At 37.4% G+C, this 72,089-nt stretch overlaps 1 protein-coding gene across 1 annotated transcript; it reads left to right on the top strand.

Annotated features, from left to right (window-relative positions):
• Positions 1-19,134: 19,134 nt before the first annotated feature.
• Positions 19,135-62,686, top strand: LOC133310191 (probable helicase CHR10). The gene is made up of 17 exons (XM_061511094.1): positions 19,135-19,321; positions 19,887-19,894; positions 20,457-20,535; positions 20,646-20,806; positions 23,235-23,363; positions 28,058-28,238; positions 28,586-28,721; positions 28,853-28,970; positions 34,861-34,950; positions 36,587-36,694; positions 36,770-36,973; positions 54,753-54,878; positions 55,140-55,801; positions 56,473-56,618; positions 57,364-57,528; positions 62,362-62,476; positions 62,584-62,686. Exons 1-17 carry the CDS (start codon positions 19,135-19,137, stop codon positions 62,606-62,608), a joined length of 2,640 nt encoding a protein of 879 aa, XP_061367078.1. The 3' UTR covers positions 62,609-62,686.
• The last annotated feature ends 9,403 nt before the right edge of the window (positions 62,687-72,089 follow it).

Here is a 72,089-nt window from a genome sequence, read left to right as displayed (position 1 = left end):
TGGGGTCAGGTCACCTTTATCGATGAAGTGACTGGTGATCCCAGAGAATTGAATGTTGATTTTGTTGTTATTAAGAAGTTTCGAGATCTGACAGTGACCTTTTGGGTTGGGGGTGCACTTCTCGAGATGGAGACTGTGAGAGTCGAGAATGAATTGATGGAAAAGATCAAAGTGACGCAAGTGCAGAGAGAGTGCCTTGTCTATGTGAAGAATCAGGACGGAGTGTCTTGGAACGAGGATGGTTTGTTGACTTTTCAGAAGAGGATTGTGATTCCTCGAGGTCCTTTGACCGAAGAGGTGATGGCAGAGGCCCGCAAGGGCCAATTCACTGTCCTCCCTGGTGCTACAAAGATGTACCAGGACTTGAAGAGAAATTTCTGGTGGCCGGGCATGAAGAAAGACATAGCGGTCTATGTGTCCAAGTGCTTGATTTTCCAGGAGGTGAAAATAGAACACCAGAAGCCGTCTGGTAAGCTTCAACCTCTTGAGATTCCGCAATAGAAATGAGAGAGCATTTCCATGAACTTCGTAGTGGGATTGCCGAAGACTCAGGCTGGTTGTGACTCTATCTGGGTCATTGTGGACAAATTGACAAAGTCTGCCCACTTTCTTCCGGTGAAGGTGAGCTTCACTACTGAGCAGTTGGCCAGACTGTATGTTCGTGAGATTGTGAGGCTTCACGAGGTTCCCGAGAATATCATCAGTGATAGGGACCCGAAGTTCACATCTCGGTTCTGGGAGGCGCTGCAGGGAGCTTTTGGTACTCAGTTGAGATTGAGTACATCCTATCACCCTCAGATTGATGGACAGACTGAGCGGACCATCCATACCTTGGAGGACATGTTGAGGGCTTGCACATTGAAGCAAGGTTCAGCATGGAATAGGTACCTCCATTGGTGGAATTTTCATACAACAACAGTTTTCATGCCAACCTGGGCATGGCACCCTACGAGGCGCTGTATGGTAGGAGGTGTCGGACTCCTACCTGTTGGTCTGAGGCTGGAGATAAGGAGCTTTTTCGCTTGGACTTTCTCCAAGATACTACCCAGCAGATCCAGTTGATCAAGGAAAAGCTGAAGCAGGCGCAGAATCGCCAGAAGAGTTACTATGATGTTAAGCATCGTCCACTGGAGTTCAGTGAGGGTGAGCACACGTTTGTGATACTTTCACCTGTCACTGGTGTTGGTCGGGCCCTCGAGTAAGGAAGCTGAGCCCGAGATTCATAGGGCCTACCAAATCCTTAGTAGAGTAAGACTTGTTGCCTACCGGCTTGTCTTGCCTCCGAACTTGGCCAACATCCAAGACGTGTTTCACGTGTCTCAGCTTCGGAAGTATGTAGCGGATCCTTCGCACGTGGTGCAACCGGATGATGTGGAAGTTCGGGAGAACTTGAAAACTCCCGTCGGACCACTCAAGATTCTCGATCGCGGCGAGAAGAAGCTGAGGAGCAAGATCATTCCGATGGTCAAAGTGCAATGGACGGGAAGAACTCCTGAGGAGTGTACTTGGGAGCGAGAGGACGAGCTTCTCCAGCAGTACCCAGAGTTTCGGGACATGTATGTTTCTGATTTTGAGGACAAAATCCTTAAAAGGTGGGGTGAATATAAGAATCTGCACCGTTAAATTAGGAATTTAATTAAATAATTATGAAATTAATGAAATAATTCCATAATTGACCCTAATAATTATGAGAACGCTTAAATAATTATGGTAAGTGAATTATAATGTTGAAAGTCGCTTTTCTGACGAAAAGTGCAGATACCGGTTCTGCCTCACGGTATAAATGCGTACCGATGAAGTATCCCAGAAAATTATGAAAAGTGTGTATATGTCACTAGAAAAATATATAGGACGAGCATAATAAGTTTCAAGCCAAAATAATGAGAACTGGTGTCAGAACTGATATTACATATATAAAAGCGCGTACCGGAAAAGTACTGCGCAAAATAAAATAAAAATATGACAAATCCTAGACAAATGGCTAGGTTCAGAATTTCAAGTTCGGAGGTGTATAATTGATGGAAGGGTTAATGATCTATTGAATGTGTTGAGCTGTGAAATAGTCAAGTAAACATTGAGATGATAATGGATTAGGTAAATGATTGGAAAATTGGCAATTGTTGAAAACATAAACAGAGTGCTACCAAATTTTCATATCCCATATGATAGAATTAGGCCCCTTGGTCTTCTTTAAAGTTATACATCTTTATTTTACCTTTCCAACAAGACCAAGATCGTGTAAATCGGATTAGTATAACTTAAGTTATGGGTAAAATACCAAAGTTAGTTGCATTGCCCTCTTTTGGTGTCTATCTCCAGACCTATGGCGCTATTAGCGCCGCGGTGGCGCTAATCGCGCCAACATATAGGGAAAAGACGTATTCCTAGTGATATTCACGCCAAGTTGGCACTGTTCGCGCTGGAAATCTGGAAATTGTCTGTTTCTTAGCGCTATTCGCCCCGGTTTGGTGCTGTTCGCGTCAGACTCTGCGGGTTCAACATCACTTTCTTAGAAAATTCATAACTTGGGCTACGGTGTTCCGAATTTAGCGCGGTTTGAGCCCACGTAAAGCTAACTAAGAAATATATAACATATTAGGAAAGCAGAATCATTGGAGAAGTATAAAATTCGTAGAGGAATAAAAAGATGAAGGCATTTAGTGTTAAACATGGATAAAATGAGTTTTAAGCTTTGTTGGTTTATGGGAACCACTTAGCAACCTGTAAATGTAAGTCATATGGTATTAAGCTTATGGATTTATAATTCCGCTATGAGTTTTGAGAAATGATCATAGTTAGTGTATTGTCTGATACAATTATTGGAAAAGTGCAAACGATATTAAAAAGAAAAAGTTTTCCCGAAATTTCAAATAATTGTTGTGATTGTAAACGCGCTTAATATCATAATTGATGATAACACACCGGTCCAGTAACAGGGTGTTACAATTATCACCTTGTTTTGTCTATTATTCTACGTGTCGATTGAAGCATAAGAGTTAAATAACTTCAAAAAATGCTTACCAAAAAAATAAAATAAAATAAAAAACTTCCGAAAACTTTCCTTTTAATTATCTTCCTCTTCTTCTTCATGTATTCCTTCTATTTGGTTGCTCTTTTATTCTTATATTTCTAGCTCCTTCCATGCCCCTTCTTCTTTTTATTTTATTATTTTTTTTATTCTTATTATTTTTCTACTTAATTTTATATTAATTATTTATAAGTACTACCATGTATATAATTAGTTTAAGTCCAAAATTATTAGTTCTTTCATTATTGCATATTTTAATTTAACTAATGCACTTATTATTAAGAGACATGTTACATTTACAATTTTTTTTATTTACAAATTCTTACAACTTCATTTATGTACTCCGGGAAATATACACAAGAGTTAATGTATTCTCGTAATACATAATTGAGTTTATAAAAAAAGAAATTATAAATATAAAATTCCCTATTATTAAATGCTAAAATTGTTGGTCCTTATGGTGGTGTTTGGTATAGGTTTTTTGAGAGGATACGTAGGCATTTGAGAGTGGTATTATGTGTTGTCCATGTTTGGTAAAAGAGAATACAAAATTTGCCTACTAAACTTATTTGCCCAGCCTTTCTGAATTGTGTGAAAAAATGGTCAAAAAATATTGTGCAAGATACCCACTTCTTATGTGGTATTTCACGATAATAGGCTAAATGAGGGATAGAGGAAGAAGGACCAGACAAATATACCCTTTCCTAACCTAGCGTGAAAGTGAGAATTTCCATTACCAAATCTGTGTGCTATCACTGCAAGAACTCGCTTTTTTGTTTCTGGGATGCACAAGATCTCCAAACGGTCATCGCTTGCTTTGCAGACAATTTAAGAGAATTTTAGACTCTTAATATCCATTGCAGACGAAAGTGATAAAAATAAGTTAATCCTGGCTGAAGCTAGAGCTCTGAAAGCTTTGAACAAATACTTGTCCTTGAGCCCTCAAGACTAAACCGAGTCCGCTATTTCAGAGTTAGTGAGAATAATATTTTGCAATTCTGACCTTGTTAAACATGAAGCGTTAAGAAGTTAATTGAACCAACTGATAGCTGTTTTGTGTCTTGGATCAAGAAAGGCTAGATATAATGCAGTAAGAGCACTTCATGAACTTTTTGATGTTGAGAACATTAGGGACTCAGAATTAGCTAAACAGGCCATTCAACCATTGGTTAACAATTTGACATGTATAACACAACATCAGGAGTGAACATGAGGCTGCTCTGATGGCTTTGATCAAGCTAATTTCTGGAAATTCTTCAAGAGCATCTCTTTTTAAATATTGCCTTCTTCTTCTCATTGGAACTGAAAAGCCATGCTGCACAACGATTGCTTTATTAGGCAACATTAGTTGTGATTCAAATATTAAGGGTTATTTTTGTAATTTAAACTTATTTTCTCATCAATATTTTATTTTCAACCAAGCATAGACTTAGTAAATTTAACCCAATTTTTCTAGTAAAATTTCGGCCAACCAAACAACTTTTTTTGGATTTTCCTATCAAACTCATTTTCCCACCAAATTCCCAGTAATTGTATTTAGAGTAAAGCCCTTTTTGGGTCTCTAACAAAAACCATGATCCCCACTTTCGTCCCTTACAAAAAATAGGTCAACTTTTGGTCCCTCTACAATTTCAGTTCTTTGAAAATGTGATCCCTCAGAAATTCAACTAAGACCCAATTTAGTCCCGAAAAAAGGACTAATATGGGTATTTTTTTGTAAGGGACGAAAATGAGGACCGTATTTTTTGTTAGGGACCCAAAATGGGCTTTACTCTTGTATTTACTTGGTAAAAAAAAATTTCTCTTTTACCAAACGCCCTTTAGATTTCATTAGTTATTATATATTATTTAAGTATTAGATTTGTCTATAAAATGTATTACCATGTGACATATAGTTATTCTTTTATACACGTAACATGGCCCCTATGTACGAAACCACTTCTGATTACGGGTGTTTGCGGTTTGGATTGGATCGGTTTTGGAAGCAAAAATAATCCGATCCAATCCCTTCGGTTTGATCATGTAATCATCCATTTGGTTTGGATTTTTTTCCAGATCCAATTCGAATTTTTTCTGTTTGGATTGAATGAATTTTTGGTTTTTTAAAAATTCTAAAATTTGTTTCATAATTATTGTGCAAATAGCATCTTTTGTATATATTGGCTTTGTAACTTTTTATTTTCTTGAAATACAAAAGCATCTCTAAACGATAATATAGTTTTTTTTTTGGCAATGAGATATGAAGCTCTACACAAATAAAATTTTGTTGATGAGATATGACTAGATTTTTTCTGGATTTAGTTGATCGGTTAATGGGTCTTGGATTTAGAAATTTTTGGGCTATGATTGGGGAATGACCCAAGAAGATAGAGAGGAATTAATATATTGGATCGGTTTGGATTGGATCTGTAACATCCTGCAAAATTAGGAACTTGTATATATTATAATTAAGAATGTGAAACATGATTTAAATTTTGAATTAAATTTGTGTAGAGTGAGACTAATTTAAGTAGGAAGATTATTTTGTGTTTATCATAAGCAAGCATATGTGAATATTTTAAAAGATTCATGGCACTAGTAAAAAGGGGTAGAATTACGATTAATTATAATATAGGTAGGAATTCTAATTACTACCTAGTGGGAACATGAATTAACAAATAATATATATATATGTATATATATATATATATTTTATGTGATAAGTGAACCTTGCATGAACTAATAATTATTAGGAAAATATCTAAAGTGCAACATACAATGAAATCCTAGATAATATTTAGTGACTATTTAGTAGACACGTGAAAGAATAGTTGCTGGTAGGTTATATGGGAGAAGTGGTTTAGTGGAGAGCTGGATTGAGATCCATAGATACATCTTTGATGGGCCACGGTCCAAGGGTTTTGGATGAGGACCTTAGCCAGCCCAAATGTTTATTATCATGACCTACTAGTTAATCTCACACAAAATCTGCACCTTATCCTTGGATGGCCAATGGACAAATACATACCCACTCTTATCTTGACTTACCATGCGCTTAGAGGGAGTAGCCAAAAAAAAATCGGTTATGAGTGTGTGCCATGGCAATCAGAATCTCATCACTTCACTCCTCTCCAAACCGCAAACCAGCTACACCTCACTACCTTTTTACCACTTTTAGCGATTAGAGGAGATACACCAAAATCCCTGTGAGGAAAACACACGTGACCTGTTCATCTTAGAAAAGTCCATCAACCGTTCCTACTCCTTGTTTGGCCGAGCACCGTCGGCTATGGAGGTGTGGTACTTACTCTACATCTCTGCTTCCTCATTCCCCTTTTCCTCTTCGGTTTCTTTAAGAATTTCCCTTGCATGCAGCGGAGGATTCGATCCTGTTGCAAGGAAAACCATCAAATTGAGTTCTGACCCATATCTTCCCTTGTATGCAAGAACCAGTGAGTATTTCCTCACATGGCCCTTCTTTGATTTCTGCGCATGAATGTTGGTGTGGTCTACTTCCTTATGTTGCCTCTGTTTCGGTTTTTGGGTAGTAGGAGCATGAGGATTCTAGAACGAAATGGGTGTCGAACTCTTGACTGAAGGGCGAGTTTGGATATACATGTAAAGAGGTGAGGGTCGAATCTTAAGCCCCATTTATTACTCTCTGTTTGAACTGTTCGTGTACCTTAGGAAGATGTATTTTTCTGGTCATTCATATTCATCAATTCTGTTCAGTCGTAATGTTTTGAATGGGTTATGGGCAAGCTTTGATAATTAGCTTTGTGAACTTAGAAATAGTGTCCCTTGATTTTAGTTGGACTGCCCCTCATATAAGAAAAAGATAATAGGCATTATATGTGACTGAATGCTCAAAACAAAATGTTGATAATCTGTTAGTCCGGGCTGTAGGGACATAAATATCTAAATTGTTGGACTGCCCATGTAGCTAGAAAAATAACTGGACAGCCTTGCATGTTTTAATTGTATGTAAACAGCATGCTGAAAATTAGGGGTGTCAATATGGGTTTTGACACGCGGGTCGACCCGCGACACGACACGAAAATTCGTGTTCGGGTTGACCCGTAAAAAGATTCGTGTCGTGTTCGTGTTGGAAAAAATGACACGCAAAAAATTCGTGTCGTGTTCGTGTTTATGAATTCGTGTTCGTGTCGACCCGTATTATTTTTAATTATTATTATTTTATTATTATTATTATTATTTTTTATTTTTTTATTTATTTTCGATCTAGTTTTTTAATTTTTTTTGTCAATTACCGTTTTGTCCCCTATTTTGCGTGTTATTCGTGTCGTGTCGTGTCAACCCGCAAAAAATTCGTGTCGTGTCAGTGTTGAAGATTTTGACACGAATGAAAATTCGTGTCGTGTTCGTGTTGATGTATTCGTGTCGTGTCGAATTCATGTCGTGTCAAATTCGTGTCGTGTCAACCCATATTGACACCCCTACTGAAAATTATATAAATCATATCTAAATGGTATTGGTAGTGTTTTGTAAATGAAGTTACAAGCATCTAGTTGATGAACCAAACCTTGCATGCGCAAGGAACCACTTTGGACAACATGTGAAACTCTAATTATCATCCCCCTAAGTCGTGTAGAACATGTTAGGGAATGAAATATTCTAAGTTCCTAGGTGAAAGTTGTGTAAGTCGAACCTGTATGCATAGGACTCCTTGAGTGTTGTCAATTGATAACCATTAGTCATGCACCCTTAAATCTGAAAATGTGCTGGTTATGAGCTTTGAAGGTTAATTATAAACCAAGTACTAAGAAGGGTGGAAAACACTATATAATGTGTAGAAGAGATAAAATAAATATGCTAAGCACTTAGTAACCGAACATGCATGTATTGAATAACTTGGAATTTGTAGATTAAGGACAATTGGTGAATTAATATTATGGCAGAAAATTCGCTTAGTTTATGGGCCTGTAAACAGATTATAAATCAATGATTTAGGAGAATGGAAAAACTATGTAATGTATAGGAAAATTATGTCATAAATTCTGAATGGAACTTGGTGTTTTGTAAATAAATAAAGTAAAGAAATTATGTTGGTACTTTTGATTAGGTTCATAAACCTCAAGGATGTTGGACGAACATGGGGCTATTTTGTTTAGAAAGCTAAAGTATCAGGTATGTGTTTGGCGGTGAGACCTACTGTGACTATTAGCTAGCGTATAGAATTTTGAACTGATGCTCACATGTGCCTTATGACTAGTATTCTGTTATATGATATATGTATCCTGTTTTTGAACTTGTCATGATGGAAAATTCTGCCTATGGTAATATTTGTTAATCGGCAGCTTGGTATCAAATATACAAGAGCAATATGCTATTATGAATATGATCTAGTCATGCATATGCACATCATGTTTCACCTGTGTCTGTTTGTGTGTGTGTCAAGCATGCCATCGCATACCGCATTATGCATTCATCTTGGAGACTGAAGTATGTAATAACTATAAGCATACGTTTGAGCACGCATCATATAGGCATCCCTCCGGTACCAGTGTATGGGACACTTGGCTTCAGTCCGCATAGGTTGCAGTTGGAATCCTCTGAGGAGCCATTAAGGGAGGGACCTCCACTGTACTTGTTAAGTACGGGCACGACGGTGCTGTAAACGTACTCTTGGCGTTATATATGCATCTTGACTAGTATCTTGGCGTTATATACGCAATATGATTAGTACCTTGGCGTTATATACGCACCTTGATTATATGTTAGCATCTGTCCGGAAATTTAAATGTTGATGCGATTGTTTTGGAATTTTGTACCTAGTCTAATATTGTTGCTGTATTGGTTTTATTGCCACACTACTGGGATTCCTCTCACCCCTTCGGGGGCTGCATTTTTATAAATTGCAGGAAGATAAAGAAATATTTGGTAAAGCATGTCATTGGAAGTATTTGGTTGATGCTCTGCTGTTTGAGGATTACTGTTGTTAGTTCTGTTTCTGTTGGATTAGATGCTGAAAGATTATATGCAATAAGATGTTATGAAGATTAGCAAACTTGTTTCGTGATTTGAATTCTGAAAATTTGATGAAGCATTTCTGAACTATGTAATTATGTTTATGTATAATATCCTGAGAATCATGCACGATGTTATTGCCGTTCCGATATCCAACTTATGTTATGTTTTACTTTCAATGCGTTGGACATGATTTAATTGAGTAATAGTGTGAGATCTTTTGAAGAATTACATGATAGGATGTATATTCTGTTTTGAAAAAGAAGCATAGCATGATATGTATGTTTGGTATTTAGTTTGCGAAAATAATTCTGCTGTATTTTAAAAATTCGGATTTTTGAACTGTTTTTGTGAGCACTTTGCGAGTTGTCGTTCTGGGGCTACAGACCTCCGATTGAGGTATATTTTATATGGATGTAAAGCCCCAGTTGTGTACTTTCATATTATATAAACTTTACAATGAAATTCTGAAACCCCGATTTATTATGATTTTTACAAGTTCGGAGGTTTCTAGAAAAAATACAGAGTTTTTGAGTATTTTACGAGTTTTGTTTCATGGGGCTATTCTTCTCTGATTCGCGTATAATTTATATGTACACGAAGCCCCAGATGTCTAGTTTCTATATTACAAAGAATATTTTTGTGGATCGTTGGGCTTGATTTTATACGAATTTTTCAAGACAGCAACATCTGCCAGGAAAATCATATTTTCAGCAAGTTAAGAAATTTTGAAAGTGCACTCTGATTTTTGTAAGTGACTCGATTTCAATTATAATTTTTAATTAGCAACTGAAAATGAATTTTTAGTATTCAAGTAATGACATTAAGAACTCTAATCCGCTTAGGAAACAACTCTCTTGGATGCATACAAGGGAGGGTGTTACACTAATTGGTATCAGAGCAGTTTTGATTCAAGGTGTCTGTATTTGATGAAATATCTGTTCTTTGTACTTGATTGCTGAATGGCCAATGTTTGAATTTATCGATTATTTGTATATGTTCATTGCATTGTTGCTGTTTGAACTTAACTGGGAATGAGTTACTGGTTGAAATTGCCTTCTACTTGGAGGTGTGATGATACTGGTAGTACATGGTATTAAGCATGGTTGTGCCCATTCCCTTGCTAGGTGGTGAGCCCGATCAACTCACTGTCGCGCAAGATGTGTGTGCACAATCATGGTTATCACGGGGTACACTTGTGTCTGAGCACTATGTGTGAATTAGTGAATTGCTACTTAAATTAAGGGTGAAATATAAATTCTATTTCCTATGGATTATCAGGAAGGTTTTATATATTTATATTTGATGTGAATATTTTTGATATCCTAAGCTGTGGTGATAATCAGTTATTTTTAAATAATGATTGCTGCTACATATTTGTTTTTCTGATTTATGACTTTCCTTGTGTGTTGTGAGTGTAGCACATAGCTGGGTAATAGAAACTGTTATTCTTTTTCACTAATCCTGTTGGGTCTCATAACTGAGTAGGGTAGCAGTGATATAATCATGATAATTAATGTAGTTATTTAGCCTTACGAAGGACTTGTTATTTGACCTGAAAACTGTATGTAGACAAACTTATGTTGTAGGGATAGATCACTTATCAAAGTAGATCCAGTTAATGCCCTTAGAAGGTAGAAGTTGGAATTAATTAAGGCTTAGACATGTGGGTCTACTGTCTTTACAAATCTTCTAATGGTGAATTGGCACTAGACATAGTTCTTGAGAAAGAAGCTGTTAGACAAAGTGGTGATGTGTAGGATAGGGTACTAGACTCCTGTCTTTGTGTCCTTCTTGTGAGTGATACTTGTCATTTTACTTCGTACGTATTGGATTGCCTTGTGGGAATTTGACCACTTTTGGACTTGCGTATAAATTTATTGTTTCTGATTATAGTAATGGCTTTTATATGGTGGTTGTTTGAATTTGTCAAGTTTAAATTTATAACATTATATTGGAACTGAAAACACAATTAAAGAAAGGTTATTTGAATTGAATTTAGAAATATAGTGAACCGAATAGGTAAACTGTAATTACTTGGAAATGCACTTTTTGGCTTGTTTTAGTGTATTGGTTTAGTGACACTTTGTTTAAATTTATATTCGAGTAAGCATTGGAAGGCTCTAACTGGTTACTAAAATTTTATTTAATCGTGTATGGGCATGGATCATCTGCACTGATGACACAATTGGATTGAATAGAGATAATGGAATTTGACTGTTATAAGCCTTGACCGTTATGAGCTCATGCCTGTTAGTTTTATTAAATTGTGGGTTCGAAAGTCTGATGCGTGGTAGATTGTAATTGATTAATGCCTGAATGACGAATAAATAATGAAGTATGAAATTGCCGATTCCCAGTGTGTGATGAGGTGATACTCCAGCTGTGACTGGGAATGGGTCTGACCAACACATTCTCTGATAACACGGTAGTATCAAATTGTCAAACACCGAGAATCAATTAATGAAACAGTTTTGTTGGTGGTTTTGGGTACCTATGTTGGAAACCAGTTAGGAATGTAATCTAGGAATGACTTGGGTAATTGGGATAGGCAAACTAAATTTTGTAGAGCCATATGAGTGGACGTAATAATGAATTGATGTTTAAGTTGTATTAAGAGGGAGTGATCTCTATTTGATAAATTGAATACATGAAAACTTTATTTTGGTATTGGCTTGTCAGGATAGAAATTTAATGAGGAGTCTTCGGTTTGATAAATTGAAATTGTGAAAATATATTATTTGTTTTGGGTATCAGCTGGTTAGGTATAGCAATTAAAAAGAAGTCTTTGAGATTGAATTTTTGGTAATATATTAGAAGTTGAGTTTATGAATTGCTAAAAATTGTTTTAACCGTCTAGAATGTAAACTCCATATTATTGATGCTTAATTAAAATCAGTTGGGTGCCATGTTCAAGAAATTATGTGTGTTATATGATTTGGATGCGTGTGTTATGTTATAATCTAATTACTACATAAAACTCTTTTATATTTGCGAATCTGGTTGGGCTGATTTTTCTATTTTGGGTATTTGATTTTGTGAACATTATTTTATGCACTTGAATTATGAAAGGATGGTTTGTTTGATGGATTATGATTGGTAGTTGTTTCAAATTATAATGTGTAATGATTAGAAGGTTCATATCATGGTGAATGGATCCTCTTATCTGTGGAGTCAATTACATCTGAGGTACCTAGGACAGCGGAAAGCTCTAGGAAGTTTCCTCATATCGGTGTTTTGACGAGCTGTATGAGAAGTACCACCTTACGTGATGTGTACGAAGAGCATACTAGAATTAAGTAGCTGCATACATGATTGCTTGGTATCCTAGATTTGTTGTGTACGTGTAAAGGATAGATTTGGGTGCAATTAATTTTAGAAAAATATTAGACAGTAGCTATAGAATTAGCGGGCAAGCTTAACACCTCTTGTAATCATGGCAAATTGAAGTTAGTATCTTGGAATCTCGGTATCTTTACTTGTGTCTTTAATTCAGCTTCGTAGTTATAATTTAATTAGAAGTGCCTCCTAAACCCTAAGCTCTAGGCAAAAGCACTACTCATCTATGTAATTCCTTCTTTCATAAGATAATGTAAATATTGTGTTGTTCACATAATTGATGCCGTTGCATTATTGTACCTCAATAGTGATGGACTAAGGTTTTAGAAAATGAGAACTTTTAATGGAATTCTTTCCGTGATGAAATTTCGTGATCTATGAAGACCCTTTTACATTGTAATTTGGAGTATGATGCATTCTGTTTTACTTGCTAGTTTTCTGTAGACTATTAAATTGTGAAATTCTGCCCGTGATGTTGTCAAGTCAGGTAATTAGTTGTGAATTGTGTATTGAATTGAATTATAGCATGTGTAAGGAGTAAGTAGGAAAAGGGTGAAATTCGAATTTGTACCAAGTAAACTGCAAGGATAAAATGAGTATTGGTAAAGGTCCCAATTAATTAGTCTTATGTCGGCACGAATAATGGGCAGGTATATTTAGTTGTGTTAAAATGATCTAATTTGGGGTTGTAAAACTTTATTGGCATGATCAATTGGGGAGTAACTGTGTGCACTGAATTAATTTCTACCAAGTATGCATAAGAATGTAGAGTTATCTTGTAGATAAATGACATGTCTTTTAAGTACAGTAAGTATAGCAGGGGTATCAGTGAGTGTATGGTGTGTTGTTGATATTAACACACATGAAGAAACAAAGAACATAAGTAATAAAGTAATGGATAGTTGGAAATTCTTGCTTAGTAAGGTGATATGTGGTTTTATTTAATCTTTGTTGCAGCGTGGTCATAGAATTTATTTAAACTGAAACCAGAAAATTGTCTGCTATGAATAAACTTAGGAAAAAATTTCTTCCCTACATATATATATATATATATATATATATATATTTAATGTGATAAGTGAACCTTGCATGAACTAATAATTATTAGAAAAATATCTAAAGTGCAACATACAATGAAATCCTAGATAATATTTAGTGACTATTTATTAGACACGTGAAAGAATAGTTGCTGGTAGGTTATATGGGAGAAGTGGTTTAGTGGAGAGCTGGATTGAGATCCATAGATACATCTTTGATGGGCCACGGTCCAAGGGTTTTGGATGAGGACCTTAGCCAGCCCAAATGTTTATTATCATGACCCACTAGTTAATCTCACACAAAATCTGCACCTTATCCTTGGATGGCCAATGGACAAATACATACCCACTCTTATCTTGACTTACCATGCGCTTAGAGGGAGTAGCCAAAAAAAAATCGGTTATGAGTGTGTGCCATGGCAATCAGAATCTCATCACTTTACTCCTCTCCAAACCGCAAACCAGCTACACCTCACTACCTTTTTACCACTTTTTGCGATTAGAGGAGATACACCAAAATCCCTGTGAGGAAAACACACGTGACCTGTTCATCTTAGAAAAGTCCATCAACCGTTCCTACTCCTTGTTTGGCCGAGCACCGTCGGCTATGGAGGTGTGGTACTTGCTCTACATCTCTGCTTCCTCATTCCCCTTTTCCTCTTCGGTTTCTTTAAGAATTTCCCTTGCATGCAGCGGAGGATTCGATCCCGTTGCAAGGAAAACCATCAAACTGAGTTCTGACCCATATCTTCCCTTGTATGCAAGAACCAGTGAGTATTTCCTCACCTGGCCCTTCTTTGATTTCTGCGCATGAATGTTGGTGTGGTCTACTTCCTTATGTTGCCTCTATTTCGGTTTTTGGGTAGTAGGAGCATGAGGATTCTAGAACGAAATGGGTGTCAAACTCTTGACTGAAGGGCGAGTTTGGATACACATGTAAAGAGGTGAGGGTCGAATCTTAAGCACCATTTATTCCTCTCTGTTTGGACTGTTCGTGTACCTTAGGAAGATGTATTTTTCTGGTCATTCCTATTCATCAATTCTGTTCAGTCGTAATGTTTTGAATGGGTTGTGGGCAAGCTTTGATAATTAGCTTTGTGAACTTAGAAATAGTGTCCCTTGATTTTAGTTGGACTGCCCCTCATATAAGAAAAAGATAATAGGCATTATGTGACTGAATGCTCAAAACAGAATGTTGATAATCTGTTAGTCCAGGCTGTAGGGACATAAATATCTAAATTGTTGGACTGCCCATGTAGCTAGAAAAATAACTGGACAGCCTTGCATGTTTTAATTGTATGTAAACAGCATGCTGAAAATTATATAAATCATATCTAAATGGTATTGGTAGTGTTTTGTAAATGAATCATTCCAAAACATGTTTTAATTTGTAGTGTTTTGACTAGTATCTTGGCGTTATATACGCAATATGATTAGTACCTTGGCGTTATATACGCACCTTGATTATATGTTAGCATCTGTCTGGAAATTTAAATGTTGATGCGACTGTTTTGGAATTTTGTACCTAGTCTAATATTGTTGCTGTATTGGTTTTATTGCTACACTACTGGGATTCCTCTCACCCCTTCAGGGGCTGCATTTTTTAAATTGCAGGAAGATAAATAAATATTTGGTAAAGCATGTCATTGGAAGTATTTGGTTGATGCTCTGCTGTTTGAGGATTACTGCTGTTAGTTCTGTTTCTGTTGGATTAGATGCTGAAAGATTATATGCAATAAGATGTTATGAAGATTAGCAAACTTGTTTTGTGATTTGAATTCTGAAAATTTGATGAAGCATTTCTGAACTATGTAATTATGTTTATGTATAATAATATCCTGAGAATCATGCATGATGTTATTGCCGTTCTGATATCCAACTTATGTTATGTTTTACTTTCAATGCGTTGGACATGATTTAATTGAGTAATAATGTGAGATGTTTTGAAGAATTACATGATAGGATGTATATTCTATTTTGAAAAAGAAGCGTAGCATGATATGTATATGTTTGGTATTTAGTTTGCGAAAATAATTCTGCTGTATTTTAAAAATTCGGATTTTTGAACTGTTTTTGTGAGCACTTTGCGAGTTGTCGTTCTGGGGCTACAGACCTCCGATTGAGGTATATTTTATATGGATGTAAAGCCCCAGTTGTGTACTTTCAGATTATATAAACTTTACAATGAAATTCTGAAACCCCGATTTATTATGATTTTTACAAGTTCGGAGGTTTCTAGAAAAAATACAGAGTTTTTGAGTACTTTACGAGTTCTGTTTCATAGGGCTATTCTTCTCCGATTTACGTATAATTTATATGTACGGGAAGCCCCAGGTGTCTAGTTTCTATATTACAAAGAATATTTTTGTGGATCGTTGGGCTTGATTTTATACGAATTTTTCAAGACAGCAACGTCTGCCAGGTAAATCATATTTTCAGCAAGTTAAGAAATTTTGAAAGTGTACTCTGATTTTTGTAAGTGACTCGATTTCAATTATAATTTTTAATTAGCAACTGAAAATGAATTTTTAGTATTCAAGTAATGACATTAAGAACTCTAATCTGCTCAGCAAACAACTCTCTTGGATGCATACAAGGGAGGGTGTGACAGGATCGGTTTTCATTAACCAATCCGTAAACCGATCAAATCCAATTAAAATTTGCGGATTTTTTTTTTCATTTTTCAGTTTTTCGATTTTTGATTTATTTGGTGTAACACCCCAAATTCTAACAATTGATAATAGCATAAATAATTTCAATAATTTTTGTAAATAACAGCGAAAGTTCAAAATAATCAAATTTGGAAAGTGTTACCGCCGCACTTGTACTATGGACAGGTGCAAGGCTAAATTTATTACATTAAAAATAAAATCAAAGACTAAAGTTTAAATAAAGGAAATATGTCTTACGCATTTATTTAAATCTCATAAAATTTCTAAACTTAGAAACTAGCTAGAAATATCATATCCGAGTCGTGATCCTCGCTGCCCACAGCTAGCCCCATCCTTTGCAACATGCTTCACTGAAAATCTGCTCCCCCGTGAAGGATAATTGCAGTTAAACAAACACAAAAGTCAGCAAAGCTGGTAATCCAAATCCGATATACAAAAAAATAAATAAATAAATAAACAAAAAGAATGTAACTCATGATAATCCAATAAAATAATATAACTCAAAAATTCGAATCAAATGTCAACTTGTTATTAATTATATTAATATTTATTTAATCCATTTAGTCTATTTAGTGGGAAGAGAACCATGGTAGACCCGGGGAACCCTGCCAGTCTACCCTGTGACCCGGGAAACCCTGCCAGTCACAAACAAATCACTTTGGCCATAATCAATTCACATCTTCCTAGTGTGCACACCTCTTCCCAAAGTTGCTACTAGTATCCCGGGAAACCCTGCCAGACACCACTTTGGGAAGAACGGATATAATCTTTTTCACATCAGTTTCACATCGGAGGCATAAAGCCCAAAAATTGTGTTCATCACTTTGGGAGGTACCATCCCAAAGCTATCCTCCCACTATTATTATTATTATTATTTTTTTATACAGACATAACAAAATTTCCCAATTTATTTTAAATATATGTAATATCTATTTTCTGCAGCAAACAATTAATTTCCAATTTACCAAAACATATATATATATTAGTGCCTCAATTTATAAAGTAAAGCACAGAATATAAAAAAACAATTGAAACTAAATTCATATAACTAATGTATTTGAAATATGTTCATCACGTAAATCGAAAAGCAGAATTGCAATATATGTAACTTGAAAGAAACGATTCAGATGGTAGATGGTGAACATACATCTAATTCAATTGAAAGTGACGCACAAAAATCGAGAAAGGAGATTTGTTTGTTTGTTTTTGTTTTGTGAACTATATCATGTATAAAAGCAACGATAAGTATAATTCGAATTCAATTAAAGAATTGCACAGAAATCAAAAGAAATTTGCAACGACATGTAACTATGATATATGTTTAGGATCATAATTATCCTATCAAAATTCATATAAAATTAACCTAAGACTTCTAAGGATTAGGATTACACATATCAAATTTCACATAAAATAAATATAATCTAAAAATACCTAGGGATTAGAATTACCTGGTCTCCGTTTTCGCTAACTTTTAGAAGAAAAGAGTAATTTGGGGCAGAGAACCGGTTGATAAAAAATATAAAGATTGAAAATAATTAAAATAAACTTTTTGGAGTGAGAAGAGAAAGAGAGTAGTAGAGGAGAGTGAATTGGTTTGGTTAGGCTAGGTCTCTATTTATAGTTAAAGTTTAGGGCTTATACATTACTGACTCAATGCTGACTCATCATATCTAAACAATTTATGTTTGTTGAGTCATCATATCTAAACAATTTATGTTTGTCAAGTCATCATATCTAAACAATTTATGTTTGTTGAGTCATCATATCTAAACAATTTATATTTGTTGACTCATCCTAATCCAATCAAACATTACCAATCAAATAATCAAACATTAAAGCATAATGGTCAATCAAATAATAACAATTTATCACCCATTATTACTATTACTAATTTATAATTTATTACTATTATTAATTTATTGTATTATAAATTACTATTATTTTTCTGGGATATTACATTTGGTTACCGGTTTTTCGGTTCGGTCACCGCGGTTTGAATTGATTTTGATTGGTTGATGAACACCCCTATTTTTTTCATTAATAAATTTTATAAAATATTATTTAAAAAAGAATAAATATCTTTCTGGGTTCTCAATAAAAAATACGAAATTTATTTAAAGAGAAAGATATTCTCACTACCAAAATTTTTCACTACCAACTTACTACCTATCTAATCACTATTAGATTAGCATTTTCTCTCTCTTCAAAACTTTTTAACATTCTCTCTCTTTGATCTAATGGTGATGTGATGGATAGTAAGTTAGTAGTGAGAATTTTTTGGTAGTTAGAATATTCTCACTCTTATTTTAATACCTTAAAAAAATGTATCTATATCAGTCCTTATTTAGGAACTAATACGAGTCTTCTTTGAATTTCTGAAGAAACACAATTTCAAAAAAAATTAAAATTTCAAATAAACCACAAGTCAACTTTTTTCCCCTAAAAAATCAAAAAGAATTTCACATTTTTTATTGAGTATTGAGTATTGGGATATGATAATGTAACAACCAATTAATATTACTATCAATGTTACTCCCAATCAGTTTCACCGTTAGATCGATTATGTTGATCCAACAATTATATTTATTTTTATCTTTGTATGATTATGATTCCCCACATTTAATGTGAAAGCATTAAATATGAAAAATCATAACTATACAGAGTGAAAATAAATATAAAGTATTAAATATGAGGAATCATAACCATACAAAAATAAAAATAAATATAATCATTGAATCAATATAATTAATTTAACAGTAAAATTAATTGATAGTAACATGAATAATAATACTAGTTAGTTGTTACAATATCATTTCCTCTTGTATTTAGTCTAAAAAATATCCTTAATTGTTATAAAAAAAAAAAAAAATATCCTTAACAAATTCTTAATCAATTTAAGCAGCCAGCAACACAAAGTCCTTTCCACGTGGTTATTTTAGGAAACACAACCCAGGGCGCATTTCATTCCCTCGCAACTTCTTCGTTCAAAAAACTTCTTAAGCATCACCGACTCACCGACTCGTAGACCCTCTCTCACTCGTTCTTTCTGCACTGAGTTTCCGAGTTCGCACTCAGCGTCACCTTCGACGCCATGAGTCTAAGTTACGAGCAGAGGCTTCAGGTTGTAGCCGGAATTGTGATTGAAGACGACGCACGCGCCGGCGATGCGCCGCCTTGTTTGAAAGAGCTTGGGCTCAGGGCGACCCTCAAACCCTACCAGGTAGAAGGGGTTTCGTGGCTTATTCGGAGGTATAAACTCGGCGTCAACGTTATCCTTGGTGAGATTTTATCCTTTGAATCTTCGTTTCATTGTGTTTGGTTGCTCGGAAAGTCTCAGAATTTGAAAGAATAATTGGAATATCAGTTTTTTTTTTTTTTTTTTCAATTTTCTTTGGTAATAATCGAAATTCATTATGCTCGGTGAGATTATAGGTTTAATCTTCAGTTCGCTGAGTTTGGCTGCGTGGGAAGTCTGAGAATTTGAAGGAGATTTTGGGCTAATAAAAGACTTACCAATTTATTTTTTGGAATGATCCAAATTAATGAAGGAATCGTAAAAATATAAAATTTTGGAGTAAATGTGGAGTTTGAGTGGTACACGTGTGGTGTAATCAATTTTAGGTGAGGAAGAACTGTTATTCATGTATTGTCAATCTGAATATGTTGATATTTGTATACAATAATGCATTGTAACAATGAAGAAAGAATATTGGGTGTTGACAGATGCTGTGTTTTTATTTTTATTTTTCTGTTTTGGGGTTTGAGACTAGGTGCGTTTGATATTATTTCTGAAGGAACAATATTTAATTATGTTAGTGATCACAATGTTTTTATTATTTGCAGGGGATGAGGTATACTCTCTTGACTTCTGTATCAGAGCGTATGAAATCTGAAGGGCAAAATTTTGTTATCTAATTGGTATTACAATTATATGAAATCCACCTTTTAAAATGGTTATCTTACATATTTTTCTGTGATATTGTCATTGTTATGTAAAATCAATATATACCCAACAGAGGGGCAGTTCCATGCTTAATAGGTATCATTTCTTTTCCAGAAATTTCTGTTTACTGGCATAAAAGTTTCAGTGTCACGTTTTTGATGAATTAATTGAGGTTGAATTAAGTCAAGGCGTGTAAAAGTATTTGTTTTTTTTTTGTTGCTTTTGATGTGTATACTATATAGTTTTGTCACTATCATCGTCTTTCATTTTTTCATATGGAAAGAGCTGCATTATCTTAAAACGTTAACTGCTAAGCAGTGCACTTGCTTTTTGAATATTCCTTGAGTCTTAACCTTCTCTTTTTCAGCAGATGCAGAACTGAAAATGAGGTTCTTCACAGTCATATATTAGAATGCAAAATGTGATTCCAGATTTTTTATTTTGACGCATTTGTGTATGAATATGGACAGATGGGGCTGGGCAAGACTTTGCAAGCTATCTCCTTTTTAAGCTTTTTAAAAGTCCGCAGATTGTCACTTGGACCATTTTGTGAGTGAAGGAAACCTTGTTTGATTTGATAAATTCTTATTTTTGTTTCTTTTAATGTGTTTTCGGATAAATACTGATATCTTTTCCGACTTTTATTTTACTTTTTACAGTGGTTATATGTCCTTTAAGTGTTACCGATGGTTGGGTGTCAGAGATAGTCAAATTTACCCCTAAACTAGAAGTCTTCAAATATGTTGGTGATAAAGAATACAGGCGTAATCTACGTATGAAAATACATGAACATGTTACAGGGCAGTCATCAACTCTTAATGTGAGTGAATTATACTTTCATGAGCTCATTGAATCTGGATGGCTTTTTTTAAAGTGTGTTAGAAGTATTTTAAATAGGTTGATGAGTAAGAAGTCTCACATCGTTAAATTAGTGTTATGTAATTGTTATGGTTACTTGATATAAAAGTCTTCGGTATGCTATTGAAACACACAGATTCAAGCATTTACCTTTTGTTTCCATGTTATTCAACATAGTATTAGAGAAATGCCATCCTCCATGACCCCTGTCACTTTACCTTAATTACTTTTTCCGTCAACCTTCTCTCACTAGTTTCTTCTCTCACTAGTTTCTTCTCTTGCATCTCAAGCAACCATCGTCTCTTTGTCGTGACGTCCCTTCGGCAATGTTCCCAGCCTTTGGCTACCATCCCTACCTCCAGCCTCCATCCCTGACTATCTTCCAATGTGTCTCCAATGGGTGGTCACTAACGGCCGCTGCTGCCTGCAACTTTCCGACAGTCCTCCCATCATTCATTCCGCCATCTCATGGTGGTCTGATAAGATAAACCTCCTCCTATCGGAAAAGTGGGAGGGATCTGTATTTAATTTGTATCAGAAAGTATAGTCCAAGTAAGAAAACGTAACAGAGCTTAAACTCCCAGCAATGGAGACTCTCCACGTCCTCTACAAAGTGTAGACTAAGAATAAAACTTGGCTAAACGAAAACAAACACCCACCAGCCCTGTAAGAACTAACTGTAATAATTCTCTTTCCAAAACAACACACCCACGCCACTACTGAATAACTAACTTGCCACCTCAGCATCATTCCCTCCTTTTTTTTTCTTACTCTGGTATTGTATAATTGGGTTGGACCATTTGCTCTTGGGCTTGGGCTCAGAATTAACATTCCTATCATGGTCCTTTCTATCTAGGACTCCCCCAGACAAGGTTGTCAAGATCAAGATCTTACTAAAGATAGGAATGAGGTTGCAAGATCGTAAATCATAGGATCGACACGGAACTTACATTCTTATTTTTAATTATTAAAAATAATATTTGTGTATATAAAATAATATTTATGCTTACAAAATGAAAACAAAAAAATAAAGATAAAATTCAAAATTCAAACATAGCAGCTAAATTGTAAACAGAGATAGGATGAGATACTATATTAATATTTTTAGAAATGTTGAAATGGTGGGATCACATGATCCCACCAATTTTATGATCTTTCACTACAATCTTACATGATCCTACTCGTGTCTGATCATACTTGCGATTTGGAATGCTTTTGGGCAAAAGATAATAGGACATATGATCCTACAATCTAGATTGCCATTTTAACAATGCCCCTGGAAACCTCTTACTGATTTTTCGGATGTGTATTTGGTGTTTTCGGGTCGTGGGAACATTGTTTTGGCTTTTTCCAGCTAGTCCAGCTACTTTTCTTGCGACCGAAAATTTTTTCTGAGTAATGACCGGTAGATTTGGATAGTGTTGGTGAGGCAAATCCATCAATCCAAGACCTAGGTCTAGAAGCCTTCTAATGCGTCCTTGCAAAGACTTTCTATTCCTACACCACTGTTCATGCATATTTTCTTCTTGTTTGGTATGACCCATGGCCAATTCTGGTTCGTATGCCCCTCTGAAGAATGTTATAAGCCCGAGATACCCAGTTTTAGCAATTATGTTAATGCTCCACTTTGTATGAAGAAAGTTAGATGCTCACACACTTCTCTTGTCAGATTCGACCCTTCATGTCATTTTCATCTCTTTTCCAATATCTAAGTAGCATTGAGGGGGAGAAATTTGGAAGTTGCACTGTAACCCCGTCAGATTTTCCCAGTTGTTTCCTGGCCTCGTCGGATCGTCCAAGATGTTGTCTGGCCTAGTTGATCTTCGTCCCATATGCTGTTCTTAATTAATTTGGAGAAGTTTTAGTTCTTGTTATGTGTACTTGCTTGCCAGGATATTTTCGCTGATGGTTATTTTGGGGGGAATTTCTTTTTCCTTGGTTATGCAATATTTCAACTGGCTCTTTGAGTTGATTTTGCAAACATGTTTTATGCAATATTCTAGCAATTTCATCTCTCCAATGTCTCTAGCATCTTTGAGTTGAGTTTGCAAGCATGTTTTATGGAACCCAAATATATTATTTGGTTAATTTTTATTTGTAAGGGCTCATTTGTAAAAAACTTAAAGCTATAGTAAGCTTTTGCTTGAGGGGAAGTGTTATGAGTATTCTAAATAGGTTGATAAGAAGTCCCATATCGTTAAATTAGTGTTATGTTATTGTTATAGTCATTCTATATAATATAGTCTCCAGCATGCTATGGAAACAAGGAAACACACGGATTCAAATATTTTCCTTTTGTTTCCATGTTATTCAACAAAATGCAATGTTTCTGTTGTCAACTTGTCATATGAATGTCTATTGATATTTGTTGCGGTAGAACTTTTTTGCAGGTCTTGTTACCTTTTGATGTGCTGTTAACAACATATGACATTGCAATGATGGATCAGGATTTCCTTTCTCAGATACCATGGCAGTATGCAATCATTGATGAAGCTCAAAGACTTAAAAACCCGTCAAGTGTATGTGGAAGAGACTATTAGATGCCTATGGATTGTGTTCAACTAATAAATATGCTTCTGTATGTTGAATTTGTCTAATTACTTTCATTCTTTGAAGCAGTAGTCTTTACAAATTATATTCATGTTTTTTTGTTGAAACCAGGCAAACTTTGCCTATATGATAAATTTGTAAAAAAATTGAAAATGTGACAGAATTGAAGCAAAATCGAGAAATGTGATCAGTATTTATATAAATGTTTATGTTAGAATATTAGATATGATATGATTAGATTTGATTAGATATGATTGGATTCTGTCTTATCCGTAAATAGTCTGACTGTATTAGGATTAGGTTTGGGCCTTACACTTAAGCCCATTAGGGTCTCTATATATTGTAACTCCCTGACACAGATCAATACACAACGTATTCTTTTACATTTAACTTGGTATCAGAGCTCTTTCGTTCTAGGAACCCTCGCTTCCGCTCAGAAACCTTGTTTTTTGCTTTAAAAACCTAAGCCCACTGCTTAGGAGTCCTCTTTCTTGCCGTGCGTCCTTCCGGCAAGCCTTCTAGGGCTGTAAACAGCCTCTGAGTGATTTTTCCAAACGCGTCAGCACCTCCGACGGCCACCGGAACCACCGCCCGCCGGCAGAATCACTGTTCAGGCAACCAGAGACTTTTTCCGGCGACTTTTCCGACCAAACTTCACGCGATCAGGACCCTCTCTTCCCGGCGACCAGGTCTGTGGTGGTCCGGTCAGCACCGCATATCCCACGCGCCGTCACGCGCCACCTGTCTTCACTGCGCGTGGGCTTCACGCGCCCCCTTCTGCCGGCGCGTGAGCACTATTCTGGCGGCTTTTTCCGGCCGGTCTTGGACAGAGAAGCTCGCCTTCTCCTCCCCTTTCTGGATCTGTGATTGTTTCTCTGTGGGTCTGACCTTAGACGCGTGGTTCTTCTTGATTGGATATCGTTTGCCTTCGTTTACGGCTTTTATATTTTATCTTTAAATGGCAGCAACATCTCCTGATCTCTCGGAGGTTAACTCTCCTTCTATTGTTGCAAATATAGCTCAGTCAGACAAAGCATCATTTGGTTCAGGTTCGGACTGTGCTGCACTCCAAACCCCTCTCAGGAAGGCTTCTCCTCAGTCTCAGCCTTATACTGGTAATCCCGTTGCTTGTGTTTCTCATTCTACATCACTTGGCACTTGGATATTTGACTCCGGTGCTACCGATCATCTCTGTGGTAATAAGGAACTCTTTACATCTCTTACTTATTCTGATCATTTACCGTCTTTTACCCTTGCGGATGGAACCAAAGCCCCAGTTCGTGGGATTGGACAAGCTCGTCCGACCTCTACCTTGGCCCTGACATCTGTCTATTACATTCCTGGCATCCCTTATAACTTAATTTCTATTAGTAAGTTGATCCACTCCCTCACTTGCACCATTACTTTCTCTAACCATTCTGTTTCTGTGCAGGATCCGGGTACGGGGAAAATGATTGGAGTGGGTCGTGAGTCACAGGGGCTTTATTATCTGGATGTGCCTCGTCCTTCAGTAGCATGCTCTCTCACAGAATCTCCACAACTTATCCACAGTCGCCTTGGTCATCCAAGTCTTTCAAAGTTGCAGAAAATGGTTCCTCTTTTGTCCGGTCTTCAGTCTTTAGATTGTGTGTCATGTCAACAAGGGAAGCATACACGCTCCTCTTTTGCCAGTCGAGTCAATAAACGAGCTGATGCCCCTTTCTCTCTTGTTCATTCAGATATCTGGGGTCCAAGTCGTACCTTGTCTGTCTTAGGTTTTCGGTATTTCGTTACCTTTATTGATGATTTTTCCCGTTGCACTTGGACCTATTTAATGAAAAATCGTTCTGAGTTATTTTCCATTTATAAAAAGTTTTCTACTGAGATCTATACTCAATTTGGTGTTTCTATTCGTATTCTACGTAGTGATAATGCTAAGGAATATGTTTCTATTGATTTTTCTAATTTCTTGGCCACACAAGGTACTTTACATCAAACTACTTGTCCTCACACTCCACAACATAATGGGGTGGCTGAACGTAAAAACAGACATCTCATTGAAACTGCCCGTACCCTTCTTATTCATATGCAGGTTCCCCTTCACTTCTGGGCAGATGCTGTACTCATCTCTTGTTTTCTCATCAATCGCATGCCTTCATCTGTGCTCCACAATGACATTCCTCATAATCTATTGCTTCCAGATGTTCCTCTTTATCCTCTAACTCCACATGTCTTTGGTTGTACTTGTTTTGTTCATGATCTCACTCCTGGTAAGGATAAGTTAACATCCAAAGTCTTTCAGTGTATCTTTCTTGGTTATTCTCGTCTTCAAAAGGGTTATCGTTGTTATTCTCCCGACCTTAAGCGTTACTTAGTTTCCGCTGATGTCACTTTTCTTGATCAACAACCCTTTAATTCTATCCCATCTCAGATGTCACAGGTTGATCATGTACTTCCTGTCCCTTTTCTTGACTTGTCTTTGCCAGTTGCAGGTGCTTCTATTCCAGATGAGCAACCTATTGCTTCTATACCTGAGGACCGTCCACTTCTCACCTATCAGCGTCGCAAAACTGTGCCTCCTGTCGACTCGACTCTTGCTGACTCATCGCCCACTGCTATTGCTTCTTCCCCTCCGGATCCTTCATCAGAGACTCTTCCCATTGCTCAAAGAAAAGGTACACGTACTACTCGTAACCCTTATCCTCTTTATACCTTTTTGAGTTATGACTGTCTTTCTTCACCTCATTTCACCTTTGTTTCTAGTCTTTCTTCTATTTCTATTCCTAAGACCACAGGTGAAGCACTTTCCCATCCAGGGTGGCGCCAAGCAATGCTTGATGAGATGACTGCACTTCATTCCAATGGCACTTGGGACCTTGTTTCTGCTCCTCCAGAGAAGTCTATAGTTGGTTGTCGCTGGGTTTTTACTGTGAAAGTTGGACCTGATGGCCATATTGATCGTCTCAAGGCACGTTTAGTTGCCAAGGGTTTTACTCAAATCTTTGGCCTTGATTATAGCGATACATTTTCTCCGGTCGCTAAGATGGCGTCAGTCCGCCTCTTTCTTGCCCTTGCTGCTGTTCGTCACTGGCCACTCCTTCAACTTGCTATCAAAAATGCCTTTCTTCATGGTGATTTACAAGAAGTTTACATGGAGCAACCACCTGGTTTTGTTGCTCAGGGGGAGTCTGGAAAGGTGTGTCGTCTTCGGAAATCCTTATATGGTCTCAAGCAGTCTCCTCGAGCATGGTTCAGTCGCTTCAGTTCTGCTGTTCAGGCGTTTGGCTTAATCCGCAGTAAAGTTGACCATTCTGTGTTTTATAGGATTACATCTCCTGATAAGTGTATTTATTTGTTAGTCTATGTTGACGACATCATTCTCACCGGAAGTGATCAAGACGGAATTCGTCAGTTAAAACAGCATTTGTTTAGTACATTTCAAACAAAGGACCTTGGGAAGCTGCGTTACTTCTTGGGAATTGAGGTGGCGCAATCAAGACAGGGCATTTCTATCTGTCAAAGGAAATATGCCTTGGATATCCTAGAAGAAACTGGTATGTTGGGGAGTAAACCAGTTGATACACCTATGGATCCTAATGTCAAGTTATTACCCGGACAGGGGGAGCCGTTATCTGATCCTGGACGTTATCGGAGGCTAATTGGGAAGCTCAATTATCTTACTGTGACTAGGCCATATATTTCTTTCGCTGTCAGTACGGCCAGTCAGTTCCTTGATTCCCCTTGTGATTCACATTGGGATGCTGCTGTGAGGATCCTCCGATACATCATAGGAGCACCAGGAAAAGGTTTGTTGTATTCGGATCAGGGAAATACAGAAATTTGTGGTTACTCAGATGCCGATTGGGCAGGATCACCCTCGGACAGACGCTCTACTTCTGGTTATTGTGTCTTCTTCGGAGGAAACTTAATCTCATGGAAAAGCAAGAAACAACTTGTTGTTTCCCGATCTAGTGCAGAAGTTGAGTATCGTGCAATGGCAAATACTACCTGTGAGTTGATCTGGTTAAAGCAGTTGATTCAGGGGCTTCATCTTTGTGAACAGAAACAACCCATGACACTCATCTGTGATAACCAAGCTGCGCTACATATATCCTCTAATCCTGTTTTTCATGAGAGGACCAAACATATAGAGATTGATTGTCACTTCTTTCGGGAAAAGATTCAGTCAGGAGAAATCAAGACAGCTTTTGTCAACTCGTCTAATCAACTAGCAGATGTTTTCACTAAAGCTCTTAGAGGTCCTCGGGTTGAATACATTTGTAACAAGCTTGGTGCTCATAATATATACGCACCAGCTTGAGGGGGAGTGTTAAATATTAGATATGATATGATTAGATTTGATTAGATATGATTGGATTCTGTCTTATCCGTAAATAGTCTGACTGTATTCTGACTGTATTAGGATTAGGTTTGGATTAGGTTTGGGCCTTACACTTAAGCCCATTAGGGTCTCTATATATTGTAACTCCCTGACACAGATCAATACACAACGTATTCTTTTACGTTTAACTGTTTATATAATATATTTCATGTTATCAGCTGTTTTGGCTTAGTAGATGTAAACCATGAGTTTCAGACAGTTCAAAGGTGAAAAATTAAATACAATTAATCATACACCCTAAGATTATGGTTTCTGGTTGTTAAAGTTCTGAAACTTTAACAGGTTTTATTTAGTATTCTCAAAGATCGCTATATCATGCCAAGACGGTTGTTGATGACTGGTACACCTATTCAAAACAATCTTTCGGAACTGTGGGCTTTGCTGTATTTTTGCATGCCTTCTGTCTTTGGTACACTGGATGAGTTCCTTTCTACATTCAAGGACATCAGCGATCTTACAGCAGGTCATTATTATCTTTTTGTTCTTGATTTAGCATCACTGGATTGTAAATTGTTTTCGTTCTTCTAGAAGCTTGCTAAACAATTATAGAATCTGAGTGTTCTACTGTTGACCTTGATCCGTTTGTTGTGCAGTAATGTAAATGGTTTAAAGGCTTTGGGAAATGTTAAAATTTCCTTGTGTTCTTGCATTCTTTCTGGAAAAATATTAGAAGAGCCTGGCCATAGGATGTATGATTTGTCACCAATTGAGTACCTTGTGATGATGCAAAAGTAAATTTATTAGAAGGAAACAGAATTAACTTCTTGTTTTTATACTTTTTCTAATTGCTGCAGTTTTGTTTCTAAACAGTTAATGATGCTCCAAAGGTAAAGGAGCGACTAAAAATTCTGAGAAGTGTATTGGGAGTCTTTATGCTTCGACGTACCAAAGCAAAGCTTATGGAGTGCGGAAATTTAGTGCTGCCACCTCTCACTGAGTCAACTGTGTATGTTCTATCTTGTTCTACTTAGATGCTACCTTGAACATTTTTATTGCAAGTGCCGGTGAAGCTTTGATTTTTGATAACTTAAAGATGCAAAGTTGTTGTATTGAATATTGAAATCTATCCCATGACAGGTTAGTACCCCTTGTCAGCCTGCAAAAAAAGGTCTACTTGTCAATATTGAGGAAGGAACTTCCTAAGTTACTTGCACTATCCTCTGGAACTTCAAATCATCAGTCACTACAGAATATTGTTAGTCAAGCTCTTTTTTCTTTTTTTGGTTTAGGAAGTTCTCTGATTTATTTAGTCCTCTTTTCCTTTATTTATTTATTTACTTAATTATTTTCCTCTCTGATTGTTTTTTCTCCTCTTTTTTATCTATTTTTATTTTTCTTTCGTATTTTTTTCTCTTATCTATCTTTATTAGTGATATAGTTCACTTAGCTTTAGCTTTCTGTACTTCTGTTTGTATTTGATCGCTACTAATCTCTGTTTTCTAGTCTGTTAGTTTGTTAGGATGTTTGTTATTTTGTTGACTCAGATTTGAGTCTTTTTCTTGCTCTATAAATAGAGCCTTCATGTATTAGTTTCGTTATCTGAATATACAGTAAATTCAATGGCTATCTCTCAGATCTCTTCTCTCTCTCTCTCTCTCTTTGTTCTTACCAAACTCTGATATGGTATCAGAGCCTTTTAGATAACCAAAATGGTATGGTTAAATGTAAAAGAATACGTTGTGTATTGATCTGTGTCAGGGAGTTACAATATATAGAGACCCTAATGGGCTTAAGTGTAAGGCCCAAACCTAATCCAAACCTAATCCTAATACAATCAGAATACAGTCAGACTATTTACGAATAAGACAGAATCCAATCATATCTAATCAAATCTAATCATATCATATCTAATATTCTAACACTCCCCCTCAAGCTGGTGCGTATATATTATGAGCACCAAGCTTGTTACAAATGTATTCAACCCGAGGACCTCTAAGAGCTTTAGTGAAAACATCTGCTAGTTGATTAGACGAGTTGACAAAAGCTGTCTTGATTTCTCCTGACTGAATCTTTTCCCGAATGAAGTGACAATCAATCTCTATATGTTTGGTCCTCTCATGAAAAACAGGATTAGAGGATATATGTAGCGCAGCTTGATTATCACAGATGAGTGTCATGGGTTGTTTCTGTTCACAAAGATGAAGCTCCTGAATCAACTGCTTTAACCAGATCAACTCACAGGTAGTATTTGCCATTGCACGATACTCAGCTTCTGCACTAGATCGGGAAACAACAGGTTGTTTCTTGCTTTTCCATGAGATTAAGTTTCCACCGAAGAAGACACAATAACCAGAAGTAGAGCGTCTGTCCGAGGGTGATCCTGCCCAATCGGCATCTGAGTAACCACAAATTTCTGTATTTCCCTGATCCGAATACAACAAACCTTTTCCTGGTGCTCCTTTGATGTATCAGAGGATCCTCACAGCAGCATCCCAATGTGAATCACAAGGGGAATCAAGGAACTAACTGGCCGTACTGACAGCGAAAGAAATATCTGGCCTAGTCACAGTAAGATAATTGAGCTTCCCAATTAGCCTCCGATAACGTCCAGGATCAGATAACGGCTCCCCCTGTCCGGGTAATTAACTTGACATTAGGATCCATAGGTGTATACTGGTTTACTCCCCAACATACCAGTTTCTTCTAGGATATCCAAGGCATATTTCCTTTGACAGATAGAAATGCCCTGTCTTGATTGCGCCACCTCAATTCCCAAGAAGTAACGCAACTTCTCTGGAGGAGCAGAAACAAGGTCCCAAGTGCCATTGGTATGAAGTGCGGTCATCTCATCAAGCATTGCTTGGCGCCACCCTGGATGGGAAAGTGCTTCACCTGTGGTCTTAGGAATAGAAATAGAAGAAAGACTAGAAACAAAGGTGAAATGAGGTGAAAAAAGACGGTCATAACTCAAAAAGGTATAAAGAGGATAAGGGTTACGAGTAGTACGTGTACCTTTTCTTTGAGCAATGGGAAGAGTCTCTGATGAAGGATCCGGAGGGGAAGAAGCAATAGCAGTGGGCGATGAGTCAGCAAGAGTCGAGTCGACAGGAGGCACAGTTTTGCGACGCTGATAGGTGAGAAGTGGACGGTCCTCAGGTATAGAAGCAATAGGTTGCTCATCTGGAATAGAAGCACCTGCAGCTGGCAAAGACAAGTCAAGAAAAGGGACAGGAAGTACATGATCAACCTGTGACATCTGAGATGGGATAGAATTAAAGGGTTGTTGATCAAGAAAAGTGACATCAGCGGAAACTAAGTAACGCTTAAGGTCGGGAGAATAACAACGATAACCCTTTTGAAGACGAGAATAACCAAGAAAGATACACTGAAAGGCTTTGGATGTTAACTTATCCTTACCAGGAGTGAGATCATGAACAAAACAAGTACAACCAAAGACATGTGGAGTTAGAGGATAAAGAGGAACATCTGGAAGCAATAGATTATGAGGAATGTCATTGTGGAGCACAGATGAAGGCATGCGATTGATGAGAAAACAAGAGATGAGTACAACATCTGCCCAGAAGTGAAGAGGAACCTGCATATGAATAAGAAGGGTACGGGCAGTTTCAATGAGATGTCTGTTTTTACGTTCAGCCACCCCATTTTGTTGTGGAGTGTGAGGACAAGTAGTTTGATGTAAAGTACCTTGTGTGGCCAAGAAATTAGAAAAATCAATAGAAACATATTCCTTAGCATTATCACTACGTAGAATACGAATAGAAACACCAAATCAATCAGAACGATTTTTCATTAAATATGTCCAAGTGCAACGGGAAAAATCATCAATAAAGGTAACGAAATACCGAAAACCTAAGACAGACAAGGTACGACTTGGACCCCAGATATCTGAATGAACAAGAGAGAAAGGGGCATCAGCTCGTTTATTGACTCGACTGGCAAAAGAGGAGCGTGTATGCTTCCCTTGTTGACATGACACACAATCTAAAGACTGAAGACCGGACAAAAGAGGAACCATTTTCTGCAACTTTGAAAGACTTGGATGACCAAGGCTACTGTGGATAAGTTGTGGAGATTCTGTGAGAGAGCATGCTACTGAAGGACGAGGCACATCCAGATAATAAAGCCCCCGTGACTCACGACCCACTCCAATCATTTTCCCCGTACCCGGATCCTGCACAGAAACAGAATGGTTAGAGAAAGTAATGGTGCAAGTGAGGGAGTGGATCAACTTACTAATAGAAATTAAGTTATAAGGGATGCCAGGAATGTAATAGACAGATGTCAGGGCCAAGGTAGAGGTCGGACGAGCTTGTCCAATCCCACGAACTGGGGCTTTGGTTCCATCCGCAAGGGTAAAAGACGATAAATGATCAGAATAAGTAAGAGATGTAAAGAGTTCCTTATTACCACAGAGATGATCGGTAGCACCGGAGTCAAATATCCAAGTGCCAAGTGATGTAGAATGAGAAACACAAGCAACGGGATTACCAGTATAAGGCTGAGACTGAGGAGAAGCCTTCCTGAGAGGGGTTTGGAGTGCAGCACAGTCCGCACCTGAACCAAATGATACTTTGTCTGACTGAGCTATATTTGCAACAATAGAAGGAGAGTTAACCTCCGAGAGATCACGAGATGTTGCTGCCATTTAAAGATAAAATATAAAGGCCGTAAACGAAGGCAAACGATATCCAATCAAGAAGAACCACGCGTCTAATGTCAGACCCACAGAGAAACAATCACAGATCCAGAAAGGGGAGGAGAAGGCGAGCTTCTCTGTCCAAGACCGGCCGGAAAAAGCCGCCGGAATAGTGCTCACGCGCCGGCAGAAGGTGGCGCGTGAAGCCCACGCGCAATGAAGACAGGTGGCGCGTGACAGCGCGTGGGAGATGCGTTGTTGACCGGACCACCACAGACCTGGTCGCCGGGAAGAGAGGGTCCTGATCGCGTGAAGTTTGGTCGGAAAAGTCGCCGGAAAAAGTCTCCGGATGCCTGAACAGTGATTCTGATGGCGGGCGGTGGTTCCGGTGGCCGTCGGAGGTGCTGACGCGTTTGGAAAAATCACTCAAAGGCTGTTTACAGCCCTAGAAGGCTTGCCGGAAGGACGCACGGCAAGAAAGAGGACTCCTAAGCAGTGGGCTTAGGTTTTTAAAGCAAAAAACAAGGTTTCTGAGCGGAAGCGAGGGTTCCTAGAACGAAAGAGCTCTGATACCAAGTTAAATGTAAAAGAATACGTTGTGTATTGATCTGTGTCAGGGAGTTACAATATATATAGACCCTAATGGGCTTAAGTGTAAGGCCCAAACCTAATCCTAATACAGTCAGAATACAGTCAGACTATTTACGTATAAGACAGAATCCAATCATATCTAATCAAATCTAATCATATCATATCTAATATTCTAACACCAATATATGTCTCCATCTGAATGTCGGATGATTTGCTCAATTCCATAAACTGAGAGATGATGAAATAGAGCTGCTGAACATCATTAGTGTAGAGGTTTTTTGCTTCCTCCCACACTTCAGTGCAAGTTTGAAATGAATAAAAGATATCCAAGACAATCGGATCAATGGATTGCCAGAGGATACTCAGAAGCTGGTTGTCAATCTTTTCCCAATCAGACTTGTCCTCCTTAGGGACTTCAGTAGACTTAGTTGTGAGATGGTTCCCATATCCTTGTCCAAAGAACCAAACTCGAACAGAGGTGGCCCAGTTCTTGTAATTAACAGATCCCTTCAATTTTGAAGAGGTAATGGACCCAATATTGGTAGAGATGATATTGGGAGAATTTCTCAAAGGAGGAGATGGAGACTTGACCTCCGAATGAATTGGAGGGTTTGCTGCCATAGTATCAAATCACAAAGATACAAACCGAATAAAGAGAAACGAACCTGATCACCAATCAAGAAGAGGTGCGCACAAAAAGTCAGACCCACAAAGAACCAACCACAGATCCAGAAAGAGGAGGAGAAGACGAGCTTCTCTGTCCAAGACCGGCCGGAAAAATCCGCCGGAATAGTGCTCACGCGCCGGCAGAAGGTGGCGCGTGAAGCCCACGCGCAGAGAAGACTGGAGGCGCGTGAGAGCGCGTGACAACTTCGATGGTGGCCGGACTTCCACAGAGCAGGTCGCCGGGAGGAGAGGGTTCTGTTCGCGTTCGTTCCAGACTGAAAACTCGCCGGAAAAGTACTCCGGCAGCCTGAACAGTGGCTGACGGTGGCTGATGGTGCTCCGGTGACTGTTTGGGGATGTGGACACGTGCAGAAGATGCCTGGAGAGGACTTGCAGCCCTTGATGTCTTACCGGAAGGACGCACGGCAAAGAAAAGATGACTCCTAAGCAGTGGGCTTAGGTTTTAAAGCGAAGAACAAGATTTCTAAGCGGAAGCGAGGGTTCCCAGAACGAAATAGCTCTGGTACCAAGTTAAATGTAAAAGAATACGTTGTGTATTGATCTGTGTCAGGGAGTTACAATATATAGAGACCCTAATGGGCTTAAGTGTAAGGCCCAAACCTAATCTAAACCTAATCCTAATACAGTCAGAATACAGTCAGACTATTTACGGATAAGACAGAATCCAATCATATCTAATCAAATCCAATCATATCATATCTAATATTCTAACAGGTATTATCACTTTGTCTATCAGTATTTTCACGAAATGGAATGAGAGAGAGCAGTAATGGAGTGATAATATTTTGTGCATTTTTATAAAAGGGTAATTTAGTCAAATGCAATTACAATTTCCTATGATTGTGGCTATTTAATAGCTTTCTTAACCTTTGTGCGATTACCTTAAAACAATTACAAATTCTTTTATTAATTAAAAATAATCATTGATATCAACTATTAAATTTGGTTTAAGTATAGCACTCTTTTGTAGAATAGTAGTTAAGTTCTTAATCTTCTATGAAGTGTATTCTATTGAATTTGACTCGAGCTTGATTGTGTAATCTTGTGAATCTTATGAATAGGTTCCATTAATCCATTCTATTTCTGTATTGCATTTTGGATTTAAATCTGTTCCCATTTGATTTTCTGTCCTATATCAACTTTATATTGTGCTTTTCACATTTTTTTCTTTCACCTTTAAATTAACGGGATATATTATTCGCCATTTTAGGTGTTACAACTTAGAAAAGCATGCAGCCATCCTTATCTCTTTCCAGGTATCGAGCCCGAACCTTACGAAGAAGGGGAACATCTGGTTCTGGTAACTACTACTCTTATTTTTATACCTGATAACATGGGATTTATCCTTCCCGGGGCTTTTACATTCACATACTTTGGTCTCACCACACTACAACAAATGCATAAAAAATGGCCCCACAACATTTAAACCGAGGTTCATATTCACATACTCTATGATCTCCCTGCTACAAATGCATTGAAGTTATGACACTGAGGCTTTGGCAAAATTGGTGAGATAAGTTGTCACAATAAACCAAACGAATGGATAAAACATGTTAAGGGTACGCTATGCTTTAACAACAATATCAATATTGTCTTTATTCAAACTAGTTAAGGTCTGCAGTGGATAAACCAAATAAAAAGTAAGAAAAGATTAAGGGGACAATATAGTAAATATAATTATATAAAATGCTTTCACCATAAGTAATTAGTTACTTGTAGTTCACCCAGAGTGAAGTGTATGAGTTGTAAAGAACCAATTCAACGCAAAAGCTTAAGCTGTTGGGTGAGGTTACATTAATGATTTTATATATCTCAACACGCCCCCTCACACGAGAGCCCACTGAGCTTGAAGGGTGGACAATGCACAGGCCCACCTACCTGTGCGAAGAAAGAAATTTCACTAGAAAGAAAGTGGGTGGCGGTGAGGTCGAACCTGGTACACCGAGGCTCTGATACCATGTAAAGAACCAATTCAACCCAAAAGCTTAAGCTGTTGGATGAGGTTACATTAATGATTTTATATATCTCAACATGAGTCATATTGCAGACTTGCAGTCCAAGTATTAGTATAAAAAATAGAGGTATTGGGACAACTTGTGTTACAACTTACAAGTTTACAACCATTCTGAGTAATTACCTAAATATTGTGTTCTTCCTGTCTTACATCTGCATTGTTTTCTCTGTATCTCTTTAGAACTGTCTTTGTTTTTCAACATGCAAGCAAAAAAGTACCATCCATGTTGTGCCCTTGGCTAGCGCTAGATTCTTTGAAAAAAAAAATTGAGAATAAGAAAAAGGAAATCCAGCTACCTTACAGAAGGTAAATCATTCTATCTATCTTTCTAGGTCCATTGGGTAAGGCCTGATGTGTTGTGATCACAGTTGTTGTGTAGGAAGCTGTGTGATTTTTGTAGTGTAATAATAACCTGGTGGTTTAGAATCTGGTTCATTTCAACCTGGTTGGTGTCCTGGTGGCTCACATTCTGAAAAGTGGTTTCTTGGCTTGAGGCATAGCTATTTGGTCCAGTGTGCCTGCTTGGATTTTGGGTTCTTCATTATTAGAAACTCAGACAGTAGACAATCAGCGCACTACTTAATTTCTGTTACGTTGGGTGTTTGAGAAGTTGCACATTAAGGGTAGAGGGGTAGGGTCAGTTTATGCATTGAAACTATTTTGAGTAATTACTAAAATGTTGTCATCTCTCTTTGTCTTGGATCTCCTTTGTTTTCCCTTTCATTCTCTCTTTAAAACAATTGTTTTTCAACAATTCATTTCTTCTCAAACTCTCATTTTTATTCTTATAAGTTATAACGAGTCAATTTCTGAAAGAGACAAAGTAATTGTTCTCACAGAAACCTATTTACATAAATACGCACTTTGCTCTAGCACCATAATTCTTGCCTGCCTCAAGTGTTATCGCTTTTTGCTCTATCAGGCCAGTGGAAAACTGCTGATTCTGGACCAACTTCTTCAGAAGCTACGTTATTCTGGACACCGTGTTCTTCTTTTTGCTCAGATGACCCATACACTTGACATTTTGCAGGTAAGACTTTTTCTACCAATGCCTTGTATTAGTCAAGTGAATATATTGATAAAATACATTTTTACTCTAATACAGGATTTTCTGGAGTTACGAAAGTATTCTTATGAGCGTCTTGATGGATCAATTAGGGCTGAGGAGCGCTTTGCTGCAATTAGAAGTTTCAGCAGCTCATCAGCTAATCTAGGTTTGAATTCTGAAGCTGATCAAAATGGATCTTTTGTTTTTTTAATCTCAACAAGAGCTGGGGGAGTTGGCTTGAATCTTGTGGCTGCTGATACTGTGAGTTTTGTCAAGCTTTCAACCTTCTTTTTCAAACTGGAACCTGACTACTGATTCATTTTCTTGTCTTGTTTTTTTATAATTAAATTTTGGTATATAAAACTGATTATAAGGTTTCCATCTTTTCATTTGTCATCTTTTTGGGTTGCAATTTTCTCTTGCCTTTGAATGTTGCAGTTCATGGTGTCTGGGGGTGTTGATTCTGGATAGCTCTTGATTGCATATATTTGAGGTTCATATAGAGATGAATAATTTCCTATTTGTTGATTTTAATCAACATCATCTTTAACCTAAATTAGTTGAGATCGGCAGTTGATGAACCCAAATAAAAAGTAAGAAAAGATTAAGAGAAAAAATAAATAAATAAGAGAAAATAAACAAATAAATAATAGGAAGGTTATATTTACAACTTATTTTTCCTTACAATCTCTTACAACCCTTTTTTTTATCCTTGGATTAAAATCAAATCAATGGCTCTCACATTAATGTAATTTTGTTATCGTTGATTTGATTTTGATCCAAGGTTAAAAAAGTGGTTGTAAGCAAAAATAGGTTATAAATATAATATCTCCCAATAAAGAAATATAAAAATAAAATAATATAGAAAAAAAGAACTAAAAAGGCCACTTGAAATGACTTGCAAAATGGAAGGAAAATATATTATTGAATTGTAATTACAACTGTACAAAGGAAACTCTATTTAAAGAGACTAACTGAACTATTGGGCTAAGCCTAAAGAAAATTCTAGAATACAATAAATAATAAATAAAATAATAATTATTTATAACACTTCTCCTCAAGCTAAGAAACAGATATTTATCATTCCCAACTTGCTAGTAAGTTTTTGAAATCTATTTGAGGGAAGTCTCTTTGTCAAAATATAAGCTAATTGACACCTAGAGGGAATGTATTGAGTGACGATCAACCCACTATCAAGTTTCTCTATAATGAAATGGCGGTCGACTTCAATATACTTAGTCCAATTATGTTGAACTGGATTATGCGCTATACAAATGGCAGACTTGTTATCACATAGCAGCTTCATGAGTCCTTCACATCTTATTTTGAGATTATCAAGTATAATTTTTAACCATAATAGTTCACAAATGCTTTGAGCCATAGCTCGAAATTCAGTCTTTGCATTTGACCTGGCAACCACATCCTGTTTCTTACTCCTCCACGTCACTAAGTTACCACAAAGAAACATACAATAACCAGTGGTAGATCAATGACCAGTCACAGATCCAGCATAATGGACATCAGTATAAATTTCTTAAGAGAGATTGGCATCATGCCGGAATAACAATCCTTTAACAGGAGTGGCTTTAAGATACTGAAGAATTCTCTACACTGCCTGCATGTGTTTTTCTTTTTGGATTATGTATAAATTGACTGACAATACTAACAGCATAAGCTAGGTCTGGTTTAGTATGAGTTAGATATATCAGTCTCCAAACTAGCTGTTGGTATTGTCCTTTATCAACTGGAGGACTCTCCTCTTCATAACCCATCTTGTTATTCCGCTTAATAGGAGTAATAGAGGGTTTATACCCAAGTTTTCCTGCTTCTTTAAGAAGATCAAGGATATATTTTCTCGGGCTAATAAAAATTTCTTCCTTTGAATAAGCTACTTTTATCTCTAGGAAATATCTCAATTTTTCAAGGTCTTTAACTTCAAACTTAGAGGCTAGTCGTGCTTGTAGAATATGTCTTTCTGCAATATCATCACCTGTTACAATAATATCATCAACATACACAAGGAGCACAGTGAGTTTCCCATCTTGGGAGTGCTTAAAGAAAAGTGTGTGATCTTCTTGGCTCTGTTTGTATCCTTAGGTTATCATAACTTTAGTAAATCTCTCAAATCTGGCACGAGGAGACTGCTTCAATCCATACAATGCCTTTTTTTACCTACAAATTTTATTTTCATCATCCAAAGAGTCAAAGCCAGGTGGGATTTCAATGTAGATCTCTTCTTCTAACTCATCATTAAGGAAAACATTCTTCACATCAAATTGATTTATATCTCAATTGTAATGGGTAGCAAGGGACAACAAGGCTTTCACAGTATTCATCTTTGTAATTGGAGCAAAAGTTTCTTCATAATCAATGCCATAGGTCTGATTGTAATCCTTGGCGACTAACCGAGCCTTATATTTCTCTAGAGTACCATTAGAATTATACTTTGGCATAAACCCATATGCACCTGACTACTTTTCTATGGGCAATGGGTAAGTCATCAGAGGCACTAATATCAGGTTCAGAAACAAGAGGTTCAGGACTTACTAGTGGTTCAAACGATTGAGGTTGCTAGTGAAGCAGTGTGGGTTGTTTTCTCCTATAATATACCAAATTAGGTGTCACAATTTTCTGTATTTTCGGTGTATTGGATGAATCAGACACAGGAGGATCAGAAACAAGAGGAAGAGATGTAGGAGTAGACACGAAAGATCCAGACTCAAAGAAGGGAGGGGATGGATCTGTTGAGGAACTGCTAGAACTGCTTTCCCCCTGAAGATGAGGACTTGGGAAAAAGGACTCAGATTCATAAAAGGTCACATCCATAGAAACAAATTTTTTTTGTACTGGCATGATGATAACACTTGTATTTATTTAAATGCATTTTTCAATTCATCATAGGAAGGGTCATAAGAAGAACATATAGAGTTTACCTCACTTTCTTCATCTTCCTCTTGTGCCATTAAGCAAAGGTTTGCTTCCTCTTCACTTGATGAGGAACTTGAGCTTGAAGTATCTTCATCCCATGCCATGTATGCCTTTTTGCTCTTTTTCTTACTTTTGCTTGATTTTTTGTCACTTTAGTTTTTTGTTTGAAGTGTAGGACATTCACTTCTATAATAGCCTTGCTTTCCACATTCAAAGCATGTAACTTGAGCATTAGGGGTGTGGGAATCTCCTTTTAATCTTCCTTGGGCAACAAGGTGCTTTGATCTTTGAAGGTTCTTTTTTTTGAAGAATTTACCATACTTTTTGATGAAAAGTTCCATTTCGTCCATGTCATTGTCTTCCTCATTAGATTCATTATTTTCAACAATCTTAGAGGTTGTGGACTTGAGAGCAACACTTTTGTTCTTCTTCTTGGCTTGATCTCTTAGGCATGCCTTTTCATTTAAAATTCATATTCTTGAAGCTTTCCAAAAAGTGTAGCAATTTGCATTGTATCAAAATCTTTGGATTCATAGATGGCCGAAACTTTGACATCCCATCTTTGGTCATGCATCTTAGAATTTTGTTGATCAATTGCTCATCATTGTAATGTACACCTAAGGCATTCAATCTTGTAATGATGTGAGTAAAACATTTTTGCAAGTCATAAACACTTCCATCATCAAGCATTTCAAAAGTTTCAAATTCTCTAGTGAGTGCATTTTGTTTTGACCTTTTAACCTCATTTGTACCTTTATATGTGGTCTCTAACACTTTCCACATTTCCTTAGTGGTTTTACAAGAAGAGATCCTAAAGTATTCATCTCTCCCTAGAGCATTTGTAATTAGATCTTTAGCCTTAGCATTGCATTGAGCATTTCTAAGTTCAACTTCACTAAAGTCTCTAACCCTTTTTGAAACCGTTTGACCTTGTTCATTTGTTGTGGTAGGGATTTCATATCCACTTTCCAATGCTGTCCAAACTCTTAAATCTATGGATTCTAAGTAGATTTGCATCCTAGACTTCCAATAAAGATAATCCGTTCCATTAAAGAAAGGTGGCCTATTGGTTGAACTACCTTCTTAAGGCAAATTATTGTTAAAACTAGCCATATTATGGATCAATTCAGAGGCAATATGTAGCAGATCAAATTTGAAAGGGAAAATAGACTTTCAATGTTTATGCTCACCTTTTTCAAGAAATCATGCAAGAACGAATTTAAACATAAAAGTAATGATCATAAACCTTAAAACAGATTCAATATGACATATATCAAGAATCAAAACGAAATTCAATTGATAGAAATCAAAAGAGATAGGGTAAGGAAGAATCACACCGCGATATATCCTGGTTCGCCCTCTAACCACTTGAGAGCTACGTCCAGACTGATGTCGATTGTTTTCACTATCATCAAGCTTTCAACAAGTGCTTGAAGAAACTTTTTTACAATTGAAATTTTACAAGTCTATGATCTCACTTTGATCACAACTTGATCACACTTAACCTAAGCCCTTAGGATCACTCCAATTGTCTCTCCAACAAATACAACAATTGACTCTTGCTTAACAGATGTAGAGTCACCTCTCTACGTTCAAACAAAAGAGAGAACAGAAAAAGATTGAGAAACAAGAGAGTAATTGAGATTTTTCTCAAGGATGTGCAAAAGTAAGCCAACATGGGTTCAATTATGAGATTTCTTTGATTCTGAGTTTTTCAGTGTTAAATCTTATGTTCAGAACCCTAATCATTTGTATTTATAGGTGGTCAATAAGTTATTAGTCGTTTATCGCCGTTTGACATCTAAAAATTTGAATTTCTTCGAGTTTAAGTCACTTATAACAGATAGTATTTGATTACTTTCCGGGGAGTATTCGAATAATTCAAACCTAGAAAGTATTCGATTACTGTTCATCAAGTATTAGATTACTTTGCAAAAAGTATTAGATCACTTTTATGCAGAAATCAGTTTCATGCTGGTTTTCAATTTTTAATGCATCCTAATGATTTCAGTGACTTCTAAATGTTTCTAAGTGACTTCTAACATATATATGATCATGTTTCACACTTGCATAACAACTCTTGATGTGTGTGAACATTGTATGCTTGATCAAAATGAATGTGTCACCTATATGGGTTTATGGTTTATTTTTGCACATCCCAAGATAAAACTCAATCTTATAAGTTCTATGACTTAGATAAGTCTATATAAACAGTATAGAGCTATGTCTTCATTGGTCATCAATTCTTTGTCTATTTAGACTTATGTAGAGTCTTCTTGTACTCCTTTTAGCTTTAAGCTTTGACTTTGCCAATTTGAGTCTTTTCTTCAACTTTGCACATTGTTATAGACTTCTTGTTTCATTTGAAACTTGTTGCCTTGCCTTGCATTGAGAGCTTTCATGTTAAGCTATGTAGGTACTTGTTGCTTTGTTATTATCAAAACTTCTTAAACATAGTCTTCTTGACCTATGGTTCAACATAAGTGACATGTTATGATTGATGTTTGAGTTGATTGAGATGATAAATTGAGTTATGACTATCTTTACTGTGTTTTGGATTGGGATCATCAGCTTTTGCTGATTGTTTTTGTTTGTGTTGCAATGATCCTTCGAGAGAGCAGACCCTCAGTGAAGCAGGTTCTAGAGGTTGGGGCTAGTAGTGGGCATTGAGGATAATGTCTCGGACATTTCAATCCAGGCTTAATAAATTTAATAATTATTTTAAGTTAAACCTTACTTTTTGGTTTTACGTTTTGAAATTTTAATATTTACATTGAATATATTTTCGGTATGAGAGTATGATAACTTGAGCCTTGCACATGTCCCTGTTACAGGTGTGGGAATAATATTTTCCCAAATTGGCTCTAGTTTAGCTTCCACAATATTTATGTGACCATAATAAATAATGAAATGTGATATTTTTGGCAATTCTGCTATTATAAGAATATTTTTAAAATTGTTAGAAATTTGGGGCTGTTATAACCTCAATCCGCCTATTTCTTGCCCTTACTGTCATTCGGCACTTACACCTTTTTCAGCTTGATAATAAAAATGCAATATTAGTCACTAACCCCAACGAGTTTCGAATAAAGCTATTGTTGATATTTATGTAGATTAAAAGTTCTTCATTACATGGTGATTTTCAGCAACCACCTGGATTCGTTGCTCAAGGGGAGTCTGGGTTGGTATGCAAACTTTGCAAATCCTCATATGGCTTGAAGTAGTCATCCCGATTTGGTTTAGTCCTTTCAATTCAGCTATGCAAGCTTTTGGACTATTCTGTAGTGCAGTCGAACTCTCTATTTTCTATCGATGTCGCTCTTTTGATCAGTGCATCTATCTATTGGTCTATGTTGATGACATTATCATTGCTGGCAACAATCAAGTTGGAATTAAACAACTAAAAAATATTTGTTCGATCAGTTTCAGACTAAAGATCTTGGAAGGTTCGTTATTTCTTAGGTATTGAGGTGGCACAATCAAGGCGAGGTATCTCCATCTGTCAAAGAAAATACACTTTGAATATCTTGGAAGATACTGATATGTTGGGATGCAAGCCTATTGATACACTCATTGAACCTTATGTCAAACTTCTACCTGGACAGGGGGAGCCTTTTACTAATCATGGTTGTTATCGAAGATTGGTCGGGATGAATTATCTTATTGTAACAAGACCGAATCTCTTTCACAATTAGTTGGCCCGCCAATGCATTGGTTCTCCTTATGATTCCCATCGGGACTTTGTTCTCAGAATTATTCGATACATTAAATGAGTATCAGGAAAACACTTATTATATAAAGATATGGACATGTTGAGGTTTGTAGTTACTCAAATGCTCATAGGGCAAGTTCTCCTTCAGATAGATGATATACTTCGGGCTTCTGTGTCCTATTCGGGGGAAATTCGATTTCTTAGAAGAGTAAGAAGCAAACCATAGTAGCTAGGTCAAGTGCAGAGACTAAGTATCGAGGAATGGAAGCTGCAACCTATGAGTTTATATGGTTAAATCAATTGATTAGAGAGTTAAGTCTCTTCGAAGAACATCATATGAAACTTTTTTGTAACAATCAAGTTGCGTTACACACATATCTTCTAGCTCGGTCTTTCATAAGAGGACCAAACATAACAAAATTCGTTGTCAATCTTAGAAAAGATTTAGTTTAGATAGATCGAGACAACATTTGTCGATTCCAATGATCAACTTGCATATGTTTTCATCAAGGCTTTTAGAGGTCTCTGAGTAGATTATATTTGTAGCAAGCTTGATGCATATGATATGTACAAACCAGCTTGAGGGGGAGTGTTGCAAATAATCATATGTAATTATTAATTTCCTTATCGTATTAATATTAAGATTTGGGTTTATCCTTTAAGCCTTTAGTCTCTCTATATATTGTAACCTTTTGTACATGTTCTATACACAGTTTCCTCAACTTTCATTGAGAAATTAATTATCTCACAGTAACAAGATTAGATATATCCTTTGTTGTGAACGTTGTAAGCCAATTCCTTGACTCTTTGCGTGACTTTCACTGGGATGTTGTTCTTAGAATACTTTGTTACATCAAAGGAGCACCAGGGAAAGACTTCCTCTATGAAGATAAGGGGACATGGAGATTCCTGGTTATATAGATGCTTGATTGAGTAGGCTCTCCCTCAAATAGACACTTTACATTAGGCTATTATGTTCTCTTAGGAGGAAACCTGATTTTTTGAAAAAGTAAGAAGCAACTTATGGTTGTCGGATCAAATGCAAAAGCTGAGTATCAAGCAATAGAATTGTGATTTGTGAACTCATTTGTTAAAGCAATTGCTCAAAGAATTGAACATTTGTTAATAACATGCGAGATTGAGATTGATTGCTGCTTGGTGGGCCGAGATCTGCTCGGAGTAATGTGAGGAGCAAACGTTATGTTCGGGAGCAAGTGTATATCCGAGGAGAAAATCTTCCCACATTGTACAATCGCACACACGTCAAGCAATATAGGGTTTTTTGTGAGCCCGAGATTATCGTTCTCAGGGATAAAAGTGTGAAAGAAGCGTTTTAAATAAAAATTAATTACAAGTAAAATGCATGAGTTAGTTGGGAACAAAATGAAAAGTTAGGAGTAAATATGTACTAAGGCACTAAACCGTCCTACTATTGAGGTTAGCCAAATAAGCACTTATCACGAGCTCAATTGAATAAAGTCAAAGATTCTGGAGTGATAATGAATCGGGTTTATCCCTTCAACCTTAGTTTGAGTTTTGCCTTGAGTTGAGAGCAGAAATAGAAAGTAGAGAAGTTGGAGAATAGAAACAGAAAGTAGAGAGCAAAAAGTTGGAAGACGTTTCAGTTGAGAACAGAAGTTGATAGCAGTGAAGTGAGAGTGGAATGAGTTGGAAAATGTTGTAGTCTTCCCCCAAATTGGTCCCTGGGCTCACTGAAATATAAAACAACACATTAAACCCAAAAAGTAAATAAATTAAGTCATTTAATACCCACTCAGGCCCTGGCTCCCTAATTCGGGATTTGCTTTGGTCCTGTTCACTGAAAAGTGCTCTTGAATGCAAAATTGGACATAAGCAACAAAATAACAAAAAAAAGGTAAGGAATTTAACATTAAAGTACACAAGATAGCTATCAATTGCCACTTTATTTGGGAGCAAATTCAGTCTAAAGAGATTGCAATGGCATTAGTTCTTTACACTGTTGTTTGGCTATTTCATGTAAGCAGAACATGTTACTTTTTCTCTTTCCTGCTACTTTTTTTTATTTTTGTCCTTTTTGTCTTTTTCTCCTTTCTTTCTTTCGATGTTTGGTTCTTTTCTGAATTAGTCTTCCCCCAAATTGGTCCCTGGGCTCACTGAAATATAAAACAACACATTAAACCCAAAAAGTAAATAAATTAAGTCATTTAATACCCACTCAGGCCCTGGCTCCCTAATTCGGGATTTGCTTTGGTCCTGTTCACTGAAAAGTGCTCTTGAATGCAAAATTGGACATAAGCAACAAAATAACAAAAAAAAGGTAAGGAATTTAACATTAAAGTACACAAGATAGCTATCAATTGCCACTTTATTTGGGAGCAAATTCAGTCTAAAGAGATTGCAATGGCATTTGTTAACTTTGTTAGAATAGAAAATATAATATGTATAGATTTCTTTCCTATTTTGTAAATATTGTTTTCCTATTTAGGATTTGGATTAGGTCTGAGCTTCTCACTTAAGCCCATTAGGGTCTCTATATATTGTAACTCTTTGTATCAATTTAATACACAACATATTATTTTATATTCAAGTTGGTACCCGAGCTCTTTTGTTCTGGGAACCCTCGCTTTCGCTTAAAACCTTGTTTTCGCTTTAAAACCTAAGCCCACTGCTTAGGCGTTCTCTTTTTCTTTGTCGTGTGTCCTTCCGGCAACTCATCTAAGCTGTGAGCCTCTTCATATTGGTTTTCGTACCTGTCAGCACCTCCGTCCATCACCGGAACTGTCGTCCGTCACTGTTCCGGCCACCGGAGAACTTTCCGGCGATGTTTTGAGCAGGGACACTTGCGATCAAATCCTCCTCTCACCGGCGACTAGTTCTGTGGAAGACTCACCACCGTCGCAGCCTCCACGCGCTCTTATGAACGACAGTCTCCTCTGCGCGTGGTGCTAACACGCCACCTTCCACTTGCGCGTGTGCACTGTTCCGGCGTCCTTTTCTGGCCGTTCCAGGACAGACAAGCTCACCCTCTCCTCCTCTTTCCAGAACTGTGGTTGGTTCTTCATGGGTCTCACTTTTTGTGTGTGCCTCTTCTTGATTGGCGATCATATCAGTCTCTATTCATTTGGTTCTGTACCCTTGTGATTTATTATAATGGCAGCATCTTTTCCTGCTCACTCGGAGATCAATTCCCCTTCTCGTCCTGCCAAAAGTTTGTCAAGTATCATTTCCACCAATGTTGGGCCCATTACCTCCTCCAAACTGAAGGGTTTTGTTAATTACAAGAATTGAGCCACCTCTATTCGAGTCTGGTTCTTGGGACAGGGACATGGGCAACATTTCACAGTTAAGTCTACTGATATTTCTAAGGAAGAAAAATCTGATCGGGAAATGATTGACAACCAACTTCTGAGTATCCTGTGGCAGTCTATTGATTCAATAGTTTTGGATATTTTCTATTTTTTCAAACATGTAATGAAGTGTGGGAGGATGCAAAACACCTCTACACTATTGATGTTCAGCAGCTCTATTCCATTATGTCTCAGTTTATGGATTTGCGCAAATCATCTAACACTCAGATGTAGACATATGTTGGCAAAAGTCGATCTTTGATGCAAACATATTTGGATATGTTGCCTTACCTTACTGATGCTTCTGCATATAGGAAACAAGTGGAGTGCCTCTTTATGGCTGCCATACTCTCTGGTCTTACTGAAGAATATGATAGTGTTCGTGATACTATTTTGACTAGTGGTAATCCTGATTTATCAATGACATATCAGCTCCTTCTGAACCCGAATAAGAAATTTGTTCCTGCATCATCTTCTGTCGTTGATTCCACTGTTCTTGTTTCACGTACTGACTTTCGCGGGAACAGTGGAGGTGGTCGTGGTAGAGGCCAGGTAGGACTTGGTCAAGGCGGACATGGTCAGCGACCTCGTTGTCATTATTGTCAGCAACTCGGTCATTATGAGGAGCGTTGTTACACAAAGTATCCTCACTTGCGACGCTCTCATGCTGCTAATATAGTTCAATCAGATACTGCTTCAACTGGTACAGTTTCTCCCTTTTGAAGACTATGTAGCACTCCAGACCCTTCTCAGGTAGGCTTCTCCTCAGTCTCAGCCTCTGTTTCAGAAACTGATAATCCTGTTACTTGTGTTTGTCATTCTACATTACTTGATCTTTGGATATTTGACTCAGGTCTACTGATCACCTCTGTGGTAATAAGGAACTCTTTACATCTCTTACTTATTCTGATCATTTACCCTCTTTTACTCTTGCTGACGGCACTAAAGCCCCTGTTCATGGAATTGGACAAGTTTGTCAAACCTCTTCTTTGACATTTACATCTGTCTATTACATTCCTGACATCCTTTATAATTTAATTTCTGTTAGTAAATTGATCAACTCTCTTAATTGCATTGTCATATTCAGTGTTGTAAAAATGTAGTGTCGGAACGTAAAAACGGACCGTGTCTACGTTTTTATGACCAAAATCGAGTCAAAACGGTAGTTGAAACAGGTTTTGAGTCGAAACGGTTCAAACGTAGAAACGATTCAAACGTAGTGTCGAAACGTAATATGAATTTTTTTTTTGCATAGTTCACATATATATATATATATATATAAAACACGTAATAATAAAAAAAATTATATATATTTTTAGTCATTAATTAGCTTAAATTTAATAACTTATATAATTAATACATTAAATTTATTCTATATAAATTAAAAAAATGATTAAAATTGACATTCTTATAAAATAAACATGTTTGTGGGTTTTGGTATGATATATGTTGGATATATATTTTATTTTAATACGTTATTAAACTCTTACGTTTCGTTTACGTTTTGCGATTTTACAGTTTTGCTCACCCCTACCGTTTTTACATAGACTCTACGTTTTAACAACATTGGTCACCTTTTCAAACCATTATGTTTCTCTGCAGAATCTGGGTATGGGGAAGACGATTGGAGTGGGTTGTGAGTCACGGGGTCTGTTCTACCTGGTTGTGCATCGTCCTTCAGTTGCTTGTTCTCTCACAGAATCTCCACAACTCATCCACAGTTGCCTCGGTCATCCCAGTCTTTCAAAACTGCTGAAGATTGTTCCTTTTTTATCCGGTCTTCAGACTTTAGATTGTCAGTTATGTCAGCAAGGGAAACATATATGCTCCTCCTTTGCCAATCGAGTCAATAAACGAGCTGATGCTCCTTTTTCAATTATTTATTCAGATATTTGGGATACAAGTCGTAGTATGTCTGTTTTAGGGTTTCGGTATTTTGTTACTTTTATTGATGATTTTTCATGTTGTATGTGGGATTATTTAATGAAAAACCATTTTGAGTTATTTTCTATGTATCAAAAATTTTATGCCGAAATTCATACTCGATGTGGTGCTTCTATTCGTATTTTACGTAGTGATAATGCAAAGGAATATGATTCTATTGATTTTTCTAACTTCTTGGTACTTTACACCAAACAACTTGTCCTCACACTTCTCAACAAAATGGAATAGCCGAACGTAGAAATAGACATCTCATTGAAACTGCACGGACTCTTCTTATTCACATGCATGTTCCTCTTCACTTCTGGGACGATGCAGTCCTTGCCTCTTGTTTTCTGATCAATAGCATGCCTTCATCTGTGCTTAATAATGACATTCCTTATAACTTGTTGCTTCCAGATGCTCTTCTCTATCCTCTATCCCCACATGTCTTTGGTTGTACCTGTTTTGTTCATGATCTCACTCCTGGTTAGGACAATTTAACATCTAAAGCCTTTAAGTGCATTTTTCTTGGTTATTCTCATTTTCAAAAGGGTTATCGTTGTTATTCTCCTGATCTTAAGTGTTATTTTGTTTCCGCTGATGTCACTTTTCTTCATCAATAACCCTTTCATTCTATCCCATCTCAATTGTCACAGGTTGATCATGTTCTTCCCATTCCTTTTCTTGACATGTCTGTGCCGCTGCAGATAACTTTATTCCAGATGAGCTATCTATTGCTTCCATACCTGAGAGGACCGTCCATTTCTCACCTATCAGCGTTGTAAAACTGTGCCTCATGTCGACTCGACTGTGGCTGACTCATCGCCTTCTCTTGTTTTTTTATTCCCCTTCGGCTCCTTCACCAGAGGCTCTTCCTATTGCCCAAAGAAAATGAATACGTACTATTCGTAACACTTATCCTCTTTATACTTTTTTGAGCTATGACCGTCTTTCTACTCCTCATTTCACCTTTTTTTTTTGTATTTCTTCTGCTTCTATTCCTAAGATCACAGGTGAAGCACTTTTCCATCCATAGTGGCGCCAAGCGATGCTTGATGAGATGACTGCAGTTCATTCGAATGGCACTTGGGATGTTGTTCCTGCTCCTCCAGAGAGGTTTATTGTTGGTTGTCGCTGGGTTTTTACTGTCAAAGTTGGATCTGATGGCCATGTTGATCGTCTCACGACGCACTTAGTTGCAAAGGGTTTTACTCAAATCTTCGGCCTTGACTATAGTGACACATTTTTTCCGGTCGCTAAGATGGCGTTTGTTTGCATGTTTCTTGCTCTTGCTGCTGTTCGTCACTGACCACTCCTTCAACTTGACATCAAAAACGCTTTTCTTCATGGTGATTTACAAGAAGTTTACATGGAGCAACCACCTGACTTTGTTGCTCAGGGGGAGTCTGGGAAGGTATGCCGACTTCGTAAATCCTTATATGGTCTCAAGCAGTCTCCTCAGGCATGGTTCAGTCGCTTCAGTTCTGCTGTTCAGTCTTTTGGCTTAATACGCAGCAAAGTTGACCACTCTGTATTTTATAGGATCACATCTCCTGATAAGTGCATCTATTTGTTAGTCTATGTTGATGACATCATTCTCACTCGAAGTGATCAAGCTGAAATTCGTCAGTTAAAACAATATTTATTCAGTCAATTCCAAACAAAGGACCTTGGGAGGCTACGCTACTTCTTAGGGATTGAGGTGGCACAGTCTAGACAAGGCATTTCTATCTGTCAAAGGAAGTATGCCTTAGATATCCTAGAAGAGACTGGTATGTTGGGATGTAAACCAGTTGTAAAACCTATGGATCCCGCTATCAAATTATTGCCCGGACAGGGGGAGCCGTTATCTGATCCTGGTTGTTATCGGAGGTTGATTAGGAAGCTCAATTATCTTATTGTGACTAGGCCAGACATTTCTTTTGCGGTTGGTACGACTTGTTAGTTCCTTGGCTCCCCGTGTGATTCTCATTGGGATGCTACTGTGAGGATCCTTCGATATATCAAAGGAGTACTGGGAAAAGGTTTGTTGTATTCTCTTTGATGAAGTGGCGGTCGACCTCAATATGTTTAGTCCGATCATGTTGAAATGGATTATGAGCTATACAAATAGCGGACTTGTTATCGCATAGCAGCGTCATAGGTCCCTCACATTTTATTTTGAGATCATCAAGTACAATTTTCAGCCACAATAACTTACAAATGCCTTGAGCCATAGCTCGAAATTCAGTCTCTGCACTTGATCTAGCAACTACATCTTGTTTCTTACTTCTCCACGTCACCAAGTTACCACAAAGAAACATACAATAATCAGTGGTAGAATGACGGTCAGTCACAGATCCAGCATAATCAGCATCAGTGTAAACTTCTAAAGAGAGATCGCCATCACGCCGGAATAATAGTCCTTTACCAGGAGTGGTTTTAAGATACTGAAGAATTTTCTCCACTGCCTGCATGTGTTTCTCCTTTGGATCGTGCATAAACTGGCTGACAACACTAACAGCATAAGCTAGGTCTGGTCTAGTATGAGGCAGATATATCAGTTTCCCAACTAGCCGTTGATATTGTCCTTTCTCAATTGGAGGACTCTCCTCTTCATAACCTATCTTGTGATTCTGCTCAATAGGAGTATTCGAGGGTTTACACCCAAGCTTTCCTGCTTCTTTGAGAAGATCAATAACATATTTCCTCTGATTGATAAAAATTCCTTTGTTTAAATGAGCTACCTCTATCCCTAGGAAATATCTCAGTTTCCCAAGGTCTTTAACTTCAAACTCAGAGGCTAGTCGTGTTTGCAGAATATGTCTCTCCACAAAATCATCATCTGTTATAATAATATCATCAACATATACAAGGAGCACAGTGAGCTTCCCATCTTGGGAGTGCTTAAAGAAAAGAGTGTGATCTCCTTGACTCTGTTTGTATCCTAAGGTTATCATAACCTTAGTAAACCTCCCAAACCAGGCACGAGGTGACTGCTTCAATCCATACAAGGCTTTTCTTAATTTATAAACTTTATTTTCTCCGTCCACAGAATCAAAACCAAGCGGGATTTTCAAGTAGACTTCTTCTTCTAACTCACTATTAAGGAAAGCATTCTTCACATCAAATTGATTTATATCCCAATTGTAATGGGCAGCAAGGGATAACATACTCTCACCGTATTCATCTTTGCAACTGGAGCAAAGGTTTCTTCATAATCAATGCCATAGGTCTGAGTGTAACCCTTGGCGACTAACCGAGCCTCATATCTTTCAAGAGTGGCATCAGAATTATATTTTAGGGCATAAACCCATCTGCATCCTACTGCTTTCTTTCCATTGGGTCTATCAATAACCTCCCATGTTTTATTTTTCTCCAACGCATTCATCTCCTCTTGCATGGCTTGAGCCCAATTCTCATCTTTCAATGCTTCATGTACTGATTTTGGGATTGAAATAAAATCTAGTGCTGAAACAAAGCTTTTGTGCTGCACAGAAAGATTAGTAGAAGAAACAAAATGGGAGATAGGGTATTGAGTACAAGATCTTTTCCCTTTTCTTAGGGCAATAGGTAAGTCATCAGAAGTAGAAGCAATGGGTAAGTCATCAGAGGTATCAGAAGAAATAGGCAAATCATGAGAGGCAATAATATTAAAATCAAAAACAGGAGATTCAGGAGTTACCAGTGGTTTAGAAGATTGAGGTTGCTGGTGAGACAGTATGGGTTGTTTCCTCCTCTGATATACCAATTCAGGTGTCAAAATCTTTCGTATCTCAGGTGTATTTGAAGGTTCTGACACACCAGGAGCAGACACTCTAGGAAGAGATGTAGGAGTAGACAAGGACGATCCAAACTCAAAGAAGGAAGGGGATGAGTCTTCTGAAGAACTGTTCTCCCCCTGAAGACGAAGACCCAGGAAATAAGACTCAGATTCTTGAAATGTGACATCCATAGAAATAAAAAAATTTCAACTTGGTGGATGATAACACTTGTACCCTTTTTTATCAGGGGCATAACCAAGGAAGACACACTTAAGAGCCCTAGGATCCAACTTACTGCGATGTTGTTTATGAACATGGACAAAGGCAACACATCCAAACACTCTTGGTGGAAGGCTCTGCAAAATGGAAACAGAAGGAAAGAAGGAAGTCATGGAATGAATAGGACGGGTATTGTTAAGGACCCGTGAAGGTAAGCGGTTGATCAAAAAGGCTGCAGCTAACACGACTTCTCCCCAATAAAAACTAGGAACAAATGTCTGGAAAAATAGTGCTCTAGCAACTTCAAGGAGGTGACGATTTTTTCTTTCAGCAACTCCGTTTTGTTGAGGGGTATCATCACATGTGAGCTCATGAATCATACCTCTGTCTGAAATGAATTGCGACAGGCGTTGGTTGACGTACTCAGTACCATTATCAGATCTTAGTCTTTTAATACACTTACCAAACTGAGTCTCAACCATGTGATGAAATCGAATAAATATCTCTGGTACTTCAGACTTGTCTTTCATCAAGAATATCCATGTTACCCGAGTACAATCGTCAATAAAAGAAACAAACCACCTTGCACCTGAAACACTATGCACATTAGAAGGGCCCCAAACATCAGAATGGATAAGAGAAAAAGGTTCGCTGCTTTTGATAGTGCTAGAAGGAAATGACACTCGATGGTGTTTTGCAAGTTCACAAACTGAGGAACATAAAGAACATTTTTTATAGTGCTTTTGAGTGGAGATAAGATTAGTAGAAAGCTGAGGAACATAAAGAACATTTTTAAGAAACAAGAAAGGTTGAATTTGAATGTTACCAGAACCAATAACTGATTTATGGGTTCTATCAGCTACGGATATAATATGACTACCAACAATAGGATGATAAGAAAGAAAAAACTCAGTACGACAAGTCATATGATCAGTTGCACTAGAATCCAAAATCCATGAGGTTTTAAAATCAGTGCAAGAAGCAAGAAGAGATATAGAACGTGTGTTCTTACCAGACAAGATCAAAGAACGGTCAGATGGCTTACACATATTATCAATAGCGGGTTTAAGCTGATCCAACTCCCTTTGCTGAATATTCACATATGGAGAGACATGTGGAGACTGCGTAATAATCAAACCATCTTCTAAATCGGCCATAGTGATAAGAAAGAGTGAAAAAACAGCACCAAAAACACACAACGTACACCCAAACGACGTCAGATCAGAGACAAAACCAAGCAGGAAAAGTTTTTTTTTTTTTTTTTTTGGTGAACAGTACCGCATTTTTTTTGAGCTGTTTCGGTCGTCTGATGAATAAGAAACCTCCGTAGAATGATAGATCTAAGAAAACAGAGTGAAACAGGGGTCTTCACGGTTCAAAAGGTCCCCGGAAAATTTTTTCCGACGGCGGCTTTGTGGCGGCGAGAGGCAAATAAGGTTTGGTTTTTAAAGACGGTGATTTGCGGAAGCATAGCCCTCAGAATCGAGAGCTCTGATACCAACTTGAAAAAGGGTAATGAAATATATTATTGAATTGTATGTAAACTGTACAAATGGTTCTCTATTTAAAGAGATTATATGACCTAATGGGCTTGGGCTAAGCCCAATACAACAAATAAATAAATAAATATTATTATTTACAACATTTTGTAAAGAACCAATTCAACCCAAAACTTAAGCTGTTAGGTGAGGCTACATTAATGATTTTATATATCTCTAACACGTCTTCATACAAGAGTCCACTAAGCTTGAAGAGTGAATAATGTACAAGCGCAACTACCTGTGTTAAGAAATTCCACAAGAGAAAGTGGGGCGGTGAGGATCGAACTCGTGACCACTTAGTCACTGAGGCTCTGATACTATGTAAAGAACCAATTCAACCTAAAAGTTTAAGTTGTATGGTGAAGCTTCATTAATGATTTTATATATCTCTAACATGTTTAATACTAACACTACTATATATAGAGATCATGTGTGGACTGTTCGAATCAATTTCATCTAATCAGGTTTATTCTCTGATAACTGCATGTTTGGAGTAACCTCCCAGAATTAATTCAGGGAGAATGAGAATTAACTTTTCAAGTCAAGCATAAAATCCATGGGATTTCTATTTCTTTAACAGGTTGATTCAAGCGTTGTAACTATAAAACATAATTTGAGAATTTACTGTTCCATGACTTTCTCTAGGTTATATTCTACGAGCAAGATTGGAACCCTCAGGTGGACAAGCAAGCTTTGCAGAGAGCACATAGAATTGGCCAGATGAACCATGTTTTGTGTATAAACCTCGTTACAGAACGTACAGTGGAGGAAGTATGTGTCTGTTGTATTTTTTATTCTTTGACAATGGAGGCCATTTACATATGGAAAAACATTTTCTCATGTTGCATGAGAATTCAATTCTCATGTTGTGACCCTTCGATTTGTTTGCAAAACTTTTTTTTTCTTTTTCATTTTTTAATAAATGTGGGCCCACCACTAGTTGAGTCAGAACATGAGAATTCAATTCTCAAGCAACATGAGAAAATCAAACCTTTTTACATATACTCTAGCAACTCACATGTTACCCTGTAGGTAATAATGCGGAGGGCAGAGAGAAAATTGCGGCTAAGCCTCAATGTTATAGGTGATAATATTCTGGAACATCATGATAAAGAAACATCTGGAGTTGGAACTAGTGATTTGAAATCCATCATATTTGGGTTACATATGTTTGATCCCAGTGATATTAATGATGGAAAACACGGGGACATGGAATTACCAGAAATTAATGCTATGGCTGACAAGGTGATTGCTATGCGTGATGAACAAATATTTGACAAGGATGACAGGAAATTTGAGGTCAATCCAAGAGACTTTGTAAAAGGAAATGATGTTAAGGAAGGAGGTTTTGCTTCTCTCTCCTGTGATCTTGGTCTTGATGAGGCTTCATATCTTTCTTGGATTAAAAAATTTGAGAAACTGTCTAAATCAAGTTGTGACTCAAACATGAACTTGAGGAGAAGAAGGAACTCAGATGAGGAAGAGTCTCACAAACTTGAGTCTGCAAAGAAGAAGGCAGAGGAAAATAAGCTGTCTAAGTGGAAAGCTCTAGGATACCATTCACTCAATGTGAAAGACCCTATCAGTCCACCAGATGGTGATATTATATCAGCTACCGGTTCTGTTCATTTTGTATATGGAGATTGTACAGCTCCATCAAACGTTTGTTCATCTGAACCTGCTATAATATTCTGGTAAACTTTTTTATTTGCCTCACTGCAGCTTTTGCTTTGATGCACGAAGATTTTAATAACTACATTGATGAAATGAATATTCAGTTGCAGCTTTATTCCATGCAGTAGCATTCTCTGTTGCATGATATTTAAACATCTGATGGTGAACCTATCGATTCTTTAATTGTTTGATCTTCCTGACTTTTCCCAATCATAAGAAGGCTTTTGGAAGCATTATGTATATTTGGTATATTTGTGTGTTTTTCTTTACTTTAAGAGTAAATATCTTTTTCGGTCCTCAGCAAATTTTACGATGCTCGCTTTAGTTCCTAGCAAATAAAAAGGCTATTCGTGGTCCCTAAGAAATTCAAAGTGGACCCATTTTAGTCCTTTTGAGGGACTAATCTGAGTTTTTTTTTTGAATTTGTGAGGGACCACGATTTCAACTAAATTGGTCCATTTTGAATTTCTTATGGACCACGAATAGCCTTTTTATTTGCTAGGGACTAAAGCGGCCATCGTGAAATTTGCTGAGGACTAAAAAGAGTATTTACTCTTACTTTAATATGTTAAAATACTGTATTGTATTGATTCTTCTTTCTTAGTGACAGGTTTACTTTTCTTCCTTGGACTGTGGTATAATAATCGATACCCTGATTACATGCACCTATGAATATATAATGGTTTTACAGTTGTGTTGACACCTCTGGACATTGGGGCCATGGTGGAATGTTTGATGCACTGACCAAACTTTCTACGAGCATTGGCGTTGCATATGAACGGGCTTCTGAGCATGGGGACCTGCATCTTGGTGATCTCCATCTTATAAAGCTTGAAGGTGAGCACTAATACAAGCTAATTTGTTAGGTCTGTATAGAAGCACATACCTGCAAGATGCTTCATGCATGCGAACATACAAAAATACTATCCTGACCCTCAAGCATGCAATCTTAATTCCTTGCAGTTTTAAAGCAGAAATCATCTCAATTTTTATAACGCAGTCTCTTTCGATGTCACCACCACACTATCAACCACATCTGCTATTTCTTCTTGGGGATTTTATTACCATTGACCATTCTTATTCTATCCGTTACCATACTTTGTTTTGGTAGTTCTAGTAAAGTAGTTGAGGTGATTGTAATGAACAATTGACCTAAGAAATAGTTAATGCTGGCGGCTGAACTTCCGTGAATGTGTAATCTGTCTGTCTTCTATCTTTCATTGATGGGTATCCTCTGAAAGGTGGGAATGGAGCATATTTCTGTTGCTGCAAATTACATTATGAATTATGTGGCGCATGTTTGTTATTAAAACAAAAAATGCTACATTTGCCAGTTACCACATTTAGTGTTCTTGGATTAGTGGTATGCTTGGTTGTCATTATTATGGGAGGAAGATTTTTTTTTTTTTTTAAGCTCTCTCTAAAAGATTTCTATGGTAAGCTGTTTTTTAATACTAAATAAGCTAATCCACACTAAGTTTTGCATGTATATAAGCACCTAAAGTCATGTGTTCAATCTCTGACATCTTTTGAATATCTGTATATGGTTCATGCCTCTTTATTGTGCCTTGTTAATTGTTAGATGGCTGTGATGAACAAAATATGGATGGTAGTGCTCCCAAAATAGTTGCTTTAGCTGTGGTTCAGTCTTACAATCCAAGGCGTAAAGTCCCTCGCAGTGAAATCTCACTTCTCCACTTGGAAAGCTGCTTATCAAAGGCAGCATTCTCAGCCGCACAAAATTCTGGTAACATGCCTCCACATTTATTTAATTCGATGTTCTATTATTACCTTGATTTTCCATTTCCTTTGTTAATTTATCATTTTTCTCTTCTCTTTGCTTCTTGCTTAGATGCATAGCTGTCGATTGTTCACATGTGTAGCCATGACCATTTATAGATGGTTATTTAAAGCATACTGCAGCAAAAGAAAATTGACCCATCATATGCATCTTACTACAAAATTGTTTTCTCCCTGCGACACCTTGATCCTGCATTACTACCATGTATAATATCAAGGGTTTCATGTTATTCCTATTGTTAGAATAGAAAATATAATATCTATAGATTTGTATAGATTGCATTCTTATTTGTAAATATTCTTTTCCTTATTTAGGATTTGGGTTAAGTTTGAACTTCTCACTTAAGCCCATTAGGGTCTCTATATATTGTATCTCTTTGTATCAGTTTAATACACAACATATTTTTCATATTTCCATATTCAAGTTGGTACCAGAGCTCTTTTGTTAGGGGACCCTCGCTTTCGCTTAAGACCTCTTTTTCGCTTTAAAACCTAAGCCAGCTTAGGTGTTCTCTTTTTCTTTGCCGTTTGTCCTTCCGGCAAGTCATCTAAGTCGTGTGCCCCTTCAGATTGCTTTCTATACTAGCCAGCACCTCCGTTCTTCGCTGGAATTGCCATTCGTCACTGTTCCGGTCACCGGAGAACTTTTCCGGCGACGATTTCAACCAAGACACCTGTGATCAGAACCTCCTCTCTCCGGCGACCTGTTCTGTGGAAGACCCACCATCGTCGAAGCTCACACGTGCCACCTCTCACCGGCGCGTGTGCACTGTTCCGGCGTCCTTTTTCGGCTATTCCAGGACAGAACAACTCGCCTTCTCCTCCCCTTTCCAGATCTGCTATTAGTTCTTCGTGGGTCTCACTTTCTGTGTGTGTCTCTTCTTGATTGGCCATCAGGTTAGTTTCTATTAACATGGTTTTGTACCTTTGTGATTTATTTTAATGGGTGAAGCTTCTCCTGTTCACTCGGAGGTCAATTCCCCTCCTCCTCCTGCCAAAAGTTCCTCAAGTATCATCTCCACCAATGTTGGGCCCATTACCTCCTCCAAACTGAAGGGTTCTGTTAATTACAAGAATTAGGTCACCTCTGTTCGAGTTTGGTTCTCTGGACAGGGGCATGGACAACATCTCACAGTTAAATCTATTGATATTTCTACGGAAGAAAAATCTGATTGGGAACGGATTGACAACCAGCTTTTGAGTATTCTTTGGCAGTCTATTAATCCAATCCCTTTGGATATTTTCTATTCTTCTCAAACATGCAATGAAGTGTGGGAAGAAGCAAAACACCTCTACACTAATGATGTTCAGTAGCTCTATTCTATCATGTCTCAATTTATGGATTTGCGCAAATCATCTGACACTCAGATGGAGACGTATGTTGGTAAAAGTCGATCTTTGATGCAGGCATATTTAGATATGTTGCTCTATCCTACTGATGCTTCTGCATATAGGAAACAAGTGGAGCGTCTGTTTATGGTTGCCACACTTTTTGGTCTTCCCGAAGAATATGATAATGTCCGTGATACTATATTGACTAGTGGGGATCCTGATTTATCACTGACTTATTAGCACCTTCTGAACCTCAATAAGAAATATGCTCCTGCATCATCTTCTGTTGTTTCCACTGCTCTTGTTTATTGTACTAACTTTCGCAGGAACAGTGATCGTGGTCGTGGTAAGGGCCAGGGAGGACGTGGTCAGTGACCTCATTATCATTATAGTCAACAACTTGGTCATTATGAGGAGTGTTGTTACACAAAGCCTTTAAGTGTATTTTTCTTGGTTATTCTCCTCTTTAAAAGGGTTATTGTTGTTATTCTCCAGATCTTAAGCGTTATTTTGTTTCCGCTGATGTCACTTTTCTTGATCAACAACCCTTTCATTCTATCCCATCTCAGTTGTCACAGGTTGATCATGTTCTTCCTGTTCCTTTTCTTGTCTTGTCTTTACTAGCTGCAGGAGACTTTATCCCATATGAGCGATCTATTGCTTCCATACCTGAGGATCGTCCTTTTCTCACCTATCAGCATCGTAAAATTGTGCCTCCTGCTGACTCATCGCCCTCTCTTGTTGATTCTTCCCCTCCGGCTCTTTCACCAGAGGCTCTTCTCATTTCTCAAAGAAAAGATATACGTACTATTCATAACCCTTATCCTTTTTATACTTTTTTGAGCTATGAAGGTCTTTCTACTCTTCATTTCACCTTTGTTTCTAGTCTTCTGTTTTTATTCCTAAGACCACAGGTGAAGCACTTTCCCATGCAGGGTGGCGCCATGCGATGCTTGATGAGATGACTGCACTTCATTCCAATAGCACTTGGGATCATGTTCCTGCTCCTCCAGAAAAGTCTATTGTTGGTTGTCGCTGGGTCTTTACTGTCAAAGTTGGACCTGATGCCATGTTGATCGTCTCAAGGTGCGCTTAGTTGCTAAGGGTTTTACTCAAATCTCCGGCCTTGACTATAGTGACACATTCTCTCCGGTTGCTAAGATGGCGTCCGTTCACATGTTTCTTACTTTTGCTGCCGTTCGTCATTGGCCACTCCTTCAACTTGACATTAAAAATGCTTTTCTTCACGGTGATTTATAAGAAGTTTACATGGAGTAACCACCTGACATTGTTGCTCAGGGGGAGTCTGGGAAGGTTTGCCAACTTCGTAAATCCTTATATGGTCTCAAGCTGTCTCCTCGGGCATGGTTCGGTCGTTTCAGTTCTGCTGTTCAGGCTTTTGGCTTAATCCGCAGCAAAGTTGACTATTTTGTATTTTATAGGTTCACATCTCCTGACAAGTGCATCTATTTGTTAGTCTATTTCGATGACATCATTCTCACTGGAATTCGTCAGTTGAAACAATATTTGTTCAGTCAATTTCAAACAAAGGACCTTAGTAAGCTTCGTTACTTCTTAGGGATTGAGGTGGCACAGTCTAGACAAGGCATTTCTATTTGTCAAAGGAAGTATGCCTTAGATATCCTCGAAGAGACTGGTATGTTGGGATGTAAATTAGTTGATAAACCCATGGATCCTATTATCAAATTATTGCCCGGACAGGGGGAGCCGTTGTCCGATCCTGGTCGTAATCAGAGGTTGATTGGGAAGCTCAATTATCTTACTGTGACTAGGCCGGACATTTCTTTTGCTATTAGTACGGCTAGTTAGTTCTTTGACTCCCCTTGTGATTTTCATTGGGATGTTGCTGTGAGGATCCTTCGGTACATCAAAGGAGCACTGGGGAAAGACTTGTTATATTCAGATCAGGAAATACAAAAATTTGTGGTTATTAGATGCTGATTGGGCAGGATCACCCTCAGACAGGCGCTCTACTTCAGGCTATTGTGTCTTCTTTGAAGGAAACTTAATTTCTTGGAAGAGCAAGAAACAACCTGTTGTTGCTCGATCTAGTGCAGAAGCTGAGTATCGTGCAATGACAATTGCTATCTGTGAGCTAATCTGGTTAAAGCAGTTTATTCAAGAGCTTCATATTTGTGAACAGAAACAACCCATGACACTCATTTGTGACAATCAAGCTGCACTACATATATCATCTAATCATGTATTTCATGAGAGAACCAAACATATAGAGATTGATTGTCACTTCATTCGAGAAAAGATTCAGTTAGGAGAAACCAAAACAAGTTTCGTCAACTCCAATGATCAATTCGCGGATGTCTTCACTAAAGCTCTTAGAGGTCCTCAGGTTGAATACATTTGTAACAAGCTCGGTGCTCACAATATATACCCACCAGCTTGGGGGAAGGGGGGGTGTTAGAACAGGAAATATAATATGTATATGTAAAGAACCTTGGGATACACCACCCCAAAAGCTAGCTCAAAGGGTGGGAGTGCCCAAGGCCTTATAAACTCCACATTAGTTGCACATACAACCAATGTGAGACTATATATCTCAACACGCCCCCTCACACAAGAGCCCATTGGGCTTGAAGAGTGGACAAAGCAACAGGCCCAGCCTACCTGTGCTAAGAAATTCCACAAGAGAAAGTGGGGGACGGCGAGGCTCTGATACCATGTAAAGAACCTTGAGGTCACCACCCCAAAAGCTAGCTCAAAGGGTGGGAGTGCTCAAGACCTTATAAACTGCACATTAGTTGCACATACAACCAATGTGGGACTATATATCTTAACAGTATATGTTTGTATATATTGCATTCCTATTTGTAAATATTTTTTTCCTTATTTAGGATTTGGGTTAGGTTTGGGCTTTTCACTTAAGCCCATTAGGGTCTCTATATATTGTATTTCTTTGTATCAGTTTAATACACAACATATTATTTCGTATTTCCATATTCAAGTCCTATCACAGGGACTCCCAAAACGATGTCATTTATATAAGCACAAGAAGAGAAAAGCTAGAAAGGAAATTATATCTACAGAATTATCAAAATGTAGTAATCTTTATATTTCTCATTATTGTTAAGAAAATTGTATGGATAACTCAATTGCCATAGGTTACATTGTATTTAATAGCATTTTTTTTTTTCAGTTGATAGGGTGTACATGCAATCTACTTTAAGTTGAAGGGCTGTCTTTGGGCATTTGTACCCCTGTTCCTTAGTGAATTTGGAGAGCATTTTCTTTTTTGAAAAGCATATAAAATATTCCAGAATATGAATACTTAAATAGAGGGTTATTGTTTAGACATTTCTAACTTCTTGTCGATAGTCGATAAGTACTTCAAAATTAAATCTATATATGATTATTATGACGAGTTTACAATTGAAGCTTACTGATACAAAATTCTTTTGATTATTCTGCAAAGCATCAATACACATGCCCCGGATTGGTTATCAAGATGGATCTGATCGTTCTGAGTGGTACACCATAGAACGGCTTCTAAGAAAATATGCTTCCATTTACAATATAAATATATTTGTGTAATGCTCTCTTTCCCTCTCCATCCATGCACACACATCATTTTCAGATTTGTGAACAGATACTCATTTGGATACAGTTCATATAACTGATCTTCAATTTTTTACAGATATTATTATCGAAGATCGCGTTAAGGCTCCAGGTTTACCTAACTTCTCAGACTCAAAAGGGTAGTTCTTGCATATACAATATTGAAGATATCGTTGTCCTACTAGTCTACTACGTAGTTCTGTATGTATACTTGCATGTATATAATATAACAATTTAGACGATTGAAACAAGTTTAATATTTTGCAAATCCTCTGAAGTCATAGAATATTCGTGTTTTTTTAAATAAAAAAAATACATATTTAACATTTATCTTGTTCTTGCTTTTGTTCAAACTAAACCTCACAGGATATATTAAAAATTTGTTGGTTTAGTGGCGATGCAGTTAAATCTCAAGATTTGACCTGCTCAAAGGATAGTAGGTCTGATTCTTAGGACTCGCAACTTCTATAGAGAGCGGGGAGTGGTTCAGATTCGAAATCGAATTAGTTGAGTTCATTAATGCTTCGGACATTGGTTGGTTATCTTAAAAAAACAAAAACAAAATCCTTGCATAGTATAATATGAAAATAGACACGACAGATTTGTGATCAATATTACCTCCCCCATGTTCTATAAACAAAAGCATTTTACATTGTACTTGTTGGTAGTTATTATTGGGTTTTATTAATCTCATGTCAAAGGAGATAAGTTATTTCATGTCATAGAGATAAACTCGTGAGTTCCATCACCTGAAAAATAAAAAGAAAAGAAAAGAAAAAGATGGCACAGTTATCGAAGAGTGTGTAGGAGAGAAACTTATCACATGTTACGTAAGAGTAGTTTTTCTCTTTATTATTACTCGTGCGGGATATATTACTGAGAGTGAGGTGTGTGCTTAGCTGTTTAAATATGCTGAGCCATGACCATCACGACATTCGTGTTCAAATCTGTAGAAACATGACATCCAATCCGTTCTTACGACACTATCTTTAACCATTGTTCTTTCTTGTTCTAGATTTAATTTTCAAAACGTTGGCAATTTGTCTTCAAGCATGCTTAAGCATGATTTTGTTAAAACGTCTCATTTGTGGATAAAAGTCAGTTTACATCGCAGACTGGGAATTGGAGTCGGCAATGTATAACTTAAGGATGCTACTAAATCAACTCGAACAGAGAAGACAAAAGACAAGATTTTAAATTAGAAAACCACCCTTTTTAAGAAAAATTAGATAAAAGAAAAAGGTGATGTAAAACATGAACTTTAAAAGTGGATGACTATTCTGAGGTTTATGTTATGGCTTTTTGTTTACTTGTGACTTTTGATATGAAATGTAACCATCATGCATAATAGCACAATGATGTATAATCATTCTCCCTTTTTATTTTTGGAGCCTATATAAGGCATATATTTTATGAAAAGTGAATAAGAAGAACTTGTGATATTCTCATGCTTTTCAAGATTTCACGTGTTCTTATCTATATTTTCTCCCTTCATTTTATATTTTATTTTAATATTACAAAATGTTATTAGTATGATAGTCCCTTCCAACTAGGGTTGAAATATTTCCACTCAAAGCCGTAATTTTTATCTACAAGGTGACTATTCATTTGTTTATTTATTTATTTTATCAATTTTTAACTAATTCTTCTTCTACCAATTATCTATTTTAATCTTTGTTTATGCTCTTGAAGTGGCAATGGCATTTGACAAAATATGTTGAAGTAATTGTATGCTAATGAGCATGAAATGGAAATATTTTGAAAAGAAAAAAAATTATTCGCAATTTCACTATAATTTAATAAATATTCTAGATGCACTTAATGCCATAATTAATGCTAATACATCGGGCACACACGAGGTGTTACATTGAGCATTTGCATGTGTTTTTTGAGATTCCATATAGAATCAAGTACTTGGAGCCCTTAATGGGTGATTTGTTTAATACACGATTTGCTGATTAAATATTTAGTGAGGGACATTGCCAGACATTAGGGGGAGAAATCTAAAAGTTTAATGAATCCTAAGAAATTTTTCTGAAAAAATAAAGAATAAATTATTTTGGTCTTTATACAAGTATAATTGAACTTGAAGTTCAAAATATCATTAACTTGTAAACTTTAGCAAGTCAAATGCCATGTTTTTACTGATCACAAAAGAGTGACTAAGTCTTATATTCTTACAAAAATTCACCACCTATAGTGGAGATTCCAATGGGATAAAATATGTTTGAGTCCAGTCAACATCAGAAGCGTGAATGCCTTGTAGGGACTAAAGACATAAATCTGTAGAAAAAGAAAATAAGTCACTCATCGCGCCTCCTAAATAGGTTAATCTTGAAAAAAGCAAACCTATTGAAATGAGTGTAGTTACAAACTATCATAGATGACTCATTTGTGTTATGAGTGTAGTTACAAACTCATCACGCCTCCTAAATAGGTTAATCCTGAAAAAAGCAAACCTATTGAAATGAGTGTAGTTACAAACTATCATAGATGTCTCATTTGTCTTATCAGTAGCTCTTCTTGTCTGAAGAGATAATCTGGATCCATAACCCAAAACCTTTCAAGAATGCTAGAAGCATTCAAACTTGAAATGAATGGAAGGAGGCAATTAAGGAAGAACAAGGGTTTCTGGAGAGACTCGACATCAATTGTTATGTTTCTTATTCTCGTATAATTGATTTTGTTAAGTTTCATTACTTTATATGTGTGGCACTAAGATGCATCTTAAGATGCATTTAATGGATGTCATGATTGTAAGGTCACTTAATCAAGATATTTATATGAAATTCCTAAAGGATTCCCCATATCCCATACGGGAAAGAATAAAAAGCGCAACATGCTTAACATTAAGCTGCAAAGATCATTGTATGGTCTCAAACATATTATTCTCCCAGTCTATAGATTGAGCATCTTCAAAAAAGGATATTTTATTGCACCAATGTAAATATATAAGTGCCCGTTGGTCCTTTCACTAGAAGTGAATAAAGATCCATTTAGAACTAAATAAGCTAACAATAGAGGATTATGACTTGAAGTTCCTTATCTTAAATGCTATAGGAGCACTATTATACCCTGCAAGTTGAAATAGGCTTGATATTGCAATTGCAGTATATCATCTAGCTAGATACAGTGTTGCCCCTTCTCGAAGACATTAGAATTACGTTGAACATATTTTCGTCATCTTTAGGTTCTGTTGATCTTGGTCGGTTCTATCCAATGGATAGAGCTTTTACATTGGTTGAATATTCTGATGCTTACTATTAGATATATAGTTACAAATTAGATATGCATATCTTTGTGGAAGCACTGCAATGTGAAGGAGGGTTATAAAAGCAAAGCTTAATTGCTACTTCCTTAAATCACTTTGAGACATTTGCTTTATATGAAACTACTTGAAAATGTGTTTAAAATAGCACATTATTGTTTTATATGGTTTACCCATACTTGATAATACCCTCTGATCTAGATAAAATATAGTAGGCCCATTAGAGGCCCAAAGACATATAAAGAAGTCCAATCTCATGAAGGGCCCGGAACTAAGCGCGATGGCCATCATCGCGCGCATGACATGACGCGATGCCCCCATCGCGCATAAAATCTCCCTTTGGCATAAGCTCCAGAGATAAGAAAGCTAACTTAAGAACCAAGGCAAACTCACCACGCCTTTGAGCTAATAAACAAAGGACAGCACCAGCTCGTCGCAACTCTATTAGGATAGCTCAACATTAAGAAGATAAGGCTATTCAGGTTCTAGCCTAACCTGCAGTCCAAACATGGCCAATCAGAGGCCGAACCGCCTTATGAAGGTGGCATCAGAACCACTATATAAGCAGATGGTACACACCCCGGTACATCTATCTAATTCATTAAGAATATACTTACACCTGCCTCTGATACTGACTTAAGCATTGGAGTGTCTTCGCAGGTACCCCCCCATCCAGTCTCATCGCGCCAACAAACATACAGATCATCATCAACAACTCCAAGTCCAAGACGAAGAACATCCTCACCACAGTAATCGTGTGTGATTAGGTCCGATATACTTTGGCCAGTCCATATTATATTTGGTCTGATCATTGGCGTCGTCTGCGGGAAGGATCCTCCAAATAAAAGGAAGATAATAAAACTTCTTTCAATTAAAAGGATCCTCCAAAAGGATCCTCCAAATGAAAGGAATATAATAAAACTTCCTCCAATAAAAAGGATCCTCCAAAAGGATCCTCCAAATAAAAGGAAAATAATACAATTTCCTCCAAATAAAAGGATTCTCCAAAAGGACCCTCCAAATAAAAGGAAAGGATCCTCCAAATAAAAGGAAAGGATCCTCCAAAAGGACCCTCCAAATAAAAGGAAGATAATAAAACTTCCTCCAAGCTACAGCGCGATGAAGAATACGCAAGGAAGATAAAGCCTTAACTGGTTAAAACCTCCTCCAAACTACAGTGCGATGAAAATCACGAAAGGAAGCAATGACTTCCAAACACGAACACAAGTTCCATGACAAAGTACAAGGGAGAAACCCCAATATCATCAAGAAGAGAAGAAGGACGAGGAGGGTAATACTCCTCAAAAGTAATCAACTTGGTAAGGTACGCTGAAAGTATTTTTGTTTTAGCATAATTCTTCATTTAAAGAAGGTATATCTCAAAGTACGAAGAGCTACAACCATTCTATGAAATTATACATGCATGGTATGCAGTCATAAAACATCTTTCTGAAAGAAGACATGATATATTTTAAAGCCATTGCGGCTTGCACAAATTAACATTGTTCCATACAAATTGGGGCCAATCCCCTTACAAACCAAAATCCAAAAAAAGAACATCAATGAAAATCAAATTGTCTGAATAGACATGTCCTGAGGACCCTCATTCATTTCTGCGCGATCCTCACCCTCAGTAGTTGGCCCTTGAGGGGTTGGCTCTTAAACGGATGGCGCGATGGTCTCTTTATCCATTGCGCTAATTAGGTCTACCATAACCTCTTCATCTTTGTCATTTAAAGTCATTAACTGACTATTCTTAACATAGTAAAGATAATGGACGTTGTCCAACCTAAATGACGGGTTGAAGAGGCGAACATGCTTCATAATGTTAGTATAGGTCCCTTCAGCTTCCTTCTCAAACAAGTCTTGAAACTTCTTGACTTCGTCATTCAGCTGGGCTTCCATCTCTTTCCAAGCATCAGTGTTTCCTTCCAACTCCAAGACGCGCTTATTTAAATTAATCTTTTCTGACTTTAATTCTTTATTTGCCGCCTTTACTTCTTTCAACTCCTGTTTTACCTTCGCCATCTCATCCTCAGCCTTCTTCAATTTTTCTTCAAAGCCTGTGCGCTGTTCAATAATATCGCCCTTTAATTCGTCAATGCGTTCTGTTGGGTGGTTTGCTGATGGTGGAAAAAATATATTTGATGTTGAAGGACGTTCCTCTGTTCTAAATTAGCAATAGAACACAAAGTTGTTCCCTTACTTCCAACCCAAGTGCGTAAGTGCATGCATCAAGTAATAATGGGTGTATTAATGCCTATATTATCGTTCCCACGAGGATAGAACTCTAAATAATGTCTTAAACTATTTTATAAAGAATGAAAATAAAAAGAAAAGTTAGTGATTGAACTGTCTGGTCAAACGTTCCCTACTGTCTTGACAACGTTCCTCAAGAACAGTAAGTTCAGTCTGATGGCAAACAACTCTTCGCGTCGTTATATATGTGATCCTTCTTGTTGAGAGAAGTACGACAATAGTCATTGGAGATTGATAGATACAAGATTGAACAAATGAAAAATAAAATAGTAATAACTATAACCAAGAGACAACAAGGCGGATGGTTTAAAAACAGTTTTTAACATAAGGAACGGATTTACTGCTCCACTCTTAAATAATTATTTTCTCTGCTCAAGACTTAGCATTTTTTGGCTTTGTCCCAGTTTCTTAACTGCCAACTTTGATTCCTCAGCTCATGGACTAGATGGCTCACAAGTTTCCATATTCCTATGGCTCCTTGACTCCAACAGGTACTTGGTACTGAACCTTAAAATGGATGAAGTGACCCCTTATTCCTAAGGTAACCAATAGTGTTTTTGCCATAACACTACCTTCCCCCAATGACTAAGCTGTCTGAAATCCCTTTCTTAAGGAAGTTCCTTTCTCAGTATGTGTTCAATTTCCATTGATACACAATGAATATAGCTTACTTAGCCAGAGAAATACAAAAAGCTTCAGTCAAGAGTTTTGAAAATAATTCTTTAAGAGTTTTGCAGCTTATCCGTTCCACAAATACTTTAGCCCATGGCTGTTACTTTAAACATAATTATTCTAAACTGAAATCCCATAGACCCGAGATTCAGCTCAGAGATAACGAGTGGAAAGGAAAGAAGAAGCACTTATATTGAAATGAAACAAGAAAGATTACAACAAATTATAAAGTGGAGAAGATGGTTGATGCTCGTGAGGAGTCTTAAGGGGATGATACAGAACTAGGGAGAAGTGTTGTCACTCAACTATAGCTACAACTATACAAAATTAAACTACAAACTAACTAATACTAGTTGATCTCTTCTTAAGGAATTCAATCCCTTAGGAATTCGATGATGTCTTCATGTTTGGGACGTCCTATTTATAGGAAGAAGAGTGAATGGCAGTCTTGTAAAATCCCTTTGGAGTTGGTTTCTTGACTGTATGGCTGGGGCGGTGGCAACAGTGTTTGGAAGCTTGCAACTTGTTGGATTGGACAGTTTTTGTTGAGATTAGCCATTTTCTTGCAGTCCCCCATGTCTTGCTTTCTTCTTAGCCAATGAGAACTCTTTATTCCCTGCTGTTCACGTTTCTTTGTGCGTAATTGATGCACCGCCTCTGCTTTATGGAGACTTTGTTTCTACGTTTCCTGCAAAGTGAACAGAGGCATTAAATGAGTGGAGCAGGTGCAATAAATGCTCTCAATCCGTTACCCTTTTAATATGTTTTCCAAACGATTACGTTATCATCCGTTCCCCAACTGTGTTTTTGTCACAAATGTGTAAAACAAGTGATTTTCATGCTGAAGTTGCTCATCGGATGAGGGAACGAATTGTATTTTGCCATCAAAATGGGCTTAGATGGGAAAAAATTTACATCCCATCAAACCCCAAAACTAAACTCTTGGTTGTCCTCAAACAACTCAGAAATAATTGTTTAGACAACTCAATTTCAAAGAATAGCTCAACAGAAAGAAACTTCAGCCAGTGAGCAATCATGATCTTTTCAAAAAATGAACTACCTTCTATAGGTAACAAGTAAAAAGAATTTGTTCCAAGGTAAGTGAAGGTTGCTGATCTTTTGTCTCACTATCACTCAGGGCTTGGTGTTTTCTATGTCCATTCCTAGATGTGATTCTTCAGAACTTGCTTTTCTGCTGCTTTCCTATGAAGTGTAGATCTCTTCCCTTCCAAGGATCTTTGGAATGGTGGGTTTATGGAGGTGTGGAAGAATAGTGGTCTTAATTATGGGGCCAAGGAACGTTTACTTTTGTGCTTTTGAACTGAACTTTTCTGTTTGAGGGAACGCCTTTTCTTTTTGTACCTTTTCTTCCCTTGAAGGAAAGTTTTCTGGTATTTTCTTCTGAATTCTTTGGAATGCCTTTTCCCGTTTTCTTTGTTTTCTTTCTTTTGTCCTTTTGTTCATTTTTGGGTCTGTTCCTTGCCCTTTTTGGTTGACCTGGTGATGTGTGGATGATTATAGATGGAATGGGAGTGAGTGTATGGTTGGTTGATCCCTGTTAGTGAAATTCATCTGTTCTTCAGCAGTACTTACAACATCAAGGCAAGTTTAGAAGTTTCATTGTGGTTACACCTCAGGAACGCTCTCATAAGTAAGTGTTTGGCCTTTTTCCGTTCCTTACCAGCTTTAGTTCACACAGATCAGCATCCCTCAAAATCTGAAGATTAAATTCTCTGCACTTTTCATATTTCAAGCGCTCAGAGAAAGAATAAGAATGATTAGTCATTGACTTTGTGTTTCATGTTATTGGCTATTCAAAATTGTACAACCTTAATACTATAACTGAAATGTATGTACCAACCAGTTTGAACAAAAAGATTTTTCATTTCAAAAAAAAAAATATTTACAAGGGAACAGAGAGGAAATAAATACATCATACTGAAAATAAACTAAAACTTAAACAATTAGGAGGGTTTTCTCATTTTCACTGGGGACGTCTCTTGTCCATGTTGGTATCCTTCTGAGCACCCTCAGCTTCGTTAGCAGCATCAACTTCCTCTTGCGTAAGTGGTCTTCTCCTGAGCTGATCTCTTAGTCTTCTTATTTCAGCTTCAGGGAGCCATTTCTCAGCATCCTTCAGTAGATCACTGATTATTGCAACGAGGTAATTGATGGTGGATCTCATCATTGTCCTACGAGTGCGAATGTGGACAATCTTCCCTTCAACATCTAACAACCTAAACTCCAACTGATAGATTCTCCCTTCTAAAAATGTTCGAAAGGCCTTGAAGGCTTCTTTGGTTTCTTTTCATTCTTCAGAATGTTTGAGGAGGAGCTTATTAAGAAGTAGTTCAGGTCTATGGTTATGCAGGGAGTTGGAAAGTATCAGGGAGTTAGATGCTCTTCTGATCTCACCCTTGACAGCTTGTAATGTTGACGCAGAAGAGGCAGCACTGGTGTCTTGGATGGTTGCTTTGATGGTGCTGAGTTGCTGTCCTCTCTCTTCCTTCTGTTGTTCCTGGAATTTGTTGAAGGAAGAAGAGAGTTGGTCCAATCCGTCCCTCAGAGCCTTCAGCTCATCAGTGGTGCTTGTCATGTCAATTTGAGGAACAAATTGTTTGGCAGGTAGCAGCTTTTATATTCTCTTCCCCAACATTTCAAAAATTTCAGCAATCCCAATTTGTGATTTCTTTTTCGTTGGGAGGGGAATTGCTAGAATAGGGGAGGAGGATATCTGTTTGCTTTGCTGGCTGCTGCCAACAACAGGAGGTTCTTCAGGTGTTTGCATGGGGTCAACCTCTGGTGTTTTGGATGATGAGGGGATTGCTTCAGTGTGCTCCTCTATCAGTGGAGGAACTGCCAAACCTTCCTCCTCTGCAAAAGCTCTAGCAAGAGCCTCGTCCCCAGAAGTATCGGGACAGATAACAGGGTAAGAGAGGGGACCTCCCATACTGAGTTCCCTGGGAACAAATGGCTTTTTCTTCTTCTTAGGGGATTCAACAAGAATCCCCTTTCCTCTATCAATTTTCTTTTGTGGCTGAGCTTCTTGCTCAGCCACTGGTGTTTCTGCAGCAGGTGTTGCTTCTACGTATGTTCTCTCATCTCCTTATTGTTGCCTAGGAGAGGGTTGTGGTGTGATAAGTGGTGGTGAAGAGTGAGCAGGTGGTGGGGACGGAACGTCAGAGAAAGTAGTAGCAGAGCTATTTCGGGACGTCTCCTTAGCAGCTGGTGTAGACTTTGACTTTCTCCCAGCTTTCAGCTTTTTTGACAAAGGCTCATTGTCTTCACTTCCCCCCTCTTTGTCAGAGAGGGTGATGGGTTTTTCGGAGGATGCTCCCTCTGGCCTTTTGGTGCTGATGAAGGCTCTCTTCAGCCTTTGACTTGAA

The sequence above is a fragment of the Gastrolobium bilobum genome, unplaced genomic scaffold (genome assembly GCF_033153095.1).
Source record: "Gastrolobium bilobum isolate Gb01-03AN ecotype WA unplaced genomic scaffold, APGP_CSIRO_Gbil_v1 utg1142, whole genome shotgun sequence".
Classification (NCBI taxonomy): domain Eukaryota; kingdom Viridiplantae; phylum Streptophyta; class Magnoliopsida; order Fabales; family Fabaceae; genus Gastrolobium; species Gastrolobium bilobum.
The sequence above is the reverse complement of the archived record's forward strand: the minus strand, read 5'-3'. Positions and strand labels throughout refer to the sequence as shown.

Coding starts and splice junctions, on each gene's coding strand:
- LOC133310191 (XM_061511094.1), top strand. CDS start 19,135: ATGAGTCTAAGTTACGAGCAGAGGCTTCAGGTTGTAGCCGGAATTGTG. Junction 28,722..28,852: donor CCTCTCACTGAGTCAACTGT/GTATGTTCTATC, acceptor ATCCCATGACAG/GTTAGTACCCCTTGTCAGCC. Junction 36,974..54,752: donor ATCTTGTGGCTGCTGATACT/GTGAGTTTTGTC, acceptor GACTTTCTCTAG/GTTATATTCTACGAGCAAGA.